The 72,089-nt window shown below is 37.8% G+C and overlaps 4 protein-coding genes across 4 annotated transcripts; 3 read left to right on the forward strand and 1 right to left on the reverse strand.

Annotated features, from left to right (window-relative positions):
* Positions 1-23,689: 23,689 nt before the first annotated feature.
* On the forward strand, positions 23,690-24,448 carry LOC127113304 (uncharacterized). The gene has a single exon (XM_051046467.1). The coding sequence runs from the start codon at positions 23,690-23,692 to the stop codon at positions 24,446-24,448; it is 759 nt and encodes a 252-aa protein (XP_050902424.1).
* A 395-nt stretch (positions 24,449-24,843) lies between these two features.
* LOC127113320 (uncharacterized) lies at positions 24,844-26,082 on the forward strand. The gene has a single exon (XM_051046468.1). It carries the CDS (start codon positions 24,844-24,846, stop codon positions 26,080-26,082), a length of 1,239 nt encoding a protein of 412 aa, XP_050902425.1.
* An 11,216-nt stretch (positions 26,083-37,298) lies between these two features.
* On the forward strand, positions 37,299-38,894 carry LOC127113336 (protein IQ-DOMAIN 14-like). Its single transcript, XM_051046470.1, has 2 exons — positions 37,299-38,312; positions 38,445-38,894. The coding sequence occupies exons 1-2, from the start codon at positions 37,299-37,301 to the stop codon at positions 38,892-38,894; spliced, it is 1,464 nt and encodes a 487-aa protein (XP_050902427.1).
* A 24,581-nt stretch (positions 38,895-63,475) lies between these two features.
* On the reverse strand, positions 63,476-64,551 carry LOC127113343 (uncharacterized). The gene is made up of 3 exons (XM_051046480.1): positions 63,991-64,551; positions 63,673-63,870; positions 63,476-63,556 (listed from the first exon to the last, which is right to left on the reverse strand). The coding sequence occupies exons 1-3, from the start codon at positions 64,549-64,551 to the stop codon at positions 63,476-63,478; spliced, it is 840 nt and encodes a 279-aa protein (XP_050902437.1).
* Positions 64,552-72,089: the final 7,538 nt, after the last annotated feature.

Genomic DNA, 72,089 nt, shown 5'->3' on the forward strand with positions numbered 1-72,089 from the left:
AGTTTCGCATCACGATAGGAAGCAAATGAAGGAGACTTCTTCTCAATTGGCTTAACAACAGACAAAGCTTGGAAAGGCGTTCCAACTTCATCCTCAGCATCAATATATGAGAAAGAAGACAAGTGGCTAACCAGGAGAGCCTTTTCTCCCCCTACCACAACCAGTTTCTTATTCTTGACGAATTTCAGCTTCTGGTGTAGGGTGGATGTCACGGCGCCAGCCTCGTGAATCCATGGTCTACCAAGGAGACAACTATAAGATGGGTGGATATCCATAACCTGAAAGGTAACCTGGAAATCACTTGGTCCAATCTTGATTGGGAGATCAACTTCCCCAATCACGGTCTTACGCGACCCATCAAAAGCTTTCACAACAACACCATTCTGCCTCATGGGAGGCCCCTGATATCACAATCTCGAAAGAGTGGTATTTGGAAATACATTCAAAGATGACCCAGTGTCCACCAACACGTTGGACATGGCGTCGGTCTTGCAATTCATGGAAATATGTAAAGCCATGTTGTGGTCTCTTCCCTCCTCAGGGAGATCAGCGTCACAGAAACTCAAAGTGTTGCAAGCAGTAATGTTTGCAACTATACTGTCAAATTGTTCAATTGTGACATCATGATCGACATAAGCCACGTCCAATACTTTCTGCAAAGCCTCCCTATGGGGTTCTGAATTCAGAAGCAAAGACAGCACGGATATCTTGGACGGCATTTGTAGAAGCTGATCTACAACGTTGTACTCACTCTTCTTGATGAGCCTCAGGATCTCATCACAATCTTCATTCATAATGCCACTCGGGCCAACAAAAGAAGCAGGAGTCTTTTGTACAGAGGAGGGTTTGGCAACAGGTGCCGGATTCGGAATATTCATCGCAGTCCCAACCGGACGCTCAGCAGAATCAGAAACAACAGCTTTAGCCTGAGGCTTAGGTGCTGAAAACACATGACCACTACGGGTCAACCCGCTCACATCAGCAATATTCACAACAGAGGATGAAGGCAAAGGCACTTCTTTTCCATCTTCCACAGCAACTGGATTATACCGGAAGGGAATCGCTCTATCTGAAGCATAAGGCACAGGGCCTGCAGGCTTAATCACCAAAGAAGGAGAAACCTTCGGCTTGCTACCATCATAACGGATGACAACAGGCTCAGGAATCTTGAACACAGGAGAAACCACGTTCACCTCTGGTTCGTCTTCATCAACATTTCTGTTCTGAAGAATCTCAATGGTACCATCATCCAACAGCTCTTGCAGCTCTCTGCGCACTTGGCGGCAACCCAACCTATTGACGGAACAGATACTGCATTTGTCATGGTCGTGCTCCATATGACTGTAATCACACAGCAGACGATACAACTCAACCAATGACTGTCGAATATGGCTCACATATTTGACTTTATATTTGCCAGGGCAACCCTGGACCATGTTAACCGACTTCCCATGCTCGGGCAATGGGTTCTTCGTAACATTGGGGCCTGAGTCCTCAAAGCTCAGAATGCCGCATCTCATAAGGTCTTGTACCTTAGTCTTCAATGGATAGCAGTTTTCAATGTTGTGACCCGGAGCACCGGAATGATAAACACAATGTTGGTCGGGCTTGTACCACCACTGCGGGTTAGCAGGCACAGCCGGAGGATCCCTTAGGGTAATCAGTTTCCGCTCTATTAAAGAGGGATATAGCTCAGCATATGACATAGGAATAGGATCGAAAGTGATCTTCTTCCTATCATAACTCAAATTAGCCTGATTACTGGTGCTGCCACGAGGCTGGTAAGCCTGTTGCTGTGGGCGATGTTGCTGTTGATACTGAGGTTGTTGCTGATTGTGTTGATGTTGCTGATGCTGATAATTGTCTCTGAAGATAGGTGCTACACTAGCCACCTGGTGCTGACTGCTGGCATGACGCACAGGCTTCCTCTTGGCAGAGGGTCTTCTAGATTTAGCATGGGATTGCACAGCATGTGCCTCCCCATCTTTCTTCTTAAACGCCCCATATCGTTTAGAAGAGCCTTCATCTTTAGTCAACCGTCCTTCACGGACACCTTCCTCCAAACGCATCCCCATATTCACCATTTCAGTGAAATCAGAGGGAGCACTAGCGACCATCTGCTCGTAATAAAATGAACTAAGAGTCTTCAAAAAAATCTTAGTCATCTCCTTCTCTTCCAGCGGAGGAGTAATCTGAGTTGCCAGCTCTCGCCACCTCTAGGCGTACTCTTTGAATGTCTCTTTATCCTTCTGGGACATGGCTCTGAGTTGATCACGGTCAGGAGCCATATCCATATTATATTTGTATTGCTTGACGAAGGCTTCGCCAAGATCGTTGAAGGAACGGATGTTTGCGCTATCAAGGCTCATATACCAACAAAGAGCTGCACCGGACAAACTATCCTGAAAATAATGAATCAGCAACTGATCATTATCTGTTTGAGTAGACATTTTCCTGGCATACATAACCAGGTGACTGAGCGGGCAGGTGTTCCCCTTATACTTCTCAAAGTCTGGGACTTTGAATTTGAGAGGTATCTTAACACCGGGAACCAAACACAGTTCAGCAGCAGACTTGCCGAACAAATCCTTCCCTCGGAGGGTCTTCAATTCCTTGCGGAGTTCGAGAAATTGGTCATTCATAGCTTCCATCTTTCATTAACATCTGGGCCTTCAGACGGCTCAGAATGATAGATGGTGTCGTCTACCCTGGGAATGGTATGCACGACAGGAGGAGGCATCGCAAGGACCGGGCTAGATGCCGGCATGGAAGCAAATGTAGGCGCTGGAATATCAGGCATGAAACCTGGAGGCATACCCCACGGAAACCCGGCTGGCATGGCATTCGGCATGAAGTGAGCACTAGCAGCTGGCACTGTTGAAGAAGCAAACTCTGATATAACAGTCCTCTGGGGAGGAGTTGCAGGAGGTGGAGACGGTTGATTCTGAGCAGCTAGAAATTGCTCCATCAGAGCGCTCAATCTGGCGACCTCTTCCTTCAGCTCGCGGTTCTCTTGTTCCAACTGATCCATCACTCTTGCAGAATTGGCTCGGGTGTAGTACCGATGAGTCAGCTTGTCTTCAAAATAAATGAAGAGCACAGAGTTAGGCCACAGACAAGAAGACCAGAACAACACCTGCTTATGCAAATGATGCATGCAATGCTCGTGCATATGCTTTGTTTTTATTTCAAGGAACTTTTAGGGTTCTATTTGCAAATTTTGAAATTTTAAACATTTAATAGCATATGGAAAATATCTCGTCAAATATATTCGAGACAAAGAAGTACATCATTGTTGATTATTACAAGGGAAAAGGAAAATGAACATCCTATGGATCCCTAGAAGCTCGAGATGCTGGAAGACGAGATGCACAAAGTTTCTTGATCTCCCTCTCATAGGCTGCTTCCATATCCGCTTTCTCCTTCGCGAGTCGATCATACTTCCTCTTCCAGAATTTGGAAGACTGAGGAAGCAGAGAAGTCCAGGTATCATTCGGATCATCTATCACCTGGTGCTCGAGGAATTCGATCAGAGCGTCCTTCTCCTTAAGCTGTTGAAGCAACTCTTCTCTTTCACGGATCCAGGCACGTGAAAGGTCTTCGTCTCTCAACTCCTCTACGCCTTGGTTAGGGAGGGTTGAAGGCCCAGCCACAACCAATGGTGTGGGTCTCGGATGATCATATGGCATAAGATACTCTGAAGCTCTCTGCCTGACCCAAGAAGTATATGGTTCCAAAGCAATGCAGTTCTTTGGACCCAACTCACTCCTACCCTTCTTGTGAATCTTGCGCCAAGCGCGGACCATCCTGGCTTTCAGGCCTTGGGGATCTTTACCCTCCTGGAAGAACACACCTTCTAACAGAATGTTATGAGGTTTATCCTTTAGGGGGAACCCAAGCTGACGACGTGCTAATATAGGGTTGTAGTTGATCCCACCACATGTACCAAGAAGAGGCACATTAGGGAATTCACCACAATAATCAATGATCTGAACTGTATCATACACGCGATCATACTAAGAGATATCGTCATTAGTGAGAGACATAAGCCTCGTAGACCACCGTAGACATCCCTTGTTCTCCTTAAAAGCAAACGTCTGCGGTAAGTGAGAAATAAACCACTTGTACAACAGAGGCAAACAGCACACAATAACTCCTCCACCCTTTGCATTCCTCAGATGCAAAGAGAAATAGGCATCACCCAACAGAGTAGGAACGGGATTAAAAACTGAAAAGATCCTAATGGCGTTCACATACACAAACTTGTCGATGTTGGGGAATAATACCAAACCATAGATGAGCAGCACGAATATGGCCTCAAAGGCATCCTCACTCATGGCCTTCCCATAAACGGTAGCTTGAGCGATGAGGAAATCAGAAGGAAGACCCCGAATTCCACCTTTGGTGGTCATATGCGCTTCAATAAGGGATTCATCTATGTGCAACAAATCTGCGATCTCTCGAGAAGTCGGAATACTCTCTAAGCCACTGAACGTCACCTGATCCAGAATAGGAATACCCACAAGATGAGCATACTCCTCAAGCGTAGGCAACAGCTGAAAGTCCGGAAAAGAGAAGCAATGATACAGAGGATCATAGAATTGCGCCAAAGTACTCATCAACCCTTCGTCAACCTGAGTAGTCAACAGAGGAAGAAGCTTCCCATAACGAGCTTTGAAACCCAAGGGATCTAATACATAGGATGTCAGATTCCTTAACGCTTTCAGATCGGGCTGTCTAAAGCTGTACTTCTTTGTATGCCTTTTTGGTCTTTCCATGTCTGAAAATTTTGCAAATAAACCCTTTAAGTTCCTTGAAAATTTTCTGATTTCTCTGATGACATGAATGTAGATGAATGCATGAATGTATGAATGCAACAATCACACTCAAGGATCAAGCAAAGCACACCAGACAAAGGTCATGGGAAAGCTCATAGCATCCTTAATATCAATCATCCATTTTGGTGGATTATGGTTTTCACCTTATCAACACCCAAGTTCCATTGATATTAACGATACATGAACCGGCTCAATCATCCTTAATATCAATCATCCATTTTGGTGGATTATGGTTTCCACCTTATCAACACCCAAGTTCCATTGATATTAACGATGTCTGAATGACTCAACCACGAATCACGGGTTTGTTGAGAGTCACGAGCATGGAGTCTCGGTTAAGAACCACCCAAAGGGAGTGTACTAGGGTTTAAACCTGCCGAACATGTTCTACCAGAGGTTCCCATAGTCATCATCCGATCTTTCGAATATTATCGGAGAAACGAATACTCGTATTCCAAAAATATTCTCAAGAGAGACTCTTATGAGTGTAGTATCGCGTAACAATCGCATCAGATCTTACATCTGAACGACCTCCGCACTACGTCCTAAAAATAGGCCAAGATGGGCTTGGTAAACTAAGGTTCTTGGCTTCTAAGGCACATGATTGAAAGAATAATGTCTAACCACAAATAACTTGTGTGACATTATTAATCCAACATGACCTCCACCAAGGGAATGGACTCGCAAGTCAACTTGTTAAGGAATACTCCACACAAGTCGACAAGACTACGCCATTCTCCTATCCTAGAGTGCACTCGAGTTCGGGTATAGAACTCATCTCACAGAGACCACCAAGCAAACAAGCAATTGTATATCAAGCAATTCAAACATTACAATCAATACAGTAATCCCAAATTGTACAAAAGTATGTCATATAACAAATAAACAATATCATACAACAAGGGTGAAAAGTAGGCAAAACCACCAAGGAGATTCAGTCCCCAGCAGAGTCGCCACTTTTCTGTAGCAGTGTATTCGTCACTTTATGATTTATTGACTAAATCAAAAGCAAAGCATACAAAGAAATCGAGTCACCACCGCACTTTTATTTATCCAAAGGAATGGCTAAAAAGCGAACAAAAGCCTAAGAAGTTTTACACATAGAAAACTAATGAAAAGATCAGAGATCTGGGTAAGGGGTTAATTACGCAATGGGAAGGTGTTAGGCACCCAAAACGTCCTAGGTATTCCTAGGGAGCCCTTTTCACACTTGTTGTACGAAATGTTATTTGTTTATGAAATATTTATTGTGCAAACATGGATTGAAGGGATGAGAAAAGAATATACAAGTTATTATTTTTGTGTTTGAACGGATGAACCCGTTGCCTACGTACCTTTCCATGGAAGGTAAGGATCAAAACGCCGTAGTTCGGCTAAAAGATTTCCAAAAATATGAGTGGATTGATTTTAAAACAAAAACCCTAAGGTCTTTCGTTATCCACGGGAGAAAACTCAACCTTATACAAACAACAAGTCCACCATGTGAGAAAAGCTTCAACTTGCTAGTGAGGGGTTAACCCTATAATAAGCAAGGAAGTCTTACAATTCAATCACTAAGGACAAAAGGTGAGATTAACATCAACCAACTAGGATAAATCAAACCTATGGCTAATGTATGAAAACTTATCAAGAATGGACAAAGCCACAAAACAATTGAATGAGTGAAATTAACCAATTAGGATTATTCACAAAAATGGTCAAAGTATGATTAGAATTCAATTCAAAAGAAGTATCATGAAAATGAAGTTTGGAAAATCAAAGGCCTAAGGCCTAGGTTTCTAATTTGAAAAGAAGTGAAGATGTTTGCACAATAGTTTTCAAGCTTTGGATTAACATGTAAATGGAGGTTGAAAGAAATAAAAATGTGGGAGGGTGAGGAAGTAAAACTTCTTAGATGTTCACCTCTTGAGATCATATGTAGATGATCCAAGTGATTCCTTTGGAATAGGCAACAATGCAAATAAGCAAATGAGCAAAGCAAATGGATACCGGATGCCAATCAATAGACTTATACCAATCTCCTAAAACAAAAGGAACAAATGATACCAGATGCCAATCAATGGACTTATGCTAGTCTCACAAAACAAAACAAATATGGATACCAGATGCCAATCAATGGACTTATACTAGTCTCCTACCATATCATAGGATGCAACTGCCAATCAATGGTCTTATGCTTGCCTCCTCCATGGACAAAACAAGATGATATAAAGCAAAGTTTATGAAATGATATACAAATGATGATGATAAATGCACAAAGGCACACATAAGCAATCATGCACAAATGAATCAAGTAAACAACAAACAAGTCAATTAGCACACACTATATATAATCAATTAGGCTCAAACAAGGTTAGGCTTTACAGCCAACTGGAATGGGGTATTTTGAGCTCTTAACCCTAACATTGAGAGTTAGGGTGAAGCAGATGAAAAGGAGATGAGGGGTGTGCCTCATAGCTCTTATCCCTAGTCAGGGAGAGCTTTGATCAATGGAAAGTGTGGGAGTTCAGAAAGTTGGAACTCTTCTCCACAAATAGACTCTATAAGATCCTGGGTTATTATCCACAATGCATCAACACATGGTGGGAGCAAGGTGAATGACACACTGAGTAGTAGGAGATGGATTAAACATCTCTTTTATCTACCAATTGCCTCATAAGAGGACTTTTCCTGCTTGGCACAAAAGATAAACAACCACAAGCATTGCCTCTTAAGGAGGACTTCAGACAGGTGCCTACCAATAACAGTAGGTCTTCCAGACTACATGAAGATTAGAGATTATACCTAAGTGGTTAAGCAACCAAGCAAAAGCAAAGTTCAAATGAACTTAAAGCAACTTATGTACCTGTGGAAACATCAAACAAATCAGTATAATACTCAGACAATCAAACAACAGTCAATAAGCAACCAACAATCCCAATGTACAAAATGTGTAAGCCAAAAGTCAAACTCAAATAATTTTACATCAACCTACAAAACACACAAAGATTAGTAATCAAAGGCAAACAACAATGCCTAAGTGATGAAGCATCATTAACCATGCAACTTGAATGCTCAACCTGAAATCAAAGCTCAAACATAAGCCACAAACCACTAGGTCAAAGCCTAGGGTCAAAGATGGAGAAAAAATTTAAAACAGAAGCTGAAATTTAACATGAATCAACTTCAAACACATTTTGAAACATTCCAAAAGGTCTCACATCAATATCATTAACCAAAAGCATTTCATGATCAATTGAAACTCAAGGCAATTTTAAAGCTCAAATGTGATCAACCAGAATGAAAAAATCTCAATTAAATCAGAAATGATTCCAATAATTCCAACAAAATTCATGCTCATTCACAACATCCATAACATGTATCATACAAAAAATCAGGACAATTGGAGATCATTTGGCATGGCAAACTCATCATACAAGTTGAACAAGCAAAGGTGTGACACAAATTGTCACACCAACTTAGCACAATCATAAAACAGAAATGGAAATTGATAAAAATATCAAATCAACACCAAAATGTCAAGCAATGTGTCTAGCTTCATCATGCAAATTTTCACATTCATTGGATTAAAGACCAGCATTTCACAAATGTATATGCATGGCAAGGTCAAATAAGCATACATGTTCAAATAACCCAGCACAAAACAAAATCCAGACAAGCAAAATTTTGGAAAAAATGATCAAAAAATAATAGACAGAAAAAGAAACACAATGCAAAAAACCTGGTAATTTTTGGATTGATTTTCAATTAGATATGATTTTTGCAAGATGAGGAAAAAATAAAAACACATATGAAGCCATGGCATGGAATATATGAGAAAATGAATGAAGCATATGAATATATGGCACGGCTGGGAATCGAAGCCAGGGAACATTCAAATCCAAACGCGCGCGCCACACAAAACGGTGACGTTTCACCACCAAACCCTAGCCTGGCGCGCATTCCAGAATCCGCAGGAAATCACATGAACTCGTAACAAAATCCGCAACAAAACCTATGCGTTTCCTAGCTAAATTCGCAGGAAAACTGGAGAATGTATGAACACGATGAAGATCATGAAGATCTTCATCTGGAAATTTCCAGATAAATTCAAAGTGTCCAGAAATCAAAACTGAACATAGCATTGTGTAGATCTTTCATCATACATCAATAATCCACAAACATTTCATCAAAAAACAATCAAACACGCACGGATCGAAGCAAATAAGATTCATCATCCAAAACTTTAATCAATCGTATCTCACTAAAACAGCATGGATTTTCATGATTCGAAGCTCAAAATGCTCAGCATACTTAGATCTATAATATCATGGCAAGAAAAATCAAAAATAAGAGAGTTGAATCGTAACCTCTTGAAGAGAAGATCTGGAATTGGATGGATCCAAGGCTTGTGATAGCTTCAATGTTCCTCTAGGATGCTTGTATGAGTGATTGGAAGAGAAAATGAAGCTCAATTGTGCACGAATCCACCAAAACTTTGAATCACCATTGTTGCTTCAAGCTTCAAGAATGCTTCAATGTGGCTCAGTTTCCTTTGATTTCACGTGCAAACTTGTTCAACAGAAGTTCAGGATCATGAATCAAGCATTTGCCATGGCTTTGATGTGAAGAAATTTGAAGAAAATTTGAGAGAAAATTTTTGGAGAAATTTGGATCTAGATCTGAATTTTTGTTGTTAATGCTGAAAACAGTTAGGTTTTGGTTTATATATGCCATGCTTAACCTGTTCTAATCATGCTTAAACCAATGTTAATTGTAATTAACAAGTTATGGAGTGTAAGTGCAAATTGGTTTTTCACCTTATGCATGAAATGCATGTGTGAACAGTGCACGAATTTCCTTTTAATTTCACTTAAAATTCAATTTTGGAGCTAATGGCAATGGTAAAATATTCAAATAATGCACCAAATTTAAATTTCATGATTTCCCTCCAAAAAGCCAATGAATTATCAAATGATCATATGAATATAATTTGTGCAATGCAATGCATGGTTTGGAAACTAGAGGCCAAGAGAAGAATTTAGCAAGAAGAGCCACTCATTTTGGAGTTTTGGTTGAAAAGTTATGTCCATTTGAAGTCCCATGCACACTTTGCCATGATTTGATCATATCTCCTTAACCACACATGAGAAATTGATGATCTTGGACTTTTTGGAAATGGGAGAGAAAGATCTACAACTTTCATGTTCAACAAAATTTCATTTGAAGCTTTCTTGATGATGTAATTTGAAGTTGAAGTTGGGTTAAAACCTTTCCATTTTTGGCAAATTCAAATTATAGGTCACTTTCTATTTTTGGAAAGTTTTGACCTGACTTTAAATTCTTCAATGTTGATGTTTGAAATGTCAAATGAGACTTGTTTGAACATGAATGAAGTATTTCCAATCACTTCCCACCTCCAAATCCACAGTTGACTTGGTAGTTGACTTTCTAGGCCTTCAGTTGACTGGGAAATGTTCTGATGAAATTCAAGCCTCTACCACTTGGGATTTTACTTCAAAATAACATCATAGCTCATATGAACTCTTGTGAATGATTATGGGGTCCAAATTCTCAAGAATGGCCACCATCTATTGCTCAATGAATGCCTTAGATTGCCTTGACCTGTTAATGCTTCATCTGCAAGACAAAGGTTAGATGACATATTTTTGTACTTTTGGTTAGTGATAAAAGAAAAGCAATGATATACAAATGCAAACATGCTTGGTGATCAAGAATCACTCTCAAAAAGATGACCCACCCATAGGGAAGGAAGCAAGGTGCACAATGATCCTTGAGGCAATGCAATGTTATGGTATGATATCATAAGGGATCTTAGGGACAAAATTGGGGTCTTACACATGGCATCTTGCGTGACATTGTATTCAGTCAACATCTTTTCATCCATACCAGTTGAGAACAACTACTTCCAGCTGCTATGTATTCAGCTTCAGCAGTGGACAGAGACACACAATTTTATTTCTTACTAAACCATGATATTAAGTTGTTCCCCAAGAAGAAGCATCCTCCTGATGTGCTTTTCCTATCATCAGCACTTCCAGCCCAATCAACATCATAGTGTCCAGTCAGCACAGATCCAGATCCATGAGTGTACAACATCCCATAGTCACTCGTGCCATTAACATATTTCAGGATTCTTTTCACTTGGTTTATGTGACTCACCTTTGGTTCAGCTTGATATCTAGCACATACACCTACAGCAAAAGCAATGTCAGGTCTGCTTGCTGTGAGATATAGCAGACTCCATATCATGCTTCTGTAGAGACTTTGATCCACACTGACACCATTTTCATCTTTAGAGACTTTCAGATGAGTAAGAGCAGATGTCCTTTTGTGACTTGCATTCTCCATGCCAAACTTCTTAATGATATTTTTGGCATATTTGCTTTGATATAGAAAGATAGAATCTTCCATCTGCTTGACTTATAGCCCAAGAAAATAGGTTAGTTCTCCAACAAGGCTCATTTCACTTTCATACTGCATTTGTTTAACAAAATGTTCAACCATCTTATTTGACATCCCACCAAACACAATATCATCCACATATATCTGAGCCACCATGAGTTTTCCTCCTTCATTTTTGACAAATAAGGTCTTATCAATGCCTCCCTTTCTGTATTCATTGTCAATGAGAAACACTGTGAGTCTATCATACTAAGCCCTAGGAGCTTGTTTCAGCCCATAGAGGGCTTTCCTCAACTTATACACATGCTTTGGAAGATTTGGGTCTGTAAACCCTTTAGGTTTTTCAACATACACTTCCTCATTTAAGTAACCATTCAAGAAGACACTTTTTACATCCATTTGGAACAATTTAAACTTCAAAATACATGCCATTCCAAGCAGTAGTCTAATGGACTCCAAGCGAGCTATAGGGGCAAATGTTTCATCAAAGTCAACTCCTTCAACTTGAGTGTATCCTTGTGCTACCAATCTTGCTTTATTATTAGTAACCACCCCTTGTTCATCAGATTTATTCTTGTAAACCCATTTTGTTCCAATAACATTTATTCCTTCAAATCTTGGAACCAGTTCCCATACTTCATTTCTCTTGAATTGGCCTAACTCTTCCTGCATGGCATTGATCCAAAATTCATCAGTTAAGGCTTCTTCGACATTCTTGGGCTCAATCTTGGACACAAAACAACCATGTGAGATCACTTCCCTTGATCTAGTTGTGACCCCTTTATTTGGGTCTCCTATAATGAGATCTTTCGGATGATCCTTCTGAATTCTGATAGAGGGTCCCTTATTAATTTTATCAGCTTCAGGTTCAGCTTGAGTGGGTTCACTCTCATTACTTTTGTCTGGGAGATCAGCTGGGTCATCATTTAGAGATGTTTCAACATCGTTTGTGACACCAGTCTGTTGATCATCAACAACAACATTGATAAATTCCATCATTACTTTTGTTCTGGAATTAAAGACCCTAAATGCTCTGCTGTTTGTTGAGTAACCCATGAATATTCCTTCATCACTCTTGGGATCCATTTTCCTTCTTTGTTCATGATCAGTCGGGATATAACATTTACTACCAAACACATGGAAGTATTTGACAGTAGGTCTTCTACCTTTCCAGACTTCATATAAAGCAGTTGGAGTCCCTTTCTTCAAGGTTACTCTGTTGTGAACATAGCAGGTTGTGTTCATAGCTTCAACCCAGAAGTGGTAGGGCAACTTCTTAGCATGAATCATAACTCTGGCAGATTCTTGGAGAGTTCTATTTTTCCTTTCTACCACACCATTTTGCTGAGGGGTAATGGGAGATGAGAACTCATGACTAATTCCTTCAGATGAACAGAATCCAACAAATTTACTGTTCTCAAATTCTTTCCCATGATCACTTCTGATTCTGATAACCTAACTTTCTTTTTCTCTTTGAAGTCTTAGGCAAAGATCTTTGAATTCCTCAAATACATCATATTTTTCCCTTATAAAATTTACCCAGGTGTATCTGGAGAAGTCATCCACCACCACATAGGCATACTTTTTCCCACCAAGAATTTCCACCTGCATAGGTCCCATCAAGTCCATGTGGAGAAGTTCCAGCACTCTGGAAGGGGTGTCATGTTTGATCTTCTGATGTGACATCTTTGTCAACTTTCCAATCTGACACTCCCCACAAACTCTTCCTTTATCAATCTTTAATTTTGGGATTCCTCTTATAGCTTTAACAGATATAATCCTCTTCATTCCTTTAAGATGCAGATGGCCTAGTTTTTGATGCCATAGTTTCACTTCTTCTTCTTTGGCTAGAGTACACATTGATGAATAACCAGTTTCTTGAGAACTCCACATGTAGCAGTTGTCCTTAGACCCGACTCCTTTCATGATCACTTCATTTTTTATATTAGTAATCAGACATTCAGTTTTTGTGAAGTTCACATTTAGACCTTGGTCACACAGTTGACTGATGCTAATTAGGTTTGTAGTCAATCCTTTAACAAGTAGCACATTATCAAGGTTAGGGACTCCAGGACAGTTTAGCTTTCCAATCCCCTTGATTTCACCCTTTGCTCCATCACCAAAGGTCACATAGTTGGTGGCATGAGGATGAAGGTCAATTAGCAGGTTTTTGCTTCCAGTCATGTGTCTGGAGCATCCACTGTCAAAATACCAATCTTCTTTAGCTGAAACTCTGAAGGAAGTATGAGCTATCAAGTTAGTAGCACCAGTCCTAGGAACCCACTATTTTCTGTTGACAGGGATGTGGTGTTTGAGTCTAGGTTGATGATGAGTAGGACTAGGATAGCCATACAACTTAAAGCGGAATGGTTTTATGTGGCCAAATTTTCCACAGTATTGACATCTCCATCTTTGGTGTTTTCCTTTATGTTGTCTCTCCTTGTGATGTTGGGACACCTGATGTGACATCTTTGGTTTGTTACCAGTGTGACTACACTCAGGAATGGATTCATTGAACCCAAGGCCAAACTTGTCTCCTGCCATTTTTCCAGTCAGGAGGATTTTGTCTAAGGTGTCAGATCCACTGTTTAGCATTCTGACATACTTTGTCATCTCATCCAGTTTGGAGTTCAAGAACACGACTTCAATCTTCAACTTAGAAATGGTTTCCAAGTGTTCTGTCTTCTCATCCTCTAGTTGTGTTATCAATTTCTTCTGATTCTCCACTTGTTGACACACTTCTTCACTTCTGTAACACAACTTCCTGTAGGTAGTGGCTAACTCATCAAAGGTTACTTCATCATCACTTGAGTCTTCATCAGAACCCCATCTTCCAGTCAAGGCAGTCACAAGATTGGAAGACTCTCCTTCTGTTTCACTTTCATCTGACCAAGTAGCAGCAAGACTCTTCTTCTGTTTCTTGAGGTAGGTCCCACATTCATCTCTAATGTGTCCATACCCATCACATTCATGGCATTGAACTCCTTTGCCTTGTTTGGATTTTTCCTCAGATTTTGTTCTTCTTCCAACATCATTGGACCTACTAATGTCAAATGAGTTGTTCTTGACATTAGACTTTGACCTAACATCCATCCTTTTCAGGAGTTTGTTGAACTGTCTCCCCAGTAATGCTACATCATTTGCCAGTTCTTCATCAGTATCCAGACCACTTTTTTCCTCTTTCTCTTCAGTGTTTGACATGAAGGCTATGCTTTTGGCTTTCTTTTCATATCCATCACTCATCCCTAACTCAAATGTTTGGAGGGATCCAATTAGCTCATCCACTCTCATATTGCTGATGTCTTGAGATTCTTCTATGGCTGTCACTTTCATGGCAAATCTATTGGGAAGTGACCTGAGAATTTTCCTCACTAGTTTTTCATCTGACATCTTTTCACCCAGGGCTCCTGAGGCATTAGCAATTTCAAGGATATTCATATGGAAGTCATGAATACTTTCATCTTCTTTCATCCTCAAATTTTCAAACTTGGTAGTAAGCAGCTGCAATCTAGACATCTTTACTCTAGAGGTACCTTCATGAGTGGTTTTGAGAATATTCCAAGCATCTTTAGCCACCTCACAATTGTTCACCAGTCTGAAGATGTTCTTATCAACCCCATTGAATATAGCATTCAATGCTTTAGAGTTTCCAAGAGCTAGTTCATCCTCTTCCTTGGTCCATTCTTCCTCAACCTTCTTATCAGTTGTAACTTCTCCTTCCTTAGTAATAACGGGATGTTCCCAGCCTGTTAGAACAACCTTCTAAGCCTTATTATCAAAAGATTTCAGGAAGGCTACCATTCGAGGTTTCCATTAGTCATAGTTAGATCTATCCAGAATTGGTGGTCTGTGAACAGATCCTCCGTCTCTATCCATAGTACCAGAAAGTAATGTCCCAAGATCTCACCCAGAACTAGAGCAGGATGCCTGGTCTGATACCAATTGAAATTCTGGTATCAGATATGAGATGTCGAAGGTAATGTCACGACACTAATATCTGAACAATATAAACAGGATAAAAGATAAAGAAACAATAGTACAAGTGACACAAGCAATTGTTAAACCAATTCGGTGCAAACTCACCTACGTTTGGGGGCTACCATGCCAGGAAGGAAATCCACTAAACAGAATTAGTTCAAAGACTCTTAGTAAACAACTTCAAGTTACAGTCTTTTCACCTAATCTCTACCCGTGTGACTTCTATCTAAGAAATCTTAGATAAGAGATCCTACTCACTCCCCCTTAATCACAACAGTGATGTAAAAACAAATATTACAAAGAAAGAAGACACTCTTCAAGAACACATACTTGATCTTGCTTAAAAGCTTCAACCAAGTAAACACACACTCATGCTTCAAAGCTTAGAGTGGACAAATTATAACAAAAAAGTCAGTCCAATTTAATCATCAATAGGATGAAAGAATGGCTCACAATACACAAGCACACACAAGACTAAAACCCGTATTCTCTCTCACTATTTCATTCGTTTTTCTTGTGTCTTAAAACCAGGTTTTCCATGCCCTTTAAATAGAAGCTTTTGAATGGGCTTGGACATCATAAAACCCTAAATCTATTTTCTTTTCGTATCTTCTTATTCACAATAGCTAATCATATCTTATTGAAAAATAAATCAAACTGGTTTTAATTACTGCTTGAATGGCGCGTTCAATCTCCACATCAATCACACACAGATTTGCATGAAAAGCGCAATCATAAGATACATAACATTCAGACTGAATGTTCTGTATACACATGTCTTAACATCGGGTCTGACATCTTAGCTAAATCCTACACAACCATATTTAAACACCCTGTAGGAAACTGATATCTCATGTCAAGACAACACTTGTGACAACTTGTGAAAACTCTAGGTTTTACCAAAATTGATGCCAACACATAGAACCAACAAAAGTAAATACATAAAAGACATTCTGAAGAAATTCGAAATGGCTGAATACAAACCTGCTAAGACACCTGTGCATCCAACCTGCATTCTAGAAAAAGAAGAAATTAACCAGAAGGTTTTTCAGAAGCTCTATCGTGGTATGATAGGCTCTCTTCTTTATCTGACTGCTACACGTCCTGATATTCTGTTTAGTGTATGTCTCTGTGCCAGATTCCAATCAGATCCTAGAGAATCTCATTTAACAGTTGTTAAAAGAATACTCATGTATCTGAAAGGAACCCCTAACATGGGCCTGATGTATGAGAAAACATCAGAGTATAGACTTTATGGTTATTGTGATGCAGATTACGCAGGGGACAGAATGGAACGTAAAAGTACATCTGGGAACTGTCAGTTCTTAGGAAAGAATCTGATATCTTGGGCCAACAAAAGGCAATCAACCATAGCTCTGTCCACTACAGAAGCCGAATATATTTCAGCATCATTATGCACTACTCAGATGCTCTGGATGAAGAATCAACTTGAAGACCTTCTAATTTTTTAGAGTAACGTTCCTATTTTCTATGACAATACTGCTGCCATCTGTTTAAGTAAGAATCCTATTTTGCATTCTAGAGCTAAGAACATAGAAATAAAACATCATTTCATTAGAGACTATGTTCAGAAAGGGGTAATCACTTTAAAATTTATTGATATAGACCATCAACGGGCTGACATTTTTACCAAACCCCTGGCTGAAGATAGATTCTTTTTTATCTTGAAAATTTTAAACATTCAAAATTGTCCAGAATAAAATGTGCCTCTGAAATAGCAAAATAAGACTCTGAAGTAAACACCTGGAATCTGTATCTGACTTTGATGCTACTACCAGTTAGAAGTAATCTGAGTCAGAAATCCTCAAGATCCAACCCTTTGGTATTCCTGAAGATCAGATAAAGTAACACGTGGTACATCTTGCGTCTGACCTTGGAACTTCTAGACAGTTGTCTAGCAGAAATCAAGAGACAGACTCTTGATATCTCCTCGAGCAGTGTGCTAATTTGGGGATTAAACCTCTATCATAGGCTATAATCATTCTCCTCCAAACATGCTTACTTGGTTAACGTGTGTCACACCCCAATTTTGACCCTGAATCGCCGATTCAACACATTCATCATAGCCATTGCATTTCTACATAGCATAACATGCATTCCATACCGCATAGTGCCTAGAGTATTAATCGAAATATTTTTTGGAATTACAAGCGAACCGATTGAATTAATTGACTGATGTGCATCAAATCAGTAGACGAAATTTTTTAAAATCAAGCTTGCATACATCAGTTTTATTAATCTACGTTTCGCGTAGTTTAATCTGGTATGCTCGATTTATTTTTTAGCTAATTTTTCGGCCACCTTTTGATTAGCTCGAGCCTGTTTATTTTCCCTTTCCTTTTTAGGAATAAATAAAGTTCGGTGGAGACTCTGTTCAGTCCATCATTGCGAGCGTGCGATTGCGTTTCTCTAGGTCGTGTTCTCATTTTTTCCGAGGTACGATAAAGTGTTGCATTAAATTTCTTAACAGTTAAACTCTCATCTTGTTGTCGTTTTTGTCGCACCCCAAAATTTGACTTTGGCTTTGTTGACCACATCTTGATTAATCTCGTTGTCTCGTATTCATCTCAATTTCTTAAACTTCGCGTGACAACTGGTTTGATTAGGTTTTGTGTGTTTTCGTTGCTTACCGTGTTGTATTTCGTTGTTTTAGCAAAACCTGGCCGATATCGTTGCCTCGTATTTATCTCGCTTATCTCTTTTGTGTGTGGCATCGCTTCGATTAGGTTTTGTGCGTTTTTATCTATTTAATTGTTTGTTTGTCGGTATTTTGACTGTATTTCGAATATATTAGAGTTTTCGTATTGTCCGATTATTTGTGATTGTGTTTGTCAGCGTTTTCGTGATGTCGTGTTGATTTTATTATTGCCTAGGATTGTTTATTTAATTACGTGTTGTGCCGTGTGATTTAATCGAGTCTGTTTGAGTCGTGTTGTTGATTTTACTGGTTTACCGATTTACTGGTTTATTGGTTTTATCAATTTGTCTGTTTTGCTGTGCAAATTGTCATCATTTTTATCGCGTTCGTGTCGCTCGATTTTATCGCATTTTAATCGTGTGCCGTTTAATATTATTTGTGCTTAATATTAATTGTGTTTAGTTGTTAATTAGTTTATTTAATTAGGATTAATATTATATTAATTTATTATTATTATTATTATTATATAATATATAAATTATATTATTAATTTATGTTAGATATTTTTTTAGGTTTCCTATTGTTTAAGTAATCTAAATATATATTATTAATTTATGTTAGATATTTTTTAGGTTTCCTATTGTTTAAGTAATCTAAATATATATTATTAATTTATGTTAGATATTTTTTAGGTTTCCTATTGTTTAAGTAATCTAAATATATATATATATATATATATATATATATATATATATATATATATATATATATATATATATATATATATATATATATATATATATATATATATATATATATATATATATATATATATATATGTTGTTAGTAAGAAAAGAAAAAGGTGGATCAGTAAGAAAAAAACGTGTGGTGAGAGAAACAGAGAATTGAAAAGAAATATTTTTCCAAAAGCATTACCGTATTTCACTTGTTCTTCATTTTCGGTAACCCAAAATCGTCCCGATTATTCACCGAAACACAAAACCGATTTCATATCTTTGAAGTTCGTTGAGTCCAGGTCACAAATATCCAAGGTTCATTTCATTCCGGCGTCGTTTCACCGATCAAAAGCGACGTTGAAGTCAGGTACTCACGAAGGCAGCCAGCACTGCGTCGGTGACGGTTTCCAGCTTTCGGTCGATCATTTGGACGATCAGAAGTTCATCCTCTTCACACAAGGTAATATTCTTCACTTATCTCTGAAATCAGCAAAGTTCCGGCTTGCCGACATGTGTTTTAATATATTATTTATCTAATATATATATATATATATATATATATATATATATATATATATATATATATATATATATATATATATATATATATATATATATATAATTTTTGTCTATTATATATCTAAATATATATATATATATATATATATATATATATATATATATATATATATATATATATATATATATATATATATATATATATATATATATATATATATATATATATATATATATATATATATATATATATATATATATATATATATTATCTTTGTCTATTATATATTATTTGTCTATATATCTATATCTATATATATATATATACATATATATATATATATATATATATATATATATATATATATATATATATATATATATATATATATATATATATTATTTTTGTCTATTATATATTATTTGTCTAAATGTACATATATATTATTTTTGTCTACTATATATTTATTGTCTAAAATATAAATATAAATATATATATATATATATATATATATATATATATATATATATATATATATATATATATATATATATATATATATATTATATATATATATATATATATATATATATATATATCACTTTTGTTTACTAAATATTGTTTATCTTTTATTATTATTTTGCATATATGTTTTATTTAAATGTTAGTTAAATTAATTATTTGTTTAAATGTTTATTTTAATTAAATGTTTATCTATATCAAATGTTTATTTTGTCTAAAGTAAATGTTTATATTGTTTTTTATATTTGTTTATGTTGTTACTAATCGTTTCGTTTCAGTTTCAGCTCGATTAACTCCACTAACTATTCGTAATACTAGCTATTCATAGCTAACTGTGTTGTAATAATTTACTTTCTCGCATTTTTTATTTTCTGTATTGTGTGTTTAATCGTATTGTTCACGTTTTATGTTAAAAAATCGAAAAATCCAAAAAGAGAAACCCGATGCGATTCCAACGGTCGCCGTTTAAGAAACCCTTTTCACACACTCATAAGCTTACTCTTGGGCTTTCCTGTAATGAGCCCATTTATTTATTTCTTTAGGGTCTAGGCTCGTTCAAATCTAAAATCAACAAAACAGACTTTCCCCTTTTCTTTTGGGAGAACTACATGGATTCTGATTTCTCCATTGCGCCTTGGAGATACGTAGGCATGAAGTCTACGACTTTATCGAGTCCAAAAACAATAAAATCAAGTTCTTTTCTCATCTCCCCAATCAAACGATCAAAGCGAAAAAAGCAAAGCATTCACATAAACATAAGCAAAAAGGTTCCTGTGGAGTGCCACAGATGTAGAGGGTGCTAATACCTTCCCTTTGCATAACCAACCCCCGAACCCGTAACTCTAAAGGGATTTATCGTTATTTTTCCCTTCCTCTTTTTGGATAAAATAAAAGACGGTGGCGACTCTTGCATTTAAAATATTTTTCAAACGGGTTAAGTTCAATCAATACTTAATCTCGTGAAAAATCCCGCCGCGACAGAATGGCGACTCTGCTGGGGAAACAATGATTAAACTTATTTGAGGGTTTAGCCTATCTTTGCTTGTTTATATGTTTGCTTTGTGGATATTTGCTAAATTGTATTGTTTGTAATGTTTGTTATTTTTGGTTTTGGGGGATACTTGTGATAAATCCTATACCCGGATTTGGGGCACATTTGAGATAGGATGGATGATAATTCAGGTTGACTTGATAGGAGACAATCCTTACCGAGTTGACTTGAGCCTTTGTCCGCTTGGTGGAGGCCTCTTTGAGGGTGATAGTGCTAAACAAGTCATTTGTGAGGCATTGTTGCTTTCGACGGGCCCGTGAAGCCAAGGACCTTAGTTTACCTTTACCCCATCTTGGCCTTACTTAGGATGTGATGCGGTGACCACTTCGTACCAAAAGTCTGGTTTGGTTGATACGCGATATCACACTCAAGCGAGATTCTTTTGAGAATAATATTGGAAAGCGAGCAGTTGCTTAACCCGGTATTATCCGAAGAAGGATCCATAACCTTGGGAACTTTTAGAACCCGTTTGGCAGGTGAACCTTAGAACTTATCTTGGGGCGTTGTCCTAAACTCCATGCTGGTGATGAACTTTGAGCCTTGTATTGTTTAACCATGTTTGTGTTTGTTGCATTCATGCATGACATGCATTCATTCCCATCATTTCAACCTTTTTCCAAGGAACTTAAAGTGAGGATTGCAAATATTGCAGGAAACATGGATTTTGGACAGAGAAGTGTGAAAAAGTACAATCTCATCAATCCAAAGATAGATGAACTAAAGAAACTGGTTTCTTCGATCGCAGATCCTATTGGTTTCAGAGACAGATATGGGGCACTTATATCTTTATTGACACTTAGGATGGAAGAAGGGTTATTGCAGACATTAGTACAGTTCTATGATCCAGTCTATCACTGTTTCACATTCCCAGACTATCAACTCATGCCTACATTGGAAGAGTATGCCCAGTTGCTTCACATCCCAGTTGCTGATACAGTACCTTTCTCTGGTTCAGAAAAGTTACCCGAGCACAGTTCTCTTGCAAAAGTGTTGTACATGAAGAAGTCAGAATTCAAGAATAACTTCACCACCAAAGGAGGACTTCCAGGTTTCACTGCCAAGTTCTTAATGGGGAAGGTTTCTTATTTTGCCAGTCAAGGTTGTGATATTATTGTGGAGCATCTGTTCGCCTTGTTGATCTACGGTTTGTTACTATTTCCTAATATTGAAGGTTTTGTGGATTCATATGCTATACGCATCTTCCTAAGTGGTAATCCTGTTCCAACTTTGCTCGGAGACACCTATCATTCCATCCATTACCGTACTTTGAAAGGAGGAGGAACCATAGTCTGCTGTATACCGTTACTCTACAAATGGTTTGTCTCTCATCTTCCTAAGTCAGCTACTTTTTGGGATCGCAAGTCAGGACTTCAGTGGTCACAGAGGATTATGTCTCTTACCCAGTCAGATATTGCATGGTATAGTAGAGTTTTAGACGATGTGAAGATCATTGATAGTTGCGGGGAGTTCCCCAATGTGCCCCTCATGGGCACAAAGGGAATCATTTCTTATAATCCAGTACTTGCTAGGAGACAACTCGGTTACCCTATGAAGGACAAGCCTCCTAACATTCTTTTAGAAGGTATTTTCTTGAGGGATAACGAGGAGGACCCTACCATGAAAGAGAGAGTAGTAAGAGCTTGGCATCGTGTTTGTCGCAAAGGGAGACTTGAATTGGGTAAGAAAGATTGTACCTCCTATGAGCCGTACCTCCAGTGGATCAGAGCCAGAGCTATACAGTTGAAAATGCCATACCCACATCATGATCCTATCAAACCCGCTCCGTTGAAGACCCCCTACCTTTCGCTAGATGACAAAGAAGAACTCCAAGCCACCTTGGAGAGGGTCGAGAAAGAGAGAGACGCTTGGAAGGATAAGGCCCAGGTGCTCGAAATGGAAAATGAAGAACTTCAGAGCCAGTTAAAGGAGCAGAGTGGAGAAGATCGTGCAGGTAAACGTCCAAGGGTGCAAGAGGATTTATTTTCCTCAGGCACAACAGATTACTCCCAGATTCCACAGTCCTCAGGTGCATGGAAAGGTCTTGTAGACAGTTTGGTGAAGGAGAAAGCTTTTATGCAGAAGGCCTATGAAGAAAGAATTGAGAGACTTGAAGGACAACTCCTACTTGTTTATGCTCGTCCTGATGACACATGTCCTTAAATGGTTTTCTTGGTTGTATTTTGGGTTGATAACTTTGTATATTTTGATAAAAATGCTTAAAATGAAAATTTTTGTTTTGTTATCAAAAATGTTTGTAATTCTATCTTTTCCTTCACTTAGAGTTCCTTGGAAAATCATTCATTTTGCATATCCATGCATCACGTGCATACAGGTTGTCTGTCTTGGTCCAGTCTTCTAACAGTTGCTTCCCGCCAGCAGATCCATTTCAAGCTGACGCATAATTACAACACAAGAGCCAACTACAAAAGAAGAATGGAGATAACAGATAACGAGAACCGAGAATTGAAAGCTCAGGTTGACCGCCTTTCTGCTATGGTCGAGACATTGATAGCAAACCAAGCAGCCCAAGCTGCTCAACTTCAAACAGCACAAGCTCAGGTTGCCGAAGCACAAGATGCACAGATCCAGGCACAAGCACAGGCAGCAGAGATGCACAACCAAATGTTAACCGCCCGTCTACAAGCAGAGGAAGCCCAGGCTAGGGCTCAAGTTCATAATTCAGGACAGACTTCGGCACAGAATCAACCTCAAATTCAGAATCAGACAACAGCAGCACCCGTCACTACAGTCATCGCTTCAGAAATCCATGCTGTCCCAGTCACTTCTGTTACCATCACAGCATCCCGTCCTTGGGAAATACCCAGGGATCTTAATCAAGATAGATATCAACAAGAGTTCGTTCCACCAAATGCTCCTGTCTTCACTAATGTGCCTCCCGTTGTTCACTATACTCCTCACCTAGGAGAACCTGTCTATCACGGCCCTACCCCAAGTGAGGATCCTGGTCTCAATGATAGAATGGATGAATTCCAGGATCAGTTTGCGGAATTACAAAAAGAGATAAAAGCTCTTCGTGGGAAAGAACTGTTTGGCAGAGATGTAAATGATATGTGTTTGGTTCCAGACGTAAGGATGCCAGCAAAATTTAAACTACCAGAATTTGAAAAGTACAAAGGAAGTTCTTGTCCACAGACCCATTTGGTTATGTACGTGCGAAAGATGTCAATGTACACCAATGACCAAAGGATGCTCATTCATTGTTTTCAAGACAGCCTTACCGGTGCAGCTTTACGCTGGTATATGGGATTAGACAGTTCTCAGATCAAGACTTTCAACGATTTAGGCGGGGCCTTTATCAAACATTACAAATACAACCTTGATAATGTGCCAGACCGAGATCAGTTGAGGTCCATGCAACAGAGAGAAAAGGAGACATTCCGTAAATACGCGCAAAGGTGGCGCGAAATTGCAGCACAGGTTGTTCCACCTATGGAAGAAAAGGAGATGACGAAAGTGTTCTTAAAGACTCTTGATACTTTTTATTACGAGAGGATGATTGCAAGCGCTCCTACAGACTTTACTGACATGGTAAACATGGGAGTCCGTTTAGAGGAAGCAGTTCGAGAAGGGCGTCTAGTCAGAGAAGGAAGTTCATCTTCAAGCGGGGCAAAGAGGTACGGCGGTTTTATGAAAAAGACGGAACAAGAAACTAATGTTGTGTCCTATAATCATCCAAGAAGATCAATTATCCTTACCATTCCCAACACCAACATATAGCAGCCGTGACTCCAGTAATCACTTCCGCTCTAGTTCAAGTCCAATACCCTCAGCAGCGTACCAACCGCTTCCAACAGAATACTCAGTATCAGCAACAACATCAACCTCAACAACATCAACATCAGTTACAACAACGTCCACCACAACAGCAAAGAAGAACCAATTTTGATCCAATTCCAATGTCATATGCAGAATTGTATCCAACTTTGATCACTAAAAACCTTGTGCAACCACGACCACGACCTCTTGTACCAGAAGTGCTACCTTGGTGGTACAAGCCAGAGGTATCTTGTCCCTTTCATCAGAATGCTCCAGGTCATGACTTAGACAACTGTTTTGCTTTAAAGTTGGAAGTACAGAAGTTGACAAGAGCAGGTATCCTGACCTTCAAGAACATGGGTCCCAATGTGAAGGACAATCCAATGCCAAGTCATGGTCCTTCATCAGTGAACAATATAGAAGTTTGTCTCAATGAACAACGTGTTACGAAGATAGAGGAGATTCGGCGGTCTTTGGTTGAAATTCATTCTGTTTTATGTGCTCATGGTCTATTCCAACATGACCACCAGATCTGTGGTACATGTTCAGTCAATTCAAGAGGTTGTAGAAAGATTCAAGATGATTTGCAAGGCGTCCTTGATCAGGGTTTGATTCAGATTTCTAGACAAGTGAGTTCTCCAGAATCACAAGAACAGGAGGTGAATGTCATCATTCCTTGCTTCAACATTTCAGAGAAAGTAGAGATAGCTTATCATCCGAGGGAGCCAGTGGTGATTTGCCCTCCGGGCCCAATGCCTTACACTTCAGATAAAGCGGTCCCCTACCGCTATGCAGCAACTATTATTGAGAACGGTAAAGAGGTCGAGATTAAAACCTTAGCCTCAGTTACCAATATCGCAGCAAATAGCCGAATGACGCGCAGTGGCCGCGTGTTCGCTCCGCCGGTTATCCCAAGTAGAAATGTTGAGAAAGATCCAGTAGTCGTGGTACCAGTGACAAGAGAAGCAGAAGGGCAAACAAGCAATTCAACCCTTGATAAAGAAACAGATGAACTACTTAGAATTATCAAGCTCAGTGACTACAAAGTGGTAGATCAGTTGCTACAGACACCGTCAAAAATCTCGATCCTGTCCTTATTATTGAATTCAGCTGTCCACAGAGAAGCACTACTGAAGGTGCTTGATCAAGCCTTTGTAGAACAGGATATAACAGCAGAGCAGTTCAACAATGTTGTAGGCAGCATCACTTCGTGCAATGGCTTAGGCTTTTGTGATGAAGAACTGCCAGAAGAAGGAAAGAATCACAACTTCACTCTCCATATCTCAGCCAATTGTCAAGGGGATTCTTTGTCTAATATCCTAATTGACACCGGTTCATCTCTGAATGTCATGCCCAAGTCTACCTTGGTGAAGCTAAAGTACAAAGGGGGGCAAATGCGGCACAGTGGAATTATTGTGAAAGCGTTCGATGGATCAAGAAAATCAGTCATTGGAGAAGTTGATTTGCCTATTGGTATTGGACCACATGTATTCCAGATCACTTTCCAGGTTATGGATATAGTGCCAGCTTATAGCTATCTGCTCGGACGCCCATGGATTCATGAGGCGGGTGCCATTACATCCACGTTACACTAGAAGTTAAAATTTTTCAAGAATGGGCAAATAGTGACGGTTAATGGGGAGCAGGCTATGCTGATTAGCCACCTTTCATCGTTTAGTGTGATAGAAGCAGACGAAACGGCTGTTCAAACTCCATTTCAGGCCCTGACCATCGATGATTACAAGAAAAGTGAAGGTTCAATCGCGTCATTCAAAGACGCCCAGCAGATTGTCAAGACAGGTCCTACAGAAATGTGGGGCAAGGTGATAGAGTTGCCAGAAAACGTTAACCATGCAGGATTAGGCTTTGTTGATGGAAAACAAGTGCAGACTTCAGTGGTGCGACCTTTCAAAGATATCTTTCACAGCGGTGGGTTTATCAACATGGTAGCAGTTGAGGAGGATACTTTTGAGGGAAAGACAGAAGACGAAGGCCCCAGATTTGTGACACCAGGAGTAGTTATGAAGAACTGGACCGCAGTTGACATCCCACATTGTGTCCACATATCAAAGTAATTAAGCTTTTCAGTTTTCAAAAATCTTCCGCTTTAGCCCAAAGCGCGAAGCATTAATTTTGTAAAATGGGCACTTTTGTCAAAAACGTACTATCCATGAAAAAGATCTTTTGTGTTCCTATACACTTGTGTCCTTTTATCTTTTCAGCTTTTTCGGAAAATGGTAACACAAAAAAAAAAACCTTAAAAAGAACACATTTTTGCATGTCATGGTCAGTCCTCTAAAAACAATTGTTTGTACAGGTTACTTAAACCCGTTGAACACAATGACATTATGCCCTCTCCCAACTTTGAACATTCTGTATTCGAAGCTGAAGAGGAAGAGTGGGATGAGATTCCAGAAGAGGTCGCCCGCCAGCTTGAAAATGAAGAAGACACTATTCAGCCATACAAGGAGCCTTTGGAAACAGTCAACTTGGGTTCGGAAGAAAATGTGAAAGAAGTCAAAATTGGAGCATTGTTATCCCCACAGGTCAAGGAGCAATTGATCAGCCTGTTGAAAGAGTATGTAGATGTGTTTGCTTGGTCTTATCAAGATATGCCTGGTCTCAACACTGACATCGTAGAGCACAAGCTACCTTTGAAGCCAGAATGTCCACCGGTCAAACAGAAATTAAGAAGAACACATCCAGATATGGCCGTCAAAATTAAAGAAGAAGTTCTGAAGCAAATAGATGCTGGTTTTCTTGCCACTTCAGTGTATCCAGAGTGGATAGCAAATATTGTGCCAGTTCCTAAGAAGGACGGAAAGGTACGAATGTGTGTCGACTATCGTGACTTAAATAGAGCAAGCCCAAAGGATGATTTCCCCCTGCCTCACATTGACATGTTGGTAGACAATACAGCAAAGTTTGACATATTCTCCTTCATGGACGGATTCTCCGGGTATAACCAGATCAAAATGGCTCCCGAAGACATGGAAAAAACTACATTCATAACACCATGGGGAACATTCTGTTATCAAGTGATGTCGTTTGGGTTGAAGAACGCAGGTGCTACTTACCAGCGAGCCATGACAACGCTCTTTCACGACATGATGCACAAAGAGATTGAGGTTTATGTGGATGACATGATCGCGAAGTCTCGTTCAGAAGAAGGTCACTTAGTGGATCTATTGAAGCTGTTTCAACGATTGAGGAAGTTCCGTCTTCGCCTCAATCCGAACAAATGCACATTTGGCGTCAGGTCAGGTAAACTCTTGGGCTTCATTGTCAGCCAAAAAGGCATTGAAGTTGATCCAGATAAAGTAAAAGCTATCCAAGAGATGCCCGCACCAAAAACAGAAAGGCAAGTGAGAGGTTTTCTAGGATGATTGAATTACATATCCCGGTTTATTTCTCACATGACTGCCACTTGTGAACCTATCTTCAAATTGCTGAGAAAGAGTCAGAATTGTGTTTGGACAGAGGATTGTCAGAAAGCATTTGACAGTATCAAAGAGTACCTCATGGAGCCTCCTATCTTGTTACCACCTGTTGCTGGAAGACCGTTGGTTATGTATTTGACAGTGCTTGAGAATTCTATGGGCTGTATTCTGGGTCAACAAGACGAAACTGGAAAGAAAGAGCATGCCATTTACTACTTAAGCAAGAAATTTACTGACTGTGAATCACGATACTCCTTACTCGAGAAGACATGTTGTGCATTGGCTTGGGCTGCTAAGAGATTGAGGCAGTATATGTTAAGTCACACCACTTGGTTGATATCCAAAATGGATCCAATCAAGTACATTTTTGAGAAGCCTGCACTCACTGGTAAGATTGCAAGATGGCAGATGCTGTTATCAGAATACGACATTGAGTATCATACCCAGAAAGCTATCAAGAGCAGTGTGTTGGCTGAGTACCTTGCTCACCAACCCGTTGAAGATCACGATGATAATGAGGATGAGTTTCCTGATGAAGATGTCATGTTCCTAAAATCCAGAGATTGTAAAGAGCCACTTCCTGAAGAAGGGCCTGAACCAGATTCTCAATGGGGTTTAATATTTGATGGAGCTTCCAACGTTTATGGACATGGAGTAGGTGCAGTCATTATCACTCCAGAAGGTTCTCATATTCCTTTCACGGCAAGAATTTGCTTTGAATGTACAAACAACATTGCTGAATATGAAGCCTGTATCATGGGTCTTGAAGAAGCCATTGACCTCCGCATCAAAAATCTTACTGTTTATGGTGACTCAGCGTTAGTTATCAATCAGATCAAAGGAGAATGGGAAACACGCCACCCTGGCTTGATCCCATACAAAGACTATGCAAGAAGATTGTCGACTTTCTTCACCAAGGTTGAATTGCATCACATTCCTCGGGATGAGAATCATATGGCGGATGCTCTAGCTACGTTGTCTTCAATGTATCAAGTGGGTTTTCCAAACGAAGTACCCAGAATTGTGATCAAGCGACTTGATAGACCAGCACATGTGTTTACAGCTGAGGCCAGTTTTGATGATAAACCATGGTACCACGATATCAAGCATTTCCTTCAGACTCAGGAGTATCCTCTTGGAGCAACAGAAAAAGATAAAAAGACTTTGAGAAGATTGTCAGGCAGTTTCTTCCTTAATCAGAATGTGCTCTATAAGAGGAATTATGACATGGTCTTACTCAGATGTGTTGACAAAAAGGAAGCAGAAATGTTGATGAAAGAAGTTTACGAAGGGTCCTTTGGTACTCATGCAAACGGCCACTCTATGTCAAGAAAGATGTTGAGAGCTGGTTACTACTGGTTGACCATGGAATCAGATTGCTACAAATTTGTAAAGAAGTGTCACAAATGTCAGATCTATGCTGATAAGGTTCATGTACCACCAACCTTTTTGAATGTGATTTCTGCTCCTTGGCCATTCTCAATGTGGGGCATTGACATGATCGGTATGATTGAACCCAAAGCTTCCAACGAACACCGTTTCATTCTCGTGGCAATTGATTACTTCACCAAATGGGTGGAAGCAGCTTCGTATGCAAAGGTGACAAAGCAAGTGGTGGTCAGATTCATCAAAAATAATCTCATTTGCCGATATGGCATTCCAAACAAGATCATCACTGACAATGGCTCCAATCTGAACAACAAAATGATGGATGAATTATGTGAAAGTTTCAGGATCGAGCATCACAACTCTTCTCCTTACCGTCCCAAGATGAATGGGGCAGTTGAAGCTGCAAATAAGAATATCAAGAAGATCATTCAAAAGATGGTTGTTACCTACAAAGATTGGCATGAAATGCTGCCTTTTGCACTACACGGATATAGAACATCAGTCCGTACTTCAACTGGGGCAACCCCATTTTCACTTGTATACGGTATGGAAGCTGTGTTACCGATAGAGGTTGAAATTCCATCAATGAGGATACTAATGGAAACTCAGTTGTCAGAGGATGAATGGTGTCAAAGCAGATACGATCAGTTGAATTTGATTGAAGAAAAAAGAATGACTGCCTTGTGCCATGGACAGTTATATCAAAAGAGAATGAAGCAGGCATTTGATAGGAAGGTTAAGCCGAGAGAATTCAAAGAGGGTGACCTTGTGCTCAAGAAGATGATACTATTTCACAATGATTCTAGGGGCAAGTGGACTCCTAACTATGAAGGACCCTATGTTGTCAAGAAAGCCTTCTCAGGAGGTGCTTTAATTCTTACAAACATGGATGGTGAAGAGCTTCCACGTCCCGTGAATACAGATGCAGTCAAGAAATACTTCGCCTAAAAAATGAAAAGAACAGCTCGCTAAGTTGAAAACCCGAAAGGGCGGCTTAGGCAAAAATGAGCGTCTCGGTGGACTGAAAACCTGAAAGGGCGGTCCAAGCAGAAATTAGAGACATAAAAAAACAAAGAGAATATTATCCCGGTAGATTGAAAACCCGAAAGGGCAATCTAGGCAAAAGTTAGGGATTTCAGGCAAGTAACTGCATAACAGAGATAAGATCATTGAAGTATCAGAATATTTTCAACAGTTCTCCAACTTTCTCAAGGCTGCAATACAGGTCAAAAGTGGAAGAGAGAATGATGTCATTGTAGTTCAACGTACCCTTTTTCCACGAAATTACCATTTTCCAATTTGTAAAGATCTATGGAATCACGCTGTTGGCTGATTACCATCCTATCAAATCAATTTGAGTCTTTCTATATTTCTTGGCACTCTTAATTTTCATTTCAATTTACGAAAGTTCTTTTACTTTGACATATATGTTTTGAAACAAAAGTTTTGAATTAAAAACAGTTTTTGAAAAATATAAAGATTATTTATTTTGATTTGTGGACATCAATAAAAGGATTGAGACATGTGGTCCCAGTAATTCTGAAATCATGTGATTCCAACTAGACATGTTCATATTACTATCCTTATATGTATATGATGAAAAAATCTCCACAGGTGTCTTGGCAGTAATATTTCTCCAGCAGAGGTTGTGATTCTGGATATCCCCAGCTATGCTTCCTAGTTTTCCTCAAGAGATCATGCAAGAAATATTTCAAGAAGTTTATTCCCTTCACTTGGGGCATGAAGACTCCCCAGTTAATTGATCATGAAGACTCCCCAGTTTAATTGATCATGAAGACTCCCCGGTTAATTGATCATGAAGACTTTGATCCAGGTTTTAAGTTACAGATTTGGCCTATGGGATTACTACAGGTATTTCCCCAGTAATTTATTAAAGCGGGATCAGCAATGTCCCCAGTAGAGGATGAGAAGGAAGATTTGATTTCCCTGAGCAGGAGTAATACAGAGGTCTCCATCCCTCAGCGAGTGAAGAAAGTTGATATTCATAAACTACAGGGAATCTCCTGTTGTTCTCTGTCCATTCAATAGAAGGATATGTCTCATCCTCAGTAATGTTTTGTAGTAAAAGAAGAGTGTGTTATGCATTTTAAGCAAATTCAAGAATTGCAGGATTTCTCCTAAATTCTCATTTATATTCAAAGGTCAGACATCACTGTTCCCCGGCAGAGTCTCCTAGAGGAAAGATCTCGTAACCAGATATCAGACACCATAATCCCCTGCAGAGTCTTCAGATACAGAAAGTCTCCATGATAATTAAAGCAAAAAAATCAAGGATAGATTTCCCCTATATTCTTATTCCCTGGAAAGATACCACCTATCCCCAGCGGACTTTATCCCCAGCAGAGTCTTCCAGAAGAATAATCCCTTCTGCATTATCAGCAAATTCAAGAATTGCAGGACTTCTCTTACAATATCATCTTATTTCCAGAGGATAACACCTTGTATCCCCAGCGGAGTCCTCAGAAAGGTCCAATCCTCATATACCTCACAAATTTAAGAACCACAGGGAATCTCCTGCATTTTTGAAGTAGAAGGCATCTCCATTCTTCTACGGAATCCTCAGCAGAGACAGACTTTTAAAGAAACCTGGATATGGTGCTCTTGTACCAATTCCCCAGCAAGTCTTTGTACTACTCCCTAGCGAGTCTCAGTGCAAATCTCCAGCAAGTCCTTATGCAGCTGTTAACATTTTTAGTTATTCCTAGTTTTGTCTGTCCATCATGCATTCATTACTAAATATTCATGCATATCTATGACATATCATGCTTGCATTCATATGCACCTTGTTTCCTTGTTTATATTGTCGGTTGAGTCAATCTCTCCATATAGAGTATCCTCATAAGCAGCAAAATACCTTTTATTGGTCATGTTCCCCACAGAGATCTATGCCTCGTGGAAGATGGTTGTTTCAGTTGTAAATCCTGATGAGTTCATTCCTCTTCAGTTGAAGTCTTGTTTGACCGTTTCATTCTAGTTATATCCTAGTTTGAACCTCGTGTCTCTAGATAAAGCTCAGAAATTGCCAGTAAAAGAAGGCAACAATATAGTCTTTGTGACTCTCATTCAGTAAAACAGACATGACAGATATTGTGTCCAAGTCCTTTATGCCTTCATCTTTGAGTTGGTACCCGTTACAAACTTGAGTTACCTACATCCATGAGTGGTAACCTTTGTTATCCCTCGGATAAATTAATTACTATCTCCATCTATGAGTTGATAACATCCTCACAGAAAGTTCCATGGTTCTACCTGCAACTTTGAGCTGGTAGCGTGCTTTCGTCTTTGAGTTTAGCACAGATTCCTTTTGATTCCACCTTCGTCTTTGAGTTGGTGAAGTACCTGCAACTTTGAGCTGGTAATATGCATTCATCTTTGAGTTCGCACATTTTCCTGTGATTCCATCTTCGTCTTTGAGTTGATGGAGTACCTTCATCTATGAGTAGGGTATGTTTGATCCTTGTTGAACTGATAGTGTGCTTTCATCTTTGAGTCTGCACAGATAACTTCTGATTCCATCTTCGTCTTTGAGTTGATGGAGTACCTTCATCTATGAGTTAGGTACATTTTGTCCTTCCACCGTCATCTTTGAGTCGGTAATGATAAACATCTCCAGGAAAATATGTTCTAAATTCTTTTAAACACCTTTGTCAATGAATCGGTGGTTGCCTTCAACTTTGAGTCGGCATTTCTCTGTCTACCTCATCAATGAGTTGGTAGTGTGCATTCAACTGTAAGTATGCACAATGATCCTTAGATCTGATTCTTCATCTACACCATCATCAATGAGTTGGAATTTGATTTCCCTAGCAGTGTTATTATCAATCTTTTAAAGCTTGCCTTCAACTTTGAGTTGGCATGTCCTGTTTACCTCATCAATGAGTGGGTAGTGAGCTATCAACCATGAGTCAACGCAGTTCGATTCTTATTATGCCCTTGTTATACCTTCATCCTTGAGTTGGTATTCATCTTTTCTGTTACCTCCATCTTTGAGTTGGTAATGTACTGTCACATCAGTACTCTTGTTATATTGATCTTTTCCCACTTTCATCTATGAGATAGTGATGTATCGTCAGCATTGAGTCGATATCTCTTTTCCTCCTATTTTCCATCTATGAATAGGTAGTGAATCTTCCCTAGCTGAGTGTTCTCAGTGTTTACCTTCATGCATTGAGTCGGTGTATGTCCTTCCCCAGTAGAGTTTGCACTCCTGTGTTTCTGTGTCTGTCTGTCTTTTGCATCATGCATACATGCATTTGCGGTCAAATTTTGTGGCATTTGTCATATTTAATTACCTTACGCCATTCAATAGCCTCCGGCTATCTGGCCTAAGTTAATTAAATAGGGGCATCTGTCGCACCCCAAAATTTGACTTTGGCTTTGTTGACCACATCTTGATTAATCTCGTTGTCTTGTATTCATCTCAATTTCTTAAACTTCGCGTGACAACTGGTTTGATTAGGTTTTGTGTGTTTTCGTTGCTTACCGTGTTGTATTTCGTTGTTTTAGCAAAACCTGGCCGATATCGTTGCCTCGTATTTATCTCGCTTATCTCTTTTGTGCCTGGCATCGCTTCGATTAGGTTTTGTGCGTTTTTATCTATTTAATTGTTTGTTTGTCGGTATTTTGACTGTATTTCGAATATATTAGAGTTTTCGTATTGTCCGATTATTTGTGATTGTGTTTGTCAGCGTTTTCGTGATGTCGTGTTGATTTTATTATTGCCTAGGATTGTTTATTTAATTACATGTTGTGCCGTGTGATTTAATCGAGTCTGTTTGAGTCGTGTTGTTGATTTTACTGGTTTATCGGTTTACTGGTTTATTGGTTTTATCAATTTGTCTGTTTTGCTGTGCAAATTGTCATCATTTTTATCGCGTTCGTGTCGCTCGATTTTATCGTATTTTAATCGTGTGCCGTTTAATATTATTTGTGCTTAATATTAATTGTGTTTAGTTGTTAATTAGTTTATTTAATTAGGATTAATATTATATTAGTTTATTATTATTATTATATAATATATAAATTATATTATTAATTTATGTTAGATATTTTTTTAGGTTTCCTATTGTTTAAGTAATCTAAATATATATTATTAATTTATGTTAGATATTTTTTAGGTTTCCTATTGTTTAAGTAATCTAAATATATATTATTAATTTATGTTAGATATTTTTTAGGTTTCCTATTGTTTAAGTAATCTAAATATATATATATATAGATGTTGTTAGTAAGAAAAGAAAAAAGGTGGATCAGTAAGAAAAAAACGTGTGGTGAGAGAAACAGAGAATTGAAAGAAATATTTTTCCAAAAGCATTACCGTATTTCACTTGTTCTTCATTTTCGGTAACCCAAAATCGTCCCGATTATTCACCGAAACACAAAACCGATTTCATATCTTTGAAGTTCGTTGAGTCCAGGTCACAAATATCCAAGGTTCATTTCATTCCGGCGTCGTTTCACCGATCAAAAGCGACGTTGAAGTCAGGTACTCACGAAGGCAGCCAGCACTGCGTCGGTGACGGTTTCCAGCTTTCGGTCGATCATTTGGACGATCAGAAGTTCATCCTCTTCACACAAGGTAATATTCTTCACTTATCTCTGAAATCGGCAAAGTTCCGGCTTACCGACATGTGTTTTAATATATTATTTATCTAAATATATATATATATATATATATATATATATATATATATATATATATATATATTATTTTTGTCTATTATATATCTAAATATATATATATATATATATATATATATATATATATATATATATATATATATATATATATATATATATATATATATATATATATATATATTATTTATTTAGATAGATATAATAGACAAAAATAATATATATATATATATATATATTATTTCTGTCTATTATATATTATTTGTCTAAATGTACATATATATTATTTTGTCTACTATATATTTATTGTCTAAAATATATATATATATATATATATATATATATATATATATATATATATATATATATATATATTATATATATATATATATATATATATATATATATATATATATATCACTTTTGTTTACTAAATATTGTTTATCTTTTATTATTATTTTGCATATATGTTTTATTTAAATGTTAGTTAAATTAATTATTTGTTTAAATGTTTATTTTAATTAAATGTTTATCTATATCAAATGTTTATTTTGTCTAAAGTAAATGTTTATATTGTTTTTTATATTTGTTTATGTTGTTACTAATCGTTTCGTTTCAGTTTCAGCTCGATTAACTCCACTAACTATTCGTAATACTAACTATTCATAGCTAACTGTGTTGTAATAATTTACTTTCTCGCATTTTTTATTTTCTGTATTGTGTGTTTAATCGTATTGTTCACGTTTTATGTTAAAAAATCGAAAAATCCAAAAAGAGAAACCCGATGCGATTCCAACGGTCGCCGTTTAAGAAACCCTTTTCACACACTCATAAGCTTACTCTTGGGCTTTCCTGTAATGAGCCCATTTATTTATTTCTTTAGGGTCTAGGCTCGTTCAAATCTAAAATCAACAAAACAGACTTTCCCCTTTTCTTTTGGGAGAACTACGTGGATTCTGATTTCTCCATTGCGCCTTGGAGATACGTAGGCATGAAGTCTACGACTTTATCGAGTCCAAAAACAATAAAATCAAGTTCTTTTCTCATCTCCCCAATCAAACGATCAAAGCGAAAAAAGCAAAGCATTCACATAAACATAAGCAAAAAGGTTCCTGTGGAGTACCACAGATGTAGAGGGTGCTAATACCTTCCCTTTGCATAACCAACCCCCGAACCCGTAACTCTAAAGGGATTTATCGTTATTTTTCCCTTCCTCTTTTTGGATAAAATAAAAGACGGTGGCGACTCTTGCATTTAAAATATTTTTCAAACGGGTTAAGTTCAATCAATACTTAATCTCGTGAAAAATCCCGCCGCGACAGTTTTGCATGCATCCTATTATGTATAAATTCATTTCACATACTCCACTAGCACACTTTACACTCACGACCTCACAAAACCCTCCTTCTCTCAGTTCTTCATCTCCTTCAAAGATTTTTGCAATTTTCATCAAGCCCTTCAATCCTTCAACATCATCTTCAACTGTTCTTCATGGATTCTCAGCATCAATTCGTTTACAACTTCTCCCAAAAAATGAACTCAATGGACCAAACACCTTTTTCAAGTCAACAAACTACAGCAACCACCGGCATCGTCTCAACCCCAATCTACAGGGAACCCCATATCCTCGATGGTGAGCCCCACATCCATCTAGCAACTCCCTTTGAGAAGCTTGAAGTTCTCTGTGAAACGTTAGTTGATTTCAAAAACATGAAGAGAAATGGCGTAGACCTTACTAAAGAATTGAGAATGCAAGGGTGGGAAACCTACTTTCAACGCCTCTATGGTCCTGTGTACACAAATCTGGTGAAGGAGTTCTGGCGTTTCGCAGACTCAAATGATCACTACATTGTCTCCTATGTTTTGGGAGTCAAGATAATCATCACTGAGAAATCCATTGCCTCCCTTCTGAACATGGAGAAGATAGGAGAAAGACACATCTACAACATAAACCCTAGGGCAAAATACTTGTCCCAGGAAATCAACCCTACCATCTTCCAACAGAGTGCTGAAGGCAAGCAATCCAAGAACAAGAAGCTACATTAGAACCTCCGGGTCTGGTTGAAGATCATCTTAGGCACCATTCATCATCGCCCTGCTTCAAACTCTTCTGACTACATCAACACAGATCAGAAGTGTATCTTGTACTGCATTCACAAGGGTCTGAAACTATGTCTACCTGCACTTCTCTTCAAGTACCTCAGAGACTCAGTCAAAGACACCAGAAACAACATGAAGACAAGGAACTACATCCCTATGGGGAGACTCATATCAGATGTATTGATTGAAGTGGCCTAATGGATCACCTGATTCAGCTCAGACTCATGGAAGATGTCACCATTGACACTGGAAGACCGCTGAATGCTCGGAACCTGAAGAGAATGGGAATCATTAATCAAGTCAGAGCCAAACCAACACTTGATACCTCCTGGGAAGCATTCAGGGATCAGAGGGAGATTCCCAACAGACTCTACCTGTTCTCCAAGATTGACCCTCCAGAGGTAGTGGCCTACTATCTACAGGACCTTTCCAATCAAGGGGTGAACATCTCTGACTTCATAGTGGACTGGCTTCCTGAGCATCCACATAACTTCATGAAGAGGATGCGAGAGCCCTCTGATAAGTCCAAGAAGGAGAAAAAAGCAAGGCTGGGAAAATCCTCTAGGTCAAGACCTCTAGTCCCTCTGGCTGGCGCTCCAAGTAAGTCTGTACATCTCTCTCACTCTGTTAAAATAAAACCTCTTGCTTATTCTCTTCCCCAAACCACCCCTATATGCACCACCCCTGACACTCCTCCCTCAACCACTAGAACGTCTAACCCACCCTCACTTAAATTTAACCTTGCTACCACCACACTACCCGTTTCAGAAGCACAAATGCTGAATGAAACCTCTTCATCATCATCATCACCATCTCCACAATCCCCACCATACTACGAACTCTCCTCCGACACCAAACCATCTAACACACAATCCCCCACTCTGGGTCAACTACAAGCCCGTGTTCTGGCCTCTCAACAGCCATCACACTCTGAACCTGAACCAGAAGTCACTTCCCCACCTCCTGAACATCTAAATCCCACCACATCTGAACAAACACCACCACCTGCACAACAACCAATCCACTATGAACCACAACTAACCAACCCATCATCTGAACCACACCTAGAACTTGAACAAACAACACAGTCACCCTCTGACATTCCACCACCCATCACTTCTGCTACCTCCATCACTCCCACACTCAATCTCAGTGCCCCAAACTCACCCTCTCCACCCTCCCTAGCCTCTTCCACTGAACCAGAAACTACCTTTCTTACCCTTGAAGAAGCAATACAGGTTTTTGCAGAGTCTTCAGTCGAGAAGGTCAAGTCTCTGACCATCAATTTTGGCATCAGTGATGATCCCTATGCTGTAAGGATCCACTGTAGCAGAGTAATAAGTTGGATGACCTCTGAAGCCTTCAAACAGAAAGGCCTCTCTGAACAAGTTCGCAATGACTTTATTAGAGACGCTGGTATTAGACTTCAAGAGCGATTAGCCAGAGAAGCTAAGGAACGGGCAAGGAAGGAAGCCGAAGAGAAAGCATGCCAAAAAGAACTACATCGAATCAGAGAAGCTGAAGCCAAGGTTACCGCTGATGCTGCTGATATTGCGGCTGAGGCAAAAGCTAAAGCCAACGCTGAAGAAGTAACTCGTATTGCTGAAGAAGCAACTGCTAAAGCCAACACTAATGCACTAACTCAGGGGGAGCACTCCAACTCTGGGTTGGTCCCTTTAGTCTTGAAGACTCTAGAGGAACTGCAGAAAGAACAACAGGTAGTTCGGGTCAGGCTGGATCAACAGGATTCTATCAACATCAACATTCAGAACATGTTGTCCCAGCTGCTCCAACGGATGCCTCCGCCTCCAAACCCTTAGGCACCTAGGCTATTTGCTTGTTGCTTTCTCTGTTTTGACGTTTTATTTTTGCTTTCTGCTATCTACCTTATGTGTTGATTATCTGTAACTGCTCTCTTTATTAATATCATCTTTTTGCTATGTCTTTTTTATTCTGACAAAAAGGGGGAGAACTAAAACAACCCTGATGGAAACATAACTAAATCTTCTCAAAGCACTGCAAACATCATTAAAAATTATTACTAAATTAATTACTTAAGATATGCAGGAAAGTAGCTAAAGCACTAAACCAAGGAAGGTCCGGTAAGAACTTCTGATTAATCCAAGGATCTAACTCAAGGAGAGTTCCCCTTTCTATTTGATCTAAAATATTTTTGTACTGTTCCACCTCTTCTCTGTATTGTTTTGTCATCATCAAAAAGGGGGAGATTGTAAGAACAAAGTTGGTCCTACAATGCATCTCTAAGATTTTGATGATAACAAAGGATGAAACAAAAATGGTACTCTAACGAAATTTTTCTTAAGTGTGCAGGACTCTGATCAAACAATCAGATAGATCAACACATCAGATACATAATTCAACTATCAGATGCTACTCAGAGAAAACGCGTCCAGAAGGTTCTGACTTTGATCAACGCAGTTACTAGCACAACAGAAAGAAGTCAGAAACTCTGGTAAAGAATACTGAATCCAGACTCTAAATCTGAAGAAGGATAGAGCATAGAGAAACTCTGACGCGGTCAGATATAATCAACCTCTGAAGTCAAACTCTGTTTTATCAAGACTCTGATATAGATTCGCCAGTTCAAAACACGTAACCGAAAAGAAATCTGGTTTTGGAAAGAAATTATTTCTAGAAGGAAATAATGAGGCGCGCAAAACTATTTTAGAAAGAAACAAGGAGAGTAATGAAAATAAACATTCTTCAATGACCAAGATCCTGTCATCACTCCAATGGTCATTCTCAATGCCTATATAAAGGACTGAATACTTCACAAGAAGAGACACCTGAGACACACAAGAATATGAAAACTCTCAATCATTCTTTCTTATCTTTCACGAGCTACTGCTCTTACGTGAAAAGCTATTGTTCTTATAATTATGTAATTCTTGCTTGTTTGTTAGAAGCACATTACATTACAATTCATACTTTTGCTTAAAATACTTCCTCAAGTGACTTTGTGCAGTTTGAATACTTGAGAGGGCTAAGGGATTATTCTCTTAGACGATTGGTTGTGTAATCTTTCAAGATTAGTGGATTAAGTCCTTTTTGAAGGAGAAATCACCTTGGCCGGGTGGACTGGAGTAGCTTTGAATTTCAAGCGAACCAGTATAAAATTCTGTGTCATTTCCCTTTTTATTCTGTGTGTGTCTGATTTCTTAAAAAGTTTTTATTTCCAAAACAATTGAAACCCCCTTTCTTGTTTTTCTCAACCTTTAAATGCTCGGTGTGAATTTCATTCCAGTAGTGTAGGTCATGATGTGGAAAATCATTTGGCGCTTAAGTATGCATTAACCCTTCCGCAGGTACACCTACTGGCTTATACATTACTGAGGATATGTGGAGAGTACAACAGGCTCGCGAAGAAGAACGTGATGGCCTGTTCTATACCATGTATGAGCAACAATAGGACATGATGGAATTCATGCGTGAGTCGCAACAACAACATAAGCGATCCATGGAATCTATGCTGCAATCTCAGCTCACCATCACTTCTCAACAACAATGTCAGGAAGCCTACCTTGGCAACCAACTCAGGCTAGTAGAGTCAACTCAAGGTTCGATACTTGGGAACCTTCGCACACTTCAAGAGTCTAACGCCTCACTAGCAGCAAGGGTCGAGTGGCTTGAGCTATCACAGAGTGACCGATGCTGTAGTAGGAGTCATCACCCTTGACGATCAGGACAGGGATGAGAGGGTACTAGCGGTCAGCAGTAGCATGGTCCAGGTTCTACCTTTATCATCTTCAACTTTTATCGAAACATTGAGGACAATGCCCAATTTAAGTGTGGGAGGGGATATTTACTGTTTTTTTAGTTTCCTTTATGTTTTCCATTTTTTATCGCTTTCTAGTTTAGTTTTTTTATATACTTTTAGTCTATTTATAGTTTGTTTTCAACAATTACATGTGCTTGACGAGTCATTTGTGTAGTTTGTCTATTTTTCCCATTTCTTGAGCCATAACAAATTTTTTAATAAAGAAAACAACTTTTATTTTGAAAATTTGGGTTGTTGGACAAGTTTAGGATCATTCGTTGCATAGACTTGGGAAAACTTTTGAAAAATAGATATCGTCTTAACACTGTAAGTTTCTTGACTATAAGGACTTATCCAGATACTTATTATGTTTTGGCCTTAAAATATCACCCTTAATTATTTGCACCATCTTAGTCACCGCTAAGTGACAAACTGATGCAAATAGGTACGATCCCGCGAAAAAGGAGAAAAAGAAAGAAAAAAAAGATATAATTTGAAAGCAAAGAATTCGAAAAAAAGTATTTCACCTTCTAAGTTGGGTAACCCTCACCCGGTTATTTATCCTAATGGTAGTGAATCTTTTTAGAGTATTCTTGTGTATATGTGGTTAAACTACAGAGAATAGTTAATATTGATACAATCATGGATGGGGATTACCATCAGGTTTTCTCACCATACGAGTGTAAGATAACGGGCTTAATGTGACTGCACCTGAATGAAAAAGGAGTAAGAAAGGGATGAGTAAAGTAGGCATGAATATAATATCATGATATGGATTTGTTTGTATAGATAAGAAACTTATGACCGCAATCCACAGAAAGTGTTATTACGATGTCTTTGGTTCACGAGTTAGTACCTATCAAAGCATCATTGATCGAACTAAAGTCTATAACCCAGATTTAATACTTATGTGTTGCTATTTATCTTTTATACTTATAAGAGTTTTGGCTTGAGGACAAGCAAAGGTTTAAGTGTGGGAGAATTTGATAACAATAAAACACACTGCATATTTGGCTCGGATTGCACATGTTTATTGTATTTTATTTGTCAATTTCTTGTATTATGCTTGTGTTTTGTTTCATTTTCAAGTAATAGTGCCCTAATAAGCCTCCTGCAAAGAAATGGAACGAAAAGAGCAAAAATCGAGGATTTTAAGTGAAAAATACACACATGTCGTCCCACATGGCGTTGGCCAAGGAGGGCGCCATGAGGTGTCATGGTTTGACCACGTCCCAACGGTCACAAAACCATGTCTCCCACTATCCTCTCACATGGCGAGCGTAAGACCCCAATTTTGAGCCTAAGATCCCTCATGCTATATCATCATATGCACTGGCATTGGGATCACACCTTGGCATCCTCCTTACCCCTCATTCATTGGGTTTCATTGGGAGAGGTCACCAGGAACTTTTGATTGTATCATACTTTATTTTTCATTATTTTTACTAACCAAAATACCAAAAATATGTCAATGTATAGTTTGTTGCTTTTGTAGGTAGTGTGTGTGTTCACCTATGCTCTATCAAGCTCATATCTAGGGTTTAAGACCCTCAATGCAAGGAGCACAATCAATAATTGATTTACATTGGATCTAAGCATCATATATGGATCCCCATGATGTTCACATGTTATTTTGAACAAGAATTTATCAAGAGTTTGGAGTTGGTTTGCCTTGGAAACCCTAATTCATCTGGGTATCTTATGTGACTTTTTCAACAAGTTTCTTCAACAATTGATCAAATATTTCAAGTTATACTTCACATTACATCATCTTATGCATATATGATCCTCCATGAGTCCCAAAAGTCAAGAGAATATCAAGCTATCAAGTTGGTTCATGGTGGTTGATCAGAGAAATTCAACTGGTCAAAACTGGGGTTCCCTAGACCCTATCTCCTACAATTTTTGTCATATGAAAATTATTCCAAGAGAAAGGTTACTCAAAATGACATTCCAAACAACTTTAATGTTGAAGTCAAGAGCTAGTGTTTCTTGGAAAGTCATTTTTCATGGTGAAAGATTATATGTCATTTTGTTTAAACCCTAGTTTGAAGGTCAACTTCCCAAGACCATAACTTGCTCATTTTTTATGAGATGTAAGTCATTCAAATTTTATGATTAAACTTAAGATGTCTACTTAAACTTTGATGTTTGGAGTTAGTGCAAATTCAACTTTCAAATACATGTGCCAAGAGGAAACATTATAGGTCATTTTGGGACAATACCATTGAACATGTGATTTTCCTCAACTTCTAAAATTCATAACTCCTTGATGCCAAATCCAAATGAGGTCAAATTTGTGATCAAATTTAATATGTTTGAAATATATAAACTTTGATGAAGGAATTTTTCTCATTTGAAGTCCATAGAAAAAGTTATTCAAGGTGGAAGAAGTGAACATTTGACTTGGGACTTAGAAAATTTTCAAATATGTTTGATTTCCCAAACTTCCACCTCAAAGTTCATCATGATCCAAGCTTCAAATGAAAAAGCGTTCAACATTAAAGATGTTCCCCTTGATCTCACCTTTCCAAAAAGTTCAAGATCACCTCATTTGGCAAAAGTATGAAGGACTTGCACATGGGTGTAATTTAAAGGACCATTTGGATAATTTCAACTTCCATTTTTCACACACATTTGCATGGACTTCTAACATGATTTCAGCATGGCGTACATTCAATTATGGATCAGATCACTTCATCTTATGGGCCAAGCACACACCCATGCAAACATGCAAAGGGGAAATTCAAAATCTCCAACTGTTTTGAGATTGAAACTCCAAGAGTCCATCCCTTTCTTTGATCCATTTCACTTCCATCAAGCATATGAAGCAAGGCCAAGCATAATTGAAAGCAAGATCGTGCCAATCTGAAGCTTCATTGAAGGTGATTTTTCAGAATTTTCATCTCTTCGATTCTCCCTCAATTCTTCACTATTCTTGTTGATTTTTGGTTGTATGAAGTCCTATCAATGTAGGCAAGAATATTGAGTTGCTTTGAGGTCAAATCGAAGCAACTCAGTTCATGATCCTCAAAAATCAAATCCCTGTATCTTTTTATATACTTGGAATTGGACAAAATTGAGGCCAGATTCGTGCTCCTGTGCATTTTTCCTTCAAATTAGTGTACTCATTTTTCATTTTTCATGAGGTTTGAGTTGGACCAGTCCGATGGTCCTCGCCGGAGAAGATGACCGGAGCTAGGGCTCCGGTGGTGCGCTTGATCGATCCAGGCCATCTGATCTATTTGAATTGTTTTAATCTCATGTGTTGCTTCTGATTACCATGTGTGTACATACATTGACTTGAGAACATGTGGAGCGCGCGTTTCCAACCATCTGATCTGCCACCTCAATTAATGAGGGAGATCAGATGGCTCTCCTTTTTTTGAATTTCTGATTATTTCATTTAATCCATTATTTTTAATTAACTCATATCAATTTCATTTTTAATCCAAAAAATATGGGACTTTCACCAAAAAAATTCAAATATTTTCCTCTTTCATTTTCTGAATTAAAATTATTTTTTGGATTAATTTTGATATTTTTCATCAATTAATTGTTTTGTGTAAATTTTTAATTGTTTAAAAATACTTCTGACTTTTCAAAAATAATGAAATTTTTTGTCTAAGGTCCTTTGACCTTGTTTGACCTAGGATAAATCTCTTGGCCATTTATTTGGTGTTTTGAAGAGGTTTTAGGTTTTTGATAAAACATAATTTTATTTAAATGCATTTTAATTTGATTTTTAATTGATTAATTGTGTAGAAATTGTGTTGAGCCATTTTTGTTGACTTGTGAAGTTTGACTATGTGTTTGAGCCTTGGTCAATATTGATTTAACTTTTGTTGGATTAAAATCATTGGATTTAGGGGATTGATGAAATGTACATTTCATCTCCCAAAATGAACGAATGATTTTAATTTGATGAAATTCCTCCCATGACCAATTTGTGTTTATCTCATCTTCCCTCCCTCTTCATCTTCAATCCCATTCTATCCCATCCCTTTCATTGACCAATGAAGTCTCAATATCCTAAGGCTAATTGGTTCATCAATAACTTCATGTTAGATGAACCAATACAATTATGAATAAGATTAGGTCCATCCTTTGATCGTTTTCATTTTGTGTGTGGAATGTTTTAGGAGTATGGTTCATTATAACATATCTCTAACATGCATTAACACCAAAATTTCTATTTCCCGACCTCAGATAGTTGTGACTTCTACATAAGTCCAATTACGATTGCTTAACATAGCGCTAAATTTTGACCCAAAGGCATAACATTCTAGTAAGTTAGATTGTAAGTCTCCCCCATTTTTGGGTATTGCATGGAAACTTGGTCTTCTTTCCTTCCTTTAGAAGATGTCTTGGTTCAAGGATCCATTCTTGTGAATAAAGGGTTGAGTGTTCTCCAAAGAATGACTTAATTAATTGAAAAGTAAAACTTCACTAACATCTAATCAACTAACATTTGACTAACTTTTATTATTATTGCTTTAAATTTCAAGTCATTTACTTTATCCAATTTAAATTCAAGTTATTTACCATTCCATTTTCCATTTTTACATATCATTTAACTTGTTTATGTTTATGCCATTTTCACTTCGCTCACTTGAGCCATACATTGTGATTGTACATATTTGTTTGTGTATCTTGTTTGTATTTGTGGCCTTAGGACCTTAAAATACCTAATAAACAACAAAAACCCTAAAAAAAAATTGTGTGGACTATTGGATTTGATCTGAGCTTTGGACTTGGAATTAGGCAACATTCCCTATGCAAAAGGACTTGGCCAATGCCAACATTTCTGAAACCAAGCTATTGTGATTGAGCTTTCATCCGATGCAAGTATTAGGATCCACTTAAGTTTATTTGCTACATGGTCTTGATGCAAATGTTACTTTGAACCTGTGTCTAATGCCTTGTTCTGAGCCATTCAAGGAGTATGTCTTCTGATACATGGGAAGATTATGAAGAAGACTATGAAATTGCTAGCTTGGATATGGTTATCTTTATTTGATGCCTTGCTCTTTATTTTGCTACTTGCTTATTGATATTGCTTGATTTAAAGTCCAGAGAAAAAGTGGGTTTCTATATGACATTCTTGTCTATTGGATTGCATCCCATTGGTCAGATCTTTTCAACTCTTAACTCTTAAATTTTTGCTTAGGATTAGTCTCTCCATCTCCTCCCATTTCTTAAATTTCAAATCTCTCCCCCTTTTCAAAATGTTCTTTGCTTGCGATTTCTAAACTTAGACTTTATTGCAAATTAGAAACTTTGGCCTTATGTCATTCCATTTTTTTAAAATCTTTTCTCAAATCAAACTTGTAAATAAACTTAACCATATTGACTTAAAATTTCAAAAGAAAAAAAGAACTAACACTCATTCAAACTCTTTTGGACCTTTGTGCCTCTCTTAAAATTTAAATTTCGATTAAAAGAAATTCACTCATTTTGAAATTGATACCACGAACTACGAGGTTTTGATCCCTCATTTTTATGTTGGTACGTAGGCACAAGTCTGAAGGTCTTGTCAAACACAAAAATATGATTAATGAATTCTTTTCTCATCCCTACACTCTATTTTTAATTGCAAATATCATTTTATACCAAAATCCATACACACATAAAAAAGGGCTCCCTATGAGTACCTAGGACACTTTGGGTGCTCACACCTTCCCTCTGTGTAACCAACCCCCTTACCTGTAATCTCTGGCATTTTGTTAGTTTTGATTTGAAAACTTCTTATCTTTGGGTTTTGTTCGTACTTTTCCATTTTCCTTTGGAAACAATAAAAGTGCGGTGGCGACTCTGGTTTTATTGACGTTAAGTTTATCCATAGCTTAATGGTCATGAATTTACCACTACAGAAATTAAGTGGCGACTCTGTTGGGGTGTAGTCCTCAGTGGGTTTAGCCTATTTTATGTGTATATAATTGTATATTTGATGTTTGTGTGATATAATCTGCTTGTTGTGCTTGGTGATCTCTAAGTGGTGAGATAAGTTCTAACCCAAACTTGAGTGCAATTAAGATAGGAGGATGTATAGTCATGTTCGACTTGTGTGGAGTAGTCCTTAACAAGTTGGCTTAAGACCCATCTACTCAGTGGAGACCCTTTCTAGAGTTATTGATGTCACACAAGTTATTTGTGGTTAGGCATTACTTTCTCTAATTTGGGGCCCGAGAAGCTGAGGATCCTAGAACATTTAACCCAACTTGGCCTATTTAGGACATAGTGCGGAGACTGTTCAAGTGTAGACTTGATAACAGTTGTTACGCGATACTACACCCAGACGAGTTTCTCTTGATAATATTATAGGTTGATGAGTCAGTCATCCTAACCCATAATATCTGATAGATGGAATTAAGACTCTGGGAACTTTTTAGAACATGATCTACAGGTTTTTATCCTTAGTACACTCCTTTGGGATGGTTCTTAACCTGACTTCATGCTCGTGACTCGTAACAAACTCTTTGATTCTTGGTTGATCCAATCAAGTCTTGTCAATATCAATGGAACTTGGGTGTTGATAAGGTGAAAACCATAATCCACCAAAATGGATGATTGATCTTGACGATGACTTGATTCATCCCTTGACCTTTATTTGTTTGCCTTGTGTGTGATCCCTTATTTGTGATTGTTGCATTCATGCATTCATGTGCATCATAACATTCATCACACGAAAAATAGCTTCAAGGAACTGAGGTTTTATTTGCAAATATTTTCAGACCATGGAATATGGACGAAGGAACACTAAGAAGTACAGTTTCAGATGTCCTGATTTGAAAGAGCTAAGGAAGCTATCATCTTTTGTATTAGATCCCTTCGACTTCAAGCAACGTCATGGGAAGCCTCTATCTGTGTTGTCTACTGATGTGGTTAAAGGACTCTTGAGTGTGTTGGTTCAGTTTTATGATCCTCTCTATCGTTGCTTCACTTTTCCCGATTATCAACTTATGCCTATGTTAGAGGAGTATGCCCATCTCTTGGGAATACCTGTTTCTAACAAGTTGCCCTTTAGTGGATTGGAGGAGATTCCGAGATCTCATATTATAGTTGAAGTTCTTCATCTGCAGAAGCCTGAAATTGAGGCTCATTGGGTGAAGAAAGGAGGAATATTTGGGTTGACTTCTGAGTTCCTATTTGGGAAAGTTACTGCTTTTGCTCAAGCCGGTAGTGTGAATACTTTTGAAGCCATCTTTGTGTTACTCGTCTATGGTTTGGCTTTGTTCCCTAACATTGATAGTTTTGTTGATGTTAACGCCATTAGAATCTTCTTGATTGGGAATCCTGTACCTACTCTGTTGGGTGATATGTACTTCTTTTTGGATCTAAGGAATTGTAAAGGTGGTCGAACTATTGTGTGTTGTGTTCCTCTTCTGTACAAGTGGTTTATTTCGCACTTGCCTCAGACACCTGCTTTTGTGGAAAACAAACAATGTCTACGATGGTCTCAGAGACTTATGTCCCTCACCAATGATGATATTGTTTGGTATGATTCTACCTTGAGTAGTATGGATATTGTTGATAGTTGTGGTGAATTCTCTAATGTGTCTCTCATTGGTACACAAGAAGGAATCAACTACAACCCTGCTTTGGCTCGTCGTCAACTTAGGTTCCCCTTGAGAGATAAACCTAATAACACTCAGTTAGAAGGTCTTTTCTATCAAGAGGGTAAATATTCCCAACATTTGAAGCAGAAGATGGTACATGCTTGGCATAACGTGCATAGGAAAGGAAGATCCGAGCTTGGTCTGTGCAACTGTGTAGATTTGGAGGCTTACACTACTTGGGTGAAGAAGAGAGCTTTGGAGTTGAAGATGCCTTATGCTTGTGAGAGACCTATGTCTATGGTTGTGATTGAGCCATTAACTCTCCCTAACCAAGATGTAGAGGAGTTAGAAGATGCACTCGCCAAGATGAAGAAATAGAAGGATATGTGGGAAGAATGGTTCCGTGTTTTGAGTCGAAAGCATGAGGAGTTGCAGCTTGAGTCTAAGGATAAAGATGCACTTATTGAACTTCTTAAAGACCGAGCGGTGAAAAGACAGAGAGAGCTAGAGGATTCATCTTCCTCTAGTATGCCTCAACCTTCCGGTGTTTGGAAGAAGATTGTTGACCAGCTTGTCCTCGAGAAGGCTCAGATGAAGACATCCTTTGAGTCCGAGATTCAATGCATCCGAAGGAAGTATACACCTGTTGCCAGATCATCTGACACTGTTGTTAGGGGATCCTTAGGATGATAAGTTTCCTTTTCTCTTGTATTTTTATTTTGGTTTCTTAAATTGTACTCAATGTAATCCTTCCAAAGTATATGAATAAAAGAGATTTTATGGTCAATCAGATTGTTACAATTGTTATTATTATATTTGCAAATAAAATAGTATGTTCCTTGAAAACAAAAATAAACAAAACATTGTATTTCATGCATCATTTGCATAGCAGATTTTTCCGCCAGATGTCTTATCGATTATTCTTCTGTGCTTCAGCCAAGATGACTCACCGATACAACACTCGCGCCAATCAACCAAGAATTATGGAGCACTTAGAGTAAGAGAATCGAGAACTGAAGGATGAGATTGCTCGCCTGACTTCTATGATGGAGTCTGTTCTAGCTGCCCAGAATCAGTCTTCTCCAATTCCTGTAACTCCTCATTTTCAGAGGACTGTCATCTCAGAGGTTGTTGCCTCGACTGTGCTTGTGGCTGCTACTCAATCTGATCTGACTATGCATGCTGGATTCCCATGGGGAATGCCACCAAATTTCATGCCTGAAGGTTTTGCACCCACCTTTACTTCTATGTCAGCATCTAGCCCGGTCATGTATGTGCCACCTCTAGTCGTTCACACTCTGCCTCGTGTTGAGGACACCATCTACCATTCCGAGCCGTCTGAGGGTCCATATGTTTATGAGAAGATGGATGAAATGAAGGATCAGTTCCTTGAGCTGTGAAAGGAATTGAAGACGTTGAGAGGAAAGGACTTGTTCCGTAAGAGTGATGTTGAACTTTGCTTAGTGCCGAATGTCAAGATCTCGATGAAGTTCAAAGTCTTTTACTTTGAAAAGTATAAGGGAAATACTTGTCCACTTAGCCATCTTGTTATGTATGCCAGGAAAATGTGAACATAAACTGATAATGATCAGTTATTGATTCACTACTTCCAAGACAGTCTGACTGGTGCCGCTTTGAGGTGGTACATGGGGCTAGATAGTGCAAGTGTTCGCACGTTCAACAATTTGAGTGAAGCTTTTGTGAAATAGTATAAGTACAACATGGACATGGCGCCTGATAGAGACCAACTGAGTTCTATATCTCAGAAGGACAAAGAGACATTTAAAGAGTATGCCTAGAGGCGGAGAGAGATTGCTGCTCAGATCAATCCTCCGTTGGAAGAAAAGGAGATAACCAAGATTTTTCTTAAGACCCTGAGTTCGTTTTATTACGAACGAATGATTGCTAGTGCCCCCAGTGATTGTACCGAAATGGTAAACATGGGGATGAGGTTGGAAGAAGGAGTCTGGGAGGGATGTATGTCTAAGGAAGAGGTGTCATCGAACAAGAAGTATGGAAGTAGTTTCTCTAGAAAGAAGGAAGGTGAAACTAATGCAGTGTCAGTAGGGAGGCAAAGGAGGCCTCATGTCAAAAGAAATCCGCAACCGCGTCAGCATCATCACCAAGTTTCATCAGTTATTCTAGTATTTTCAAACAATTAATCAATGCCAGTTCAACAACAACGTCAACAACAGCCGCAACAAAGAACAAACAACAACAACAACAATAATCAACAACCAAATTTCGAGAGGAAAAATGTCTCTTTTGACCCTATTCTTATGTCATACGCCGAACTTTACCCGTCTTTGGTTCTCAAGAACCTACTTCAACCAAGAAATTCGCCGCAAATTCCAGAACCACTTCCATGGTGGTATAAGCCCGAACTCCGTTGTGCCTTTCATCAAGGAGCCACTGGCCATGATATTAAAAATTGTTACCCATTGAAGTATGAGGTCCAAAAGCTTGTAAAAAGTGGGATGGTGTCCTTTGAGGAGCGTGCGCCAAATGTGAAAGCCAACTTATTGCCCGCTCATGGTAATTCCTCTGGAAATATGGTAGATGGTTGTCTAGGAAATTTTAGAGTATTCGATGTGCGACGTATTCGTAGGTCCTTGGTGGAGATGCATAGGACCCTGTGTACCATCAGTGATTGTGAGCACGACCATGATGGTTGTGCAATTTGCAGTATAAACCCCCGTGGGTGTTTGATCGTCAAGAGAGATATTCAGAAGTTGATGGATGAGAATGTAATCCAGATTCAATAGTCGAGGGATATAGATGATGTCAATGTTATTATTCTAGTGTTCAATACCCCTGAGCGGGTAGTAATTCAGTTTGACAGCAGTAGCGGTAATAGCGTCAACAAATCAGTATCGCCGTTAGTAATACAGTTAGCGGGCCCCGTCCCATATACATCTGATAGAGTTGTTCCATACCAATATAATGCTACCATGATGGAGAACGGTCAAGAGGTTTCGTTTCCTACGACCAATTCTGTTGTGAACATTGCCGATATTGCGAAGGTGACCCGTAGCGGTCGTGTTTTTGGACTTGTCTTTCCGAAAGAGGTGATAGAAGATATGTTTGTTGGTAATAAGGTTGATGTACCTGCAGTAAGTCTGGTTAGTGCTCCAATGTGTCAGTCTGGTGAATCCAACAAATTGAAGCCTAATGATGACGATGAAGTGTTAAGATTGATTAAGAAAAGTGAATTTAATGTGGTGGAACAACTGCTCCAAACTCTTTCAAAGATTTTAGTATTGTCTCTGCTAATGAATTCTAAAGCTCACAGAGAAGCACTACAAAGAGTGTTGGAGCAAGCCTACGTTGAGCACGACATTACTGTGGATCAATTTAACCACAGTCTGGCTAACATCACTTCCTGCAATAACTTGAGCTTTTGTGATGAAGAACTTCCTGTGGAAGGCAGAAATCACAATCTAGCACTGCATATATCGATGAACTATAAGGAGGATGCCTTGGCAAATGTGTTGGTTGATACCGATTCTTCTTTGAATCTACTCCCCAAGTCAACTCTGCCAAGGTTATCGTATCAAGGCGCCCCTATGAGGTATAGTGCTATAATCGTCAAAGCTTTTGATGGTTCTCGCAAGACTGTCATATGAGAAGTGGAACATCCAGTAAAGATAGGTCCGAGTGATTTTCAGATTACTTTTCCAGTAATGGATATCCACCCGGCCTATAGCTGCTTGTTGGGAAGGCCATGGATCCATGAGGCTGGAGCTGTGACGTCTACTTTGCACCAAAAATTGAAATTTGTGAAGAATGGAAAGCTTGTCATTGTGGGTGGAGAGAAAGCATTGTTGGTGATCCATTTGTCATCTTTTTCAGATGTGGAAGCCGAGGAGGAAGTTAGAACTCAGTTCCAAGCTCAATCTATTGCTGAAGTGAAGAAAACTGGGGCACCCATGTCCTCTTTCAAAGATGCACAGAAAATTATTGAAGATGGCAGTTTAGATCAGTGGGGCCGTATGGTAGAGGTCACCGAGAACAAGAATAGATCCGGATTGGGATTTCAGCGAGGGCCATTTAGTGTTAAAATTGAAGACATGTAACCGAGTTTCCGTAGCGGAGGGTTCATCCATGGTAATGAACAACACTCAAATGTTGTGATCGAGGACGATGAAGATGAAGACTGCGCCAATTTTGTGACGCATGGAAAGGCTTGCAACAATTGGATTGCCGTTGATGTTCCTGTTATTATCCATCGCTCTAAGTAATTTTTTTCCATTATTTTGAGAAAATCCTTCTCCTATGCCTAAGGGAGAAGTGAACATTGTTGGGCGTATTCAAATTTTATCATCAATAAAATGCAATTCTATTCATCCACATCTATGATGTTTTTATTTTTTACTTTTTGCTTTTCTGAAAATGGTAATCACATAAAACATAAATAAATAAATAATAATTTTCCATCTGCATAATATTTGGTCACAATTCACTTCTCTAAAATCAAGATATCAAATCATTATACAGGTTGGTTTCAAGTGTACGAACAATATGGTTGAGTATGAAGTTTTCATTATGGGGCTTGAAGAGGCCATTGATCTCAGAATCAAGTATTTGGACATTTATGGAGATTCAGCTTTGGTTGTGAATCAAATCAAAGGTGAATGGGAGATGAATCAACCCAGTTTGATACCATATAGAGATTATGCAAGGATAATTTCAACTTTCTTTACAAAGGTGGAATTTCATCATATCCCTCGAGATGAAAACCGGATGGCAGATGCTCTTGCAACGTTGGCTTCAATGATTATGGTAAAATTCTGGAATGATGTTCCCAATTTGAATGTGATGTGTCTTGATAGGCCAACTCATGTGTTTGCTGTTGAAGAGATCAAAGATGAAAAGCTCTGGTATTTTGATATCAAGTGTTTTCTCCAAAGTCATATTTACCCGCCTGGGGCATCTCTGAAAGATAAGAATACTTTGAGGAGGTTAGCTGGAAATTTCTACCTAAATGGTGATGTGTTGTACAAGAGAAACTTCGATATGGCTCTTCTCAGATGCGTGGATAGACACGAAGAAGACTTATTGATGACTGAAGTCCACGAAGGTTCCTTTGGTACCCATTCCAATGGACATGCTATGGCTAAGAAGATGTTGAGACCAGGTTACTATTGACTGACAAAAGAATCTGACTGTTGCAAGTTTATGAAGAAATGCCACAAGTGTCAAATATATGTAGATAAGATTCATGTTCCACCGACACTGTTGAATGTCATTTCCTCCCCATGGCCCTTCTCCATGTGGGGAATTGATATGATTGGCATGATTGAGCCCAAAGCTTCAAACGAACATCGTTTCATTCTGGTGGCTATTGACTACTTCATAAAGTGGGTTGAAGCAACATCGCATGCAAATGTAACCAAGCAAGTTGTTGTAAGGTTTATCAAGAATCAGATTATATGCCGATATGGTGTGCCAAGTAAGATCATTACTGATAATGGATCAAACTTGAATAATAATATGGTGGAAGTTCTTTATAAAGACTTCAAGATCGCACATCATAATTCTTCTCCCTATAGACCCAAGGTGAATGGGGTTGTTGAAGCTGCAAACAAGAACATCAAGAAGATCATTCAGAAAATGGTTGTGACGTACAAGGATTGGCATGAGATTCTCCCATTTGCTTTACACGGGTATCGTACATCCATCCACACTTCAACAGGGGCAACTCCTTTCTCACTTGTTTATGGCATGAAAGTTGTGCTCCCGGTAGAGGTTGAGATCCCATTACTGCGCATGCTGATGGAAGCCAAGTTGACAGAAGCTGAATGGTGTCAGACCAAATATGACCAGCTGAACTTAAATGAAGAGAAGAGGTTAACTACCATGTGTCATGGTAAGTTATATCAGCAAAGAATGAAGAAAGCATTTTATCAGAAGGTCAGACCTTGTGTATTCAGAGAAGGTGACCTTGTGCTTAAGAAAATCTTATCTTTCAAACCAGATTCTAGGGGAAAATGGAATCCTAATTATGAAGGCTCATATGTTGTTAAGAGAGCCTTTTCAGGTGGTGCTTTGATTCTTACAACTATGGATGGTGAAGAGTTCACTCGTCCTATGAATGTCGATGCAATCAAGAAATACTTCGCCTAAAAAGAAAAGAACAACTCGCTAAGTTGAAAACCCGAAAGGGCGGCTTAGGCAAAAATGAGCGTCTCGGTGGGTTGAAAACCCGAAAGGGCGATCTAGGAAAAAGTTAGAGACATAAAATAGAAAGATTTATCCCGATTAAATTGAGTACCCCACCTTGGGAAATTTATGCAAAAATTAGGGATTATGGCAAGTAACTGCATCTTGTTGATCTTCAGTCTTGAAGACATTCTTGAGCACGTCATTTGGTTCTGATTCATCTTCAACCGAAGCCAAGAGCACAGTGGATATCAAAGTTGGTAGAAGGAGTAGTGATCATTGTATTCAATGTAGCCCTCTTCCATGTAATTTATCATTTTTCAACTTTTGTAAGGATCTATGAAGTCTAGTCATTTACAGACTACCATTCTATTAAATAAAGTTGAGCTTTTTATCCAATTGTTTCTACTCTTATTTATTCAGCTGAATATAATTAAATGTTATTATGATCATTTTAAAATTGAATTTAAAAATCAAAATCATGTTTTTCTTAAAATAATAAAAGCAATTACTTTTTAAGAGCAATCGATTCCATTAAAGGAACATCAACAACAATCTGAGAATAAGTAAGTCCCAAAATGTGAAGCATTGTTGGTCTTCCCCAAGCAGTTGGTTCGGTCATCTTTTCCGAACGGCAACTCAACTTCCCCAGCCGAGTTTTGTTGGTTTCCCCATCTGAGTTTGTATTTACCTCTCTATCTTTGAGTTGTAGGCGCATCGTCTCAGCGGTTTGCATAGACTCAGCACAGATTGTTACCCCGCTTGAGTCGTCCGCAGAGTTTGTGCCTGATCCCTGTTACCACTGATTCATGAGCAATAGTTTTGGTCCTCTACAAGGTTGTCTCCCATTTGATATGGTGTTGACCTAAAATTCCCCGCATAGTTGATGATGCAGGTCCTCAACAAATCTGTCCTCTTTCCCCAGCCAGGGTCGAGCCTTCGAGACGGATAATTCATGTTCATCCTTAACATCTCTTTCTCCAGTTGATGACTTCATCCTGTTGAGATCGGCTGAGTGTTGTAACGATGATTCAGACCATTGACATTTATATCCTTGTGATTGTTTTGTCAACATAATCATCATATATACATATACATATACATTCATAGATTTCATTATTGCATTTTGTGATTCATTCTTTTTATGATCCTCTTCTATGGTGGTATCCTCTCCCCCACACATATTTGGTGTGTCTGTCCTCTTTCAATTGTAGAGTGTCAGCCCCCTTAGGCAGAAAAAATTTAACCTTTCTCATTCCCCACTAAGTTATTTCCTCGTGGATGATCATTATTTCAGCTTCCTCCCAGTTGATTATCTGGATGGAACCACTCTCATTGAGTTATATCCTCATTGGGCTGAGTCTTTGATTGACTTTTTCTTTCTAGATCTTGCCTAGATAGATACCTTGATCCCTCGAGAGTCTGTTACCCAGTAAATGGTAATATTCTTCTTGATTTGCGAGTGCTTTACTCTTACCCAATACCCTGCAAGAGTAATATACTTCCTCTTATTTTCCCCAGCGGATCTGTTTTCACGTTTCCTAAGAAGTCTATCCTTGATATGTTCATCTTAACCGATGACAGGTATTCTTCCCTTTGAGTTTATCCTTGATATGTCCATCTTAACCGATGATGGATATTCTTGTTTTGGTATTCTACCCAGTAAAAGGTAGTTGTAATCCCTATTTCATTCCCTAGACGGTTAATCCTTGATATGTTCATCCTAACCGATGACGGGTTTCCTCCTCTTTGCGGTTTTCTACTTAGCAACCGGTAGTTGTAAATCCTGCTTCTCCCTGCGGAGTCTATCCTTGATATGTTCATCCTAACCGGTGACGGATATTCTCTTTTTGGTTTTCTATCCAATAACCGATAGATGTAGTCCCTATTTCTCCCCTCGGAGTCTATCCTTGATATGTTCATCCTAACCGATGACATATATTCTCTTTTCTGGTTTTCTATCCAGTAATTGATATATGTAATTCCTACTTTTCCCCGATAGTCTATCCTTGATATGTTCATCTTAAATGATGACGAATATTCCCCCCTTTGAGTCTATCCTTGATATGTTCATTTTAACAAGTGACAGATATTCTCTTTCTTTGTGGTCTTCTGCCTAATAATCGGTAGTTGTAAACCCTATTTGGATTTTCCCCAGCTGGTTATTCTTACCCAGTAACTGGTAATGAATACACCTTCTGTTTCCCTCGGCGAGTCATCCTTGATATGTTTACCCTAACCGGTAACGAATGTCCTCTCTGTCATATTATGTTATCTCCTTACCCAGTAACCGATAATGGATAATATACTTTTGTCACTCCTATGTTGAAGTTCATTCTGCCCCAGTTGAGTTTGAGTGTTTTTCCTCAGTGAAATTGTCGTTTCCTGTTTGGTTCGAGTATTTCAGTTTCGCCCGGATTTACCCGTTTCCCCTGTAAATTTTCCCCTTTATCCCCGACTGAGTCTTTCCATTGATTTATTTTCCAGAATCCCTCGTGTCCCCCAGCAGTTTTAAGTCGTATCCTACCCTACACACAACCTTTTATCCCCCCAGAGTCTCTGTCTCCCTAGTGAGTTTTCCTTATGGAATGCATTATTCTCCTGCGGACTTTCAATCTCTCCGGATTTTTTTCCTTTGTGGCAACATTTTCCCCACAGAGATTATTTTTAACATTCATATAATATGCATCATGAGGTCTCTTAGGGACCAAAATTTGTTTCTATATGTTGTTATTTAAGTTCATTCTACTGAGCCGATACAAAGATTTTAACCTTCACCTCCTCAGCTAGAATGTCCTTAAATAGGGGCAGCTGTAAGACACCATTTTTGACCCTAAGATCCCTCATGCTATCTCATCATATGCATTGGCATTGGGATCACACCTTGGCATCCTCCTTACCCTTCATTATTTGGGTTTCATTGGGAGAGGTCACCAAGCACTTTTGATTGTATCATACTTTGCTTTTCATTATTTTTACTAACCAAAATACCAAAAATATGTCAATGTATAATTTGTTGCTTTTGTAGGTAGTGTGTGTGTTCACCTATGCTCTATCAAGCTCATATCTAGGGTTTAAGACCCTCAATGCAAGGAGCATAATCAATAATTTGTTTACATTAGCTCTAAGCATCATATATGGATCCCCATGATGTTCACATGTTATTTTGAACAAGAAGTTATCAAGAGCTTGGAGTTGGTTTGCCTTGGAAACCCTAATTCATCTGGGTATCTTATGTGACTTCTTCAACAAGTTTCTTCAACAGTTGATCAAATATTTCAAGTGATACTTCACATTACATCATCTTATGCATATATGATCCTCCATGAGTCCCAAAATTCAAGAGAATATCAAGCTAGCAAGTTGGTTCATGGTGGTTGATCAGAGAAAGTCAACTGGTCAAAACTGGGGTTCCCTAGACCCTATCTCCTACAATTTTTGTCATATGAAAATGATTCCAAGAGAAAAGTTACTCAAAATGACATTCCAAACAACTTTAATGTTGAAGTCAAAATCTAGTGTTTCTTGGAAAGTCATTTTTCATGGTGAAAGATTATAGGTCATTTTGTCTGAACCCTAGTTTGGAGGTCAACTTCCCAAGTCCATAACTTGCTCATTTTTTTATGATATGGAAGCCATTCAAATTTCATGATCAAACTAAAGATGTCTACTTAAACTTTGATGTTTGAAGTTAGTGCAAATTCAACTTGCAAATGCATGTGCCAAGAGGAAACATTATAGGTCATTTTGGGACAATACCATTGAACAAGTGATTTTCCTCAACTTCTAAAATGCATAACTCCTTTATGCCAAATCCAAATGAGGTCAAATTTGTGACCAAATTTAAGAGGTTTGAAATATATAAACTTTTATGAAGCGACGTTTCTCATTTGAAGTCCATAGAAAAAGTTATTCAAGATGGAAGAAGTGAACATTTGACTTGGTACTTAGAAAATTTTCAAATATGTTTGATTTCCCAAACTTCCACCTCAAAATTCATCATGATCCAAGCTTCAAATGAAAAAGTGTTCAACATTAAAGTTGTTCCCCTTGATCTCACCTTTCCAAAAAGTTTAAGATCACCTCATTTGGCCAAAGTATGAAGTACTTGCACATGAGTGTAAGTTAAAGGACCATTTGGATAATTTCAATATCCATTTTCACACACATTTGCATGGACTTATAACATGATTTCCGCATGGTGTACATTCAATTATGGATCAGATTACATCATCTCATGGGCCTAGCACACGCCCATGCAACCATGCAAAGGGGAAATTCAAAATTTTCCAAATTCTCATGGGCCTAGCACACGCCCATGCAACCATGACCTCATGCCCAAGCTTTGAACCTACAACCCCAAACCCTCACCCTTGAAGGATAAGCTTGAAGATTTTCTTTGAAAATCAAGTTTCAAATCTCCAACCGTTTTGAGATTGAAACTCCAAGAGTCCATCCCTTTATTTGATCCATTTCACTTCCATTAAGCATCTGAAGCAAGGCCAAGCATAATTGAAAGCAAAATCGTGCCAATCTGAAGCTCCATTGAAGGTGATTTTTCAGAATTTTCATCTCTTCGATTCTCCCTCATTTCTTCACCATTCTTGTTGATTTTTGGTTATCTGAAGTCCTATCAATGTAGGAAAGAAGATTGAGTTGCTTTGAGGTCAAATCGAAGCAACTCAGTTCATGATCCTCAAAATTCAAATCCTTGTATCTTTTTATATACTTGGAATTGGACAAAATTGAGGCCAGATTCGTGCTCCTGGGCATTTTTCCTTAAAATGAGTGTACTCACTTTTCATTTTTCATGAGGTTTGAGTTGGACCAGTCCGGTGGTCCTCGCCGGAGAAGATGACCGAAGCTAGGGCTCTGGTGGTGTGCTGGATCAATCCAGGCCATCTGATCTATTTGAATTGTTTTAATCTCATGTGTTGCTTCTGATTACCATGCGTGTACACGCATTGACTTGAGAACATGTGGAGTGCGCGTTTCCAACCATCTGATTTGCCACCTCAATTAATGAGGGAGATCAGATGGCTCTCCTTTTTTTGAATTTCTGATTATTTCATTTAATCCATTATTTTTAATTAATTCATATCAATTTCATTTTTAATCCAAAAAAATGGGAATTTCACTAAAAAAAATGAAATATTTTCCTCTTTCATTTTATGAATTAAAATTAGTTTTTGGTTTTGATATTTTTCATGAATTAATTGTTTTTGTGCATATTTTTAATTGTTTAAATATACTTCTGACTTTCCAAAAATAGTGAATTTTTTTATCTAAGGTCCTTTGACCTTTTTTGACCTAGGATAAATCTCTTGGCCATTTATTTGGTGTTTTGAAGAGGTTTTAGGTTTTTGATCAAACATAATTTAATTTAAATGCATTTTAATTTGATTTTTAATTGATTAATTGTGTAGAAATTGTGTTGAACCATTTTTATTGACTTGTGAAGTTTGACTATGTGTTTGAGCCTTGATCAAGGTTGATTTGACTTTTATTAGATTAAAATCGTTGGATTTAGGGGATTGATGAAATGTACATTTCATCTCCCAAAATGAATGAATGATTTTAATTTGATGAAATTCCTCCCATGACCAATTTGTGTTTGTCTCATCTCCCCTCCCTCTTCATATTCAATCCCACTGTATCCCATCCCTTTCATTGACCAATGAAGTCTCAATATCCTAAGGCTAATTGGTTCATTAATAACTTCATGTTAGATGAACTAATACAAGTATGGATGAGATTAGGTTCATCCTTTGATCATTTTCTTTTTGTGTGTGGTATGTTTTAGGAGTATGGTTCATTATACCATATCTCTAACATGCATTAACACCAAAATTTCTATTGCCTGGCCTCAGATAGTTGTGACTTCTACATAAGTCCAATTACGATTGCTTAACATAGCGCTAAAATTTGACCCAAAGGCATATCATTCTAGTAAGTGAGATTGTAAGTCTCCCCCTTTCATGGTATTATGTGGAAACTTGGCCTTTTTTCCTTCCTTTGGAAGATGTCTTGGTTCAAGGATCCATGCTTGTGAATAGAGGGTTGAGTGTTCTCCAAAGAATGACTTAATTAATTGAAAAGCAAAACTTCACTAACATCTAATCAACTAACATTTGACTAACTTTTTATTACTATTGCTTTTAATTTCAAGTCATTTACTTTATTCAATTTAAATTCAAGTCATTTACCATTCCATTTGCCATTTTTACATATCATTTAATTTGTTTATGTTTATGCCATTTTCACTTTGCTCACTTGAGCCATACATTGTGATTGTACATATTTGTTTGTGTATCTTGTTTGTGTTTGTCGTCTTAGGACCTTAAAATACCTAATAAACAAAAAAAAAACCCTAAAAAATGTTTGTGTGGACTGTTGGATTTGATCTGAGCTATGGACTTAGAATTAGGCAACATTCCCTATGCAAAAGGACTTGGCCAATGCCAACATTTCTGAAACCAAGTTATTATGATTTGAGCTTTCATCTGATACAAGTATTGGGATCCACATGAGTTCATCTGCTACATGGTCTTGATGCAAATGTTACTTTGAACCTGTGTCTAATGCCTTGTTCTAAGCCATTCAAGGAGTATGTCATCTGATACATGGGAAGATTATGAAGAAGACTATGAAGTTGCTAGCTTGGATGTGGCTATCTTTATTTCATGCATTACTCTTCATTTTTCTACTTTCTTATTGATATTGCTTGATTTATAGTCCAGAGGAAAAATGGGTTTCTATAGGACATTCTTGTCTATTGGATTGCATCCCATTGATCAGATCTTTTCAACTCTTAACTCTTAAATTTTTGCTTAGGATTAGTCTCTTCATCTCCTCCCATTTCTTAAATTTCAAATCTCTCCCTCTTTTCAAAATCTTCTTTGCTTGTGATTTCTAAACTTAGAATTTATTACAAATTAGAAACTTTGGCTTTATGCCATTGCATTTTTTTTAAATCTTTTCTTAAATCAAACTTGTAAATGAACTTAACCATATTGACTTAAAATTTCAAAAGACAAAAAGAACTAACACTCATTCAAACTCTTTTGGGCCTTTTTGCCTATCTTAAAATTTAAATTTTGATTAAAATTAATCCCCTCATTTTGAAATTGATACCACAAACTACGAGGTTTTGATCCCTCATTTTTATGTTGGTAGGTAGGCACAAGTCCGAAGGTCTTGTCAAACACAAAAATATAATTAATGAATTCTTTTCTCATCCCCACACTCTATTTAATTGAAAACATCATTTTATACCAACACACATACACACATAAAAAAGGGCTCCCTAGGAGTACCTAGGACACTTTGGGTGCTAACACATTCCCTCTGTATAACCAACCCCCTTACTTGTAATCTCTGGCATTTTATTAGTTTTGATTTGAAAACTTCTTATCTTTGGGTTTTGTTTGTACTTTTACCTTTTCCTTTGGAAACAATAAAAGCACGGTGGCGACTCTGGTTTTATTGACGTTAAGTTTATCCATAGCTTAATGGTCATGAATGTACCACTACAGCGGGTGCCAAGTATAGATGGAAAGTGTCATCTTCATGGTTTGACCATGTCCCAACAGTCAGAAGGACGCATCTCCCACTCTTTACACACATGGCGGGCGCCATGTAGAGGATGGAGGGCGCCATCTACCTTAAGAAAGCTTTCGGTCAAGGCAGCTGGAGCATTCTCCCATGACCAGAGAAATTCTCTCACACGAATTTTGAATGGGTTTCTTGGACCCCAAGGCATGGTTAAATTATAAATAGGTCTTAGATTCTTAGTTTAGGGCATCCAGTCTTAGTTTCAGCATTAGGCATAAATTTAGTATTCAAAGCGATAATCTGTCACATCGAGAGGTTATCGCATTATTGTTGTAATCGAGATTGGAGCTCTGTAGCATATAAGTTTATTTTCCTGTTGAATTTACCTTCAAGTCATATTTACTTTCTGCCATTGTACCAGACTCAAGTCTCCGATTTGGAGCAGGTTTTTATTTAAATTCACAATTTGTTATATATCGCATTGTCTTTACTTTATTTAAATTCCAGCACCTCTTTACATTCTTTATTTTCTTGTCCCGCTTTAAATTTATTTACATTATTGCTCTACTTTACTTTGTTTACTTTATCGCACGATTTACTTGTTTTAAATTCTCTTACCGCAAAAATATTTGTCCTCGAACCGAACTTAAGAGTGACACTTTCGTTATTTTGGAAACCAATCACACACTTATCACATTTTTAATCCCTAAATAACTTATTCTGCAAATCAATTATATGCAATGTTTACCATAGTCATGTCCAGCTAAATTTACTGTGATGGGATGTGAGGACCGTCGTTTCGACGGTACTCCATATGTTGTATATGTAGAAATACTTTAGGGGCTGACTTTGATTTTAAACAATTTTTCTGAACGTAAATGGATCGGCCATTACGTAAATGGGACCGTGTTTCTATTTACATAATAACTGTGATTACGTCGGGTAAGATCGAAAGCCGTCTGATACTTTAGATAAAAGTTGGTTAGTTTTTAATTGATAAAAATAACAAAAACGCTTAATTAATTAATTAGGAATATTTGATATTATTAGAAGGCGATTGTAAAACTATTTTCGGACGCGTTTATAGATTTAGGATCTGGTTATTCGAGCGAAAGCCCGGAACCCTTTTAAGTCAAACTTTCAAATCAAAATCACTTTTCAATTGAGCTAAGAGTTTATTTCCTTAAAAAATGAGTTTACTATTTTAACGCGGTAAGAACCGGCCATATGTGACAAATGGAAGGTATAAATTAGAGAGTAAAACTCGGTTCCGATTACGCTAACGTGATGGTTCTTGTTTAATTAACTTTTATTTCAAGAAGAAAATATTGCCCCGTAAGTGTTACTACTAGACAGTAGGAGTACTATTAGATCGAAATGAATCACATTCCAGTATTATTTCTCTCAATTCAATCTTTCTTTTAATTTCCTGTATGCATTACACTCTGTTTCAATTAGCCTTAGATATACAACGTAACAATAGTAATCGATAGATTGACATTGGCCTTTGTGGGATCGATAATCTTTTATATTACTTAGACATACTCTGTATACTTGCGGATAATCACCACCATTGATTACTCTTTGTATACCAAGAAGAGGCACATTAGAGAACTCCTGACAACTATCAATAACATCGACGTCATCGTAAGCAGAAGAATACCAAGGTATATCATCATTGGTGAAAGACATAAGTCTTTGAGACCACCTTAAACAATCCTTGTTTTCTTTGAAGGTAGGAGACTGCGGCAAGTGCGAAATAAACCACTTGTACAGTAAAGGCGCACAACAGACAATAGTTCGACCTCCTTTAGAAGTCCTATGATGAATGGAGAAGTAGGTGTCACCAAGCAAAGTTGGAACAGGATTTCCAACCCAAAAGATCCTGATAGTGTTAACATCAACAAAATTGTCAATATTGGGAAACATGACCAAACCATAGATGAGTAAGGAAAGAATAGTTTCAAAGGTCACCATACTATTAGCATTAGTAAAAGAAAAATCATTCTCAATCAAAAATTTTGAAGTAAACCCTCTGATACCTCTTTTGACAGTGAGATTAACATCTATGTTAGATTTCCTCAGGTGAATAGCTTCGGCAATAACTCGAGACTCAAGAATTCCTTCCACCCCACTAAAAGGAACTCTATCATAAACTAGTATACCCAAAAGATAAGCATACTCCTTCATGGTAGGAAACAACTGATAATCGGGGAAAGTGAAACACTGGTAAACAGGATCATAGAACTGAACCAAAGTACAAATAAGACCATCCTCAACATCAGTAGATAGAATAGATAGAAGTCTTCCGAAACGGTCTCTGAAATCCTTAGGATCATTCATAAAAGGTGATAGCTTCCTTAACTCCATGAGATCGGGACATCTAAAATTGTATTTCCGAGTGTTTCTTCTTCCAATATCCATATTCAAAATATTTGCGATGTTTGCAAAGAGAGTGTCTAAGTTCCTTGAAAATTGAGAGAAATGCTCATGCATGCAATGAATGCATGATGCAACAATCATAAACAGGATCACACAAAGCACACAAATAAAGTCCAAAGGTCCGAAGTCACAAGCATGGAGCCAAGGGTAAGAACCAACCCACAATGTATGTGCTAAGGGGATAATCACCTGTAGAACAAGGTTCTAAAAAATTCTCGTAGTCATAATTCCATCTTTTGGATATTATCGGCTTAAACGACTACTTGTCAACTAATAATATTCTCAAGAGAAACTTGTCCAAGTGTATTATCACGTAACAACTAATTCAAGTCTACACCTGAATAGCCACCGCACTACATCCTAAAAGGCCAAGATGGGTTAAGGGTTCTAAGGTCCTCAACTTCTCGAACTCCCAGGTCAGAAAAACTAATGTCAACTACGACTGCTCATGTGATATCAGTAATCCCAAAGGGGCCTCCACTGAGTGGGGGATCTCAAGTCATCTTATTAAGGATTAACACCCCGTAAGCCAAACATGACTATACCACCCTCCTATCATAAGAGCACTCAAGTCCGGGTATAAGACTTATCTCACCATACAGAGATCACCAAGCACCAGACAGAACAATCAATAACAAACAACAACATACATAATATATACACATAAACAAAGATGGGCTTAACCTACTAGGGACTACTCCCTAGCAGAGTCGTCACTTTTCTGTAGCGGTAAAATTTTTGAGATTAAGTTATTGATTAACTTAACTCATAAAGCAAGAGTCGCCACCACGCTTTTATTGTTTCTAAAGGAAAAGGGAAAAAGTACGAACAAAAATCGAAGAAGTTTTAAAATAAAACTAATAAAAAGAGATAAGGTTTTGGGGGTTGGTTATGCAAAGGGAAGGTATTAACACCCTAAATATTCATGGTACTCCATGGGGACCTCTTTGAAAATATCTACATTTTAGTTTGAAAAGGGTGTTGTTTGCAAAAGATTGGAGAGATGGGGAAAGAAATGTTTTTTCTTAGTTTTTGTGTTTGCCAAGACTTTTGAAGTCTCGTGCCTATGTACCAACAAAGTGCAATGGAGGATCGAAACCTCGTAGTTCATGGTGAAAATAACAAAAATGTTTATTTTGACTCATTTTTAATGGAAAGACATTTTGTCATTTTTAGGAGAATACTCAACTAGTCACCCACAAGTATGAGATCTTTACATCATCGTGAGAAGGACTCCAACTTGGATAAGGATCAACAAGCATGTCACTAGCTCTCACAGATGGAAAAGAATTGTCATCAATACTATGGGGATAGGAGAATTATATCTCAACTATGGAAATACTCATGTCTAAGCTTCGATAAAAGTTTTAAAAGGAATAGTGCACAAAGGACACAAATATGATTTAAATGAGTTATGCATTTTTTAGTCTTTTAAAATTGGTCTGAATATGCTTAAAAGGGATTAGCATTTATTAGTAAAAAGGTTTTGAAAATCAATTGACAAAAAGTCAAGGTTTGTTAAAAAAAATGGTGCAAGTTAGAAAACAAGAAGATTTTTGTAAAGAGGGAGAAGATTTGAAAATTAAAGAGAGTGGGGGGGAGGGGGGAAGAAGAGACTATCCTAGAGCATAAAGTAAAATATAGGGAGGAAAGATTTAACCAAGAGATAGCAAGCTTTATGACATGAGTCAATCAACAATTCCCTCCTTTGGATTAAGTCTCAATCAAGCCAAATAAACAAATAATAATCCATGTATCAGATGAAACCAAAATAACCAAACCAAGTCTTCACATAGAAGTCCAAAGTCAAAGGCATCAGATGAATCCCAAGGTCTTAAATCATGATATCCCAAAGCAAAGGTCAAAGTCGTAGCTCTAAGTCCATAACTCCATAACAATGCTAAGGATAGTAACCTCAAGTCCATGGATAAAGGGAGCCAAAATCTTTAGGGTTTTTTCTTTATTAATGTTTTCTTTACAAGGATATGAAACAAAAGTCCAAATGGACAAAAAACAAATGACATAATCACAAATAATATGATATGGGATGCTAAATATAAAGTATAAAGTAAATGGCATAAATAAAATAGCATAAATTAAATGACATTAAAGTAAAAGTTAATACAATAAAATGTTAGTAAATGATGTTAGTAATAAAAAATGAAAGATGGCTTGGTCATTTTTTGGAGAACACTCAACTATTTACTCACAAGCATGAAAACATGAACCCATACATCATTATGAGAAGGACTCCAATTTGGATAAAATCAACAAGTATGCCACTAACTCTCACAAATGAAAAGGGAGCAATATTTTCACACAATACGATGAGGAGTAGGAGACTTACAATCTCACTTATAAAAATGCCTTTTCTTTCGGGACAAATTTAGTGTTATGTTAAGCAATCGTAATTGGACTTATGTAGAAGTCAGAACTATCTGAGGTCGGTCGATAATAATGTTAGTGTTAATACATTCTATAGAAATGATATGTAAATCATTCTCTTAATGTCATGCCACACAAAAAGAAAAGAAGGAATGATCAAGCACAAAGGCTAGAAGGATTATCTATTACTTCAATCCATACTTCATGACACTTAGGACAAATTTATGCATCATTTCAAAGTACTTTAAATGATCCATGATCAATTAAGAGGTAGATTTGAAATGATGAAAGTTCATCAAACACCAATCCACACATCATGAACAAGATGGACACAGACTATCCAATTGATCAAAAGGGGAAAGGAGGGAAATGAAGAAGAATGGGACAAGAGAAGCCACACCCAAATTGGACCAAAGGCTTGATCAAGTAATCATCAAAATCAACCATCCATTTTAGTGGATTAGGTTTTTCACCCCATCAACACCCAAGATCCATTGAGTTTGATGAGACTCATGAGACAAACCATCATGATTCAAGGCCAACAGAAGTTCACAGAGGTCACAAAAATATAAAATGTAATCAAATGAAATAAAAATGCACCAAAAATATTTTTAAATGAATTTTAAAATAGAAATAAAATGAAAAATCTATAAAGTCCTTCAAAATACTAAACAAATGGCGAAGAAAATTATGGAAGGTTGAAAAAAAAAATAAGAAGCATGTAATAAATTTTTCAGAATTTAAAAATGCAGAAAAGTATTTTTAAACCAATTAAAAAAAGGAGGAAAGAGAAAATTCATAAAAAAAATATAAAATCAGTGAAATAAAATATGAAAAAATAAAAATCAGATGAAGAAAAATAAAAGAGAAATTTAGAAATTATTTTTGGATTTTTTGGATGAAAAATGAAATTACTATGAATTTTTTTTAAAAAAAGAAATTAAAAATAATAAAAGAAAAAGAATTAAAAATCAGAAAAACATGGAGCGTTGGATCACGCCTCATTAATTGACGTGGCAGATCCAATACTCCTCAGGTTAGGACGCACGATGGAATGCAATACAAACAACACACAAGATCCAATTCAAAATGAACCAATGAAAACATTTCATTTGTCCAACGTGTCTGGCCAAACTCAGATGACTTGGAGCACTCTGGTCATCTTCTCCGGTGGATTCTCACAGGAGTTTCATCATTTGGTAAATTCAGAACACGAGACCACCATCACTATGATCTTTTTCTCATCCTGAATTCAACCTTATGCTCCAAATTCATCTATCTAAATTGAGCAAGAGGGATTTTAGAGAAGTTTCAGAAGTAAGCAAGCCGCAAAAAATTAAATTAAATGATAAACACGATTAATCAACACCAGATAAGTTAGGGGAAAGCATCAGAGAGTGAATGACTACATTGTGGTAACTTGTTTGAGTTCAAATGATGCTCAGAACTACCTTGTCCAAATGGTGATCAGAAGTTGATGAAGCTCGATCTGGTTAGAGCACTTCAGAAGGTCTCACATCTTGGGAATTGTTACAAAAGCTTCAGAGGATGTCGAAGATGCTAATGGAATCAAGAAATTGGGTTAAAATAAGCTAGAATTCAAAACATGATAGTTGAATTTTTCTGGAAAATTTCAGGTTGCAGTAGGGATTTCTTGGCTCTCCAAAACTTGGAAATGAATGCAATATCTTACTCTATTTATAGGGAATGTCTTTAGATCCAAATACGTGTGAAATGATGTTGAATTCGTGCAAAACGAATTTGATCCGAATGTGAGAAAAGTGTGATTTGCAACTCATAAAAACTCATTCAAATGATGCGTTTCAAAGGTTAACTAATTATGGAGATTTGGTTAAACATGTTTAGATCCAAAACACATGATAATTTTGCTTGTAATTGAGTATAGTGAAGTTCAAATTTCGGGCAATGGTAATTTCTTCAGTTCCAAGTCACCATGTTCAACCCAATGGGGCATCCTACTCAGGAAGCTTTTTGATCTCATTCTTTTTGCAATGTGTTAACATCATAACAAAGATTACAATATGCCAAGAAAGGTTGAATTTGGATGTTTATGCACAAAGTTATGGCATGCTGAAGTTGGCATGAAAAACTGGTTATGTAACTTAGAAAAATTCAAGTGTTTAATGGCTGAAAATGACCTACAATGTATAAATGAATTCCATGGCCTTCCGAGCATAATTTTACCTTGATCATTGAAGCAAACTTATAGAGGGCATCACAAATGACATTGTGAAAAAAGAATCATCCTCAAATTTTGAAAGTTGAAGAAGATATGAATCTTGAAAGTTGAGAAAAAGTCACTTGAAAATAGGTCAAATTTCCCTAAGCCCACAAATGACCTATAATGTCTCCAAACTTTTGACGATCCTCTAAGCATAATTGGATCTTGTCATGTAAATATAAGTTATAGAGGATGTTAAGAAGAGTCATATTCAAAAATAATCATTCAAAAATGTTGATAATTGAAGGAGTTGTAATCCTTGGAACCTTTACTTCAAATGTTGACTTTTTTTGTCAAACCACTTGGAACAAGCTTGTGTACTTGGACTTTTCTTGCATCTCAAGGTACATGGATGATCATATGAACTAAAAATAAGTTTTCCTTGAATGTTTCTTGATTAATTTTCTCAATATTTGAAGTTACTTGTTGAAGAAGGCATGATAAAAAAACATAACCTTTGACTTTCCTATAGAAGTTAGCAACAAAACTTTGATGTACTCTTGATCAAAATGAGATTGAAATATGCCTTGGAACCTTTGAGATCATGCATTTAAACATAAAGGGGGTGTCTCTCAATAGAGCCGCAACGACAGGTCTGCACCGAATAGGCGAAGGCGGCATGCGTGATTGGGCAGCGATGTGGCGACATCGCGTGCAGAGGTAAGACAGAGCAGCGTAGGGCACGCGCAGTGGGAGCCATAATGGTGTTAGGCAGTGCACGTACAGCCGTGAGGTGGCGATGACAACTGAAGGTGCACGACGCTCGTATAGTTCGGTAAACGGTCACAAAGGCTGGCGGTGGATCGACGACGACGGGTTTCACGGTATGGTTCTGAGAGTTTCAAGTCGTTTTCAATTGTGGTGACTGTTTGCTGCTATTTTGATGAGTTTAGAGTCATTTTAAATTAACATAGTTGATATGATATGTTTTAAAGCCTTACAATTCTTTTTGTAAACCTTTTATGGTTGTTCGAGTTTACGCGATGGTTTGGGGGGAAACCAAGAAGGTCAATAATTGGATTTGGGATTAATTGATTGTTTGGTATTGATCAATCAAGGTAAAGAGGATGATTTTAGAGTTAATGAGAGAGGAATTATGAAATTTCAGGATAAAGTTTGTATGCCGAATTTTCCAGAGCTTAAGAAGAGAATTCTTGAGGAAAGTCACAAGAGTAGTTTGAGTATTCATCCTAGAGATACTAAGATGTATCAAGATCTTAAGAAGATGTTTAAATGGTCATGTATGAATAAGGATGTTGTTGAGTTTGTGTATGACGTGTCACACGTCAAAGATCGATCATCAAAAGTCCTCTAGATTGATGCAGCCTTTGAGTATTCCTGAGTGGAAGTCAGATATCATTTCTATGGATTTTGTGGTGGGTTTTCCAAGGACAATAAGAGGAAGTAATTTGATTTGGGTTGTTGTGGATAGACTGACTAAGTCGATGCATTTCATTCTAATAAATATCAGTTACCCATTATAGAAGTTAGCAGAGATCTACATTAGTGAGATTGTGAAGTTGCATGGTATTCCTTCAAGTATTATTTCAAACAGAGATATGAGGTTCACGTTTAGGTTTTGGGAGAGTTCAAAAGAAGCCCTGGGAATCAAGCTGAGATTGAGTTCTGCTTACCATTGCAAATGGACGGTCAGACATAATGATTATCCAATCTTTGGAAGATTTATTGAGAGCTTGCGTTTTGGAACAAGAAGGTAATTAGGACAGTTAATTTCCATTGAATTAGTTCACCTGCAACAACAGTTTCCATTATAGCATTGGAATGGCACCTTATGAAGCTTTATATGGTAGAAGGTGTATGATACCTTTGTGTTGGTATGAATTAGGGGGGAGTGTTGTGCTTGGACCATAAAGTTGCCAAAGGTTGTATTCAATTACTATGTCGTATACGATGTCACGACACCAGGTTCAAGACATGCACAACAAAAATAGTTATAGTGTAAAAAGTAGGAAGAAAATAACACAGGTCAATTGTTAACCCAGTTTGGTGCTACGTCACCTACATCTGGGGGCATCCAAGCTAGGAAGGAAATCCACTAAAATAGTATTAGTTTTAAGTTCTAAGTAACCTCTGGTTTTACAAACTTCTCACCTAATCACTACCCTTAGAATTTCTATCTAAGACTCTCCTAGATATGAGACCCCTATCACTTCCCTTCAATCACACATAATGATAATGACTTTAATCAGAAAATAGAAGACACTCTTCCAAAGCATATAATATCAACGAGATTTAAGAGTGACTCACAAATCTTATGAGTGATTAACAATTACAACTCAAAAAGCTTATGAGTGATTAACAATTACAACTTATAAAGACACAGTCTAACTCTAATATCAACGAGATATAAGAGTGGCTCACAAATAACAAAGAACACTAAAAACCATAATTCCATAATACTCAAGCGTAGCTCTCTCTTCTATATATTAGGTTTAGTAATGTCTTCTTTAAATAGCCTTTTATAAGCATGGGCTTAGGCTAACAAACCACACCATATCCAATTTGCACTGTTGCACAAAGTCTGCTGAATCTTCTGCATAAAATCAGAACAAGATCACATGTTTCCTAAAATGTCTTAACATCCCTTTTATAAAACAAGTGCACAACTGGAAACGAAACAAGAGTTCCTAAAATAAACCTTCTTGGACAGTCAGATATGATAGCTGAATATTCAGAGAATCTTCAGATATCTCATAATAAAATAAGTCTTCCAAGAAGTAAAACAAAACCTATAAAGATATCTGATCTACATGTCACGACACCTTGCTCAACATCTTGATGTGATACATGTTTTAACAAAACTGCTGCCAATCATAAAAACACAGACCTAACACTTTGTATGGTAGAAGATGTTTGATAACTTTGTGTTGGT

This window comes from Lathyrus oleraceus, chromosome 1 (assembly GCF_024323335.1).
Source record: "Lathyrus oleraceus cultivar Zhongwan6 chromosome 1, CAAS_Psat_ZW6_1.0, whole genome shotgun sequence".
NCBI classification, from domain to species: Eukaryota; Viridiplantae; Streptophyta; class Magnoliopsida; order Fabales; family Fabaceae; genus Lathyrus; species Lathyrus oleraceus.

Excerpts from the sequence above, each read along its gene's own strand:
- LOC127113336 (XM_051046470.1), top strand. The coding sequence starts at position 37,299 with ATGGAAGATGTCACCATTGACACTGGAAGACCGCTGAATGCTCGGAAC. Across the intron at positions 38,313-38,444 it reads CCCTTGAAGAAGCAATACAG|AAAGGCCTCTCTGAACAAGT; the intron begins GTTTTTGCAGAG and ends GCCTTCAAACAG.
- LOC127113320 (XM_051046468.1), top strand. The coding sequence starts at position 24,844 with ATGGGTCCCAATGTGAAGGACAATCCAATGCCAAGTCATGGTCCTTCA.
- LOC127113343 (XM_051046480.1), bottom strand. The coding sequence starts at position 64,551 with ATGGATATTGGAAGAAGAAACACTCGGAAATACAATTTTAGATGTCCC. Across the intron at positions 63,871-63,990 it reads TCTTTTGGGTTGGAAATCCT|TCTCCTACCTTCAAAGAAAA; the intron begins GTTCCAACTTTG and ends CACTTGCCGCAG. Across the intron at positions 63,557-63,672 it reads ATTATCCGCAAGTATACAGA|GAAATTAAAAGAAAGATTGA; the intron begins GTATGTCTAAGT and ends TAATGCATACAG.
- LOC127113304 (XM_051046467.1), top strand. The coding sequence starts at position 23,690 with ATGGATGAATTCCAGGATCAGTTTGCGGAATTACAAAAAGAGATAAAA.